Source organism: Rhododendron vialii, chromosome 2a (genome assembly GCF_030253575.1).
Source record: "Rhododendron vialii isolate Sample 1 chromosome 2a, ASM3025357v1".
NCBI classification, from domain to species: domain Eukaryota; kingdom Viridiplantae; phylum Streptophyta; class Magnoliopsida; order Ericales; family Ericaceae; genus Rhododendron; species Rhododendron vialii.
This window is the reverse complement of record NC_080558.1, coordinates 14,950,769-15,011,716: the sequence shown is the minus strand read 5'-3', so window position 1 is coordinate 15,011,716 and position 60,948 is coordinate 14,950,769. Positions and strand designations below refer to the sequence as shown.

The 60,948-nt window shown below is 38.7% G+C and overlaps 3 protein-coding genes and 1 long non-coding RNA gene across 5 annotated transcripts; 1 reads left to right on the top strand and 3 right to left on the bottom strand.

The window, feature by feature from the left end:
* The first annotated feature begins 20,577 nt into the window (after window positions 1-20,577).
* LOC131314273 (uncharacterized) lies at window positions 20,578-21,714 on the top strand. Its single transcript, XR_009196333.1, has 2 exons — window positions 20,578-21,064; window positions 21,455-21,714. It is a non-coding gene; the product is annotated as an uncharacterized LOC131314273 (long non-coding RNA).
* A 781-nt stretch (window positions 21,715-22,495) lies between these two features.
* On the bottom strand, window positions 22,496-25,385 carry LOC131317201 (zinc finger BED domain-containing protein DAYSLEEPER-like). The gene is made up of 3 exons (XM_058346772.1): window positions 25,351-25,385; window positions 24,487-24,555; window positions 22,496-24,088 (listed from the first exon to the last, which is right to left on the bottom strand). The coding sequence occupies exons 1-3, from the start codon at window positions 25,383-25,385 to the stop codon at window positions 23,281-23,283; spliced, it is 912 nt and encodes a 303-aa protein (XP_058202755.1). The 3' UTR covers window positions 22,496-23,280.
* A 4,138-nt stretch (window positions 25,386-29,523) lies between these two features.
* LOC131314250 (putative protease Do-like 14) lies at window positions 29,524-37,959 on the bottom strand. 2 transcript variants are annotated; one of them, XM_058342783.1, is made up of 11 exons: window positions 37,817-37,959; window positions 37,544-37,626; window positions 37,315-37,452; window positions 36,620-36,759; window positions 36,223-36,527; window positions 35,916-35,976; window positions 35,171-35,301; window positions 34,426-34,546; window positions 30,810-30,902; window positions 30,030-30,154; window positions 29,524-29,761 (listed from the first exon to the last, which is right to left on the bottom strand). In XM_058342783.1, the coding sequence occupies exons 2-11, from the start codon at window positions 37,620-37,622 to the stop codon at window positions 29,713-29,715; spliced, it is 1,242 nt and encodes a 413-aa protein (XP_058198766.1). In that variant the 5' UTR covers window positions 37,623-37,626; window positions 37,817-37,959; the 3' UTR covers window positions 29,524-29,712. The 2 variants fall into 2 exon arrangements, with proteins under 2 accessions (XP_058198766.1, XP_058198758.1); XM_058342775.1 differs by having other exon boundaries at window positions 37,544-37,629; window positions 37,817-37,890.
* Window positions 37,960-39,210: 1,251 nt separating this feature from the next.
* Window positions 39,211-41,293, bottom strand: LOC131314265 (uncharacterized). Its single transcript, XM_058342795.1, has 3 exons — window positions 41,084-41,293; window positions 40,928-40,996; window positions 39,211-40,323 (listed from the first exon to the last, which is right to left on the bottom strand). The coding sequence occupies exon 3, from the start codon at window positions 40,318-40,320 to the stop codon at window positions 39,352-39,354; it is 969 nt and encodes a 322-aa protein (XP_058198778.1). The 5' UTR covers window positions 40,321-40,323; window positions 40,928-40,996; window positions 41,084-41,293; the 3' UTR covers window positions 39,211-39,351.
* Between the last annotated feature and the right edge of the window lie 19,655 nt (window positions 41,294-60,948).

Here is a 60,948-nt window from a genome sequence, read left to right as displayed (position 1 = left end):
CCTTTAAGGTAATGTCTACGTAAGTATTGAAGGCTTCGATTTGAAGACTTCATTCAAGCATCAATAATGCGTCTTCGAATCTTAAAACTACTGGAAGTCTTTTATGTAATTGCATAACTGAAATCTCTAATGATTTCAAAACCCTTTCCGATTATGTCTCTAACCATTTTTAGATTTCTAAGATCACGTTGTTGCCCCCTTTTGTGAATATTTTGTGGTGGTCTCAAACGGCTCAAATTGTTTAATTTCTTAGTGATTTTCCCATAGTCCGCTTGACTACAAGGGAAGGCTACACTACATTACGATAAGTTAGGTAGAGATGTTTCTTATTAATTATATATTAGAGCACAGAGATGGGTCGCTCACTGGTATTGAGTCTGGTTTTGTAATTACTGATTTGTTGGACATGCAATCACATTATGTTTGGACGTTTGTAATTTATTTTGTTTCAAGTGTGGCTGACTCTCGACAGAGTTGTTGAGTTCTAGATTACTCAATATGGTCCCCACTAATTAGAAATCGATTTGTGTTTTGATCAAGTTATGTGGGCGTGTGTCTTTAAGCATGAGCAATTGTCCACATCTTGCTAAAGACGCTCCAAGCAAGTTATAATGCTTCATTCTTCGAGCCGTGCCTTCAGGCACGGACATGCGCTAGTTAGTTAATAAGGGATAACTCATATTGATGTGATGTTTATGTAGGGGTATTAGAAAATTTCTTTTATATCCTTTCGACTTTGATCAAAAATTCATTTTGGTCCATCACATTTTAATTTCGGCATAAAAATACTTCGACTTTCCATTTTTTTATGTCCCAAGTATTTTTATGCCGAAATTGAAAGGTGGAGGATCAAAATGAATTTCTGGTCAAAGTCGAAGAGATATAAAAGAAATTTTCCCAGGGATTAAATAGTAGGTTGTTTGGATGAGGTATTAGAGAAAAGAGATTAAATAATACTTGATTTGGATGGAGGATTAATAAGGGGTATAAAGAAGGGTGGATGATATAAAAAGCTATCAAATGACCCTTTTGCCCTTGTGCAATCCCTAAATTAATTATGTATTATATTTTATATGTAATTGCAAATTTAATTACTCTTTCACAATTTAAGCCGTAATATTTATTTCTACTAACAAATTAACGAATTTAGTATTATTATTAAACAATTTTTTTTTATAAAATTTGGTTTTTAAAAAAAAATTAAGTGTTCCAAATTTTAATTCGTTTGAATTTGTGGAAAGATTTTAATTTTCTGATCATTTTATCCTAAATGGTCATAATTAAATTTTGACACTAAGGCTCGCATTGATTAGTCCTAAGAAATTCGTAGAACTAAATATTTCTTAGGGCTAACTAACGAGAGTTCTAAAATAAAAAATTAATTATGACCCTTTTGGATAAAATGATTAGAGAAATATGATCTTCGTACCGGTTCAAACGGATTGAAAATTAGAGCGCTTAATTTTTTAACCACATTTTTTAATATATAAACTGTCTAATGAGGTTGAAAAATTAAGTGCTCTAATTTTCAATCCGTTTGAATCAGTGCGAAGATCCTATTTTTTTGATCATTTTATCCCAAAGGATTATAATTAATTTTTGGCTCTGTGGCTCTCGTTAGTTTGTCCTAAGAGATATTTGATTCTATGCTTTCTTAGGGCTAATCAACGAGAAATCTAGAGTCAAAATTTAATTATGACAATTTGGGATAAAATGATTAGAAAACTAAAATCTTTCTACTGGTTCAAACGGATTAAAATTTGGAACACTTAATTTTTATTTGCTCAGCTTTCCCTCTCGTCCCTTCGAACAAAAGCAGAACTAGGGTAGCGGCAGAAACAGGAAGCTGGGGTGGGAGAAGGGGGATAAAGAGGGGTGGAATCGTCAAGTTTCAAGGGGATTAGGGGGGATAACTTATGGGGACCTCAAACCTTATCCGAAGATAATACCCCTGTTTCCCCGCTTCTCCGGTCTTAGCCAAGAAACGGGACAAACTAAAACCCCTGAATTTTGCCTTCCCAAACGAGGGTAAAGGGAGGGACCCAGGGTCTTATTCTGGGGTAAAAACTTATCCCCTACCTAATGCTGCATCCAAACGACCCCTTAGGGAAATAACCCAAGGGCAAAATTGGGAATCATTTTTTTCAGTCCCATCCTCCCATTTGCAAATAAACATTGCTAATCGGGTTATTAAACGGGGCTGAGTATTCGCATTAGGGTCTTTAGATTCCCTTTTTTGCTAGAGTAGTGCGCAAAATCTTAAAAAGGTGCATCCATCAACCTCGCTTTAGCTTCTCTATTTTAAAAAATTGCTACAGTTCACTAGCAATAACGCGTAATTGTACACAGGCTAGAGATTACTTAGAGCACATTTCTTTTGTTAGACTAGGTGGGTTGCCTTATGCTCAGCACGAGTACCATGCCCGTTGTTTGAGATTGAAACAAGCCTTTGTGGAAGTCTCGTGCGGAGCACGAGTATCTTGGCCGTTGGTTGTCAATGTTCCACAGTCATAAGCACCAAAAGTTTTGCAACGTAAAAACTTTGTTGGTCGCGGGCTAGAATTCTGCCCACGCGGGTTGAACCGTGGAGCTTGGGGCCTGCTACGCTTTAGTATAAGGAAATAGAGTTGCACATTTACCACAACCTGCAGGTTTTGGTAAGATGGTAAGCGCGTGATCCTAACAATTGGTATTAGAGTCAAGGTCAGGGTTCGATTCCCTTGGATGGCATGCTGCTTGGTGCTTGCGAGACCAAAATGTGTCCAAGTAAAGAGCGCCCCAAGCGTAGGGCTAGGTCGGTTGCAGCATAATAAACTCGGAAGTCCGAGGTCAAATCCACAGGGAGCCAATGGAGCTAGGCCAGAGGTTTGATTTACGAAGGGTTTTTAGCATTAGGACCGCCAACCTTTAGGTTCGGCTTTGAGACAGCCAACTTTTGAGTGATTGAAATTCTCTCTACCTCCTAACTTGATTGAAAATGAAGTTTGACTAGAAATTAAAAGCGGCAAGGTCTAGGGGTTTATTCCACCCATAACTTAGGTCGTTCAATACTTCTCTTCGATAACTCAAGTGAGAGTCATTGTCATTTGATCTCACTCGGAAGATTTAACCAGGAAAATCAAGTTTAACTCATACAACAAGGTTTGGAGATGGAAAGGAACTCATTTAGGCATTTTATCAAACACCTAGAGTGATAGAGTTCCAAGCATGCCGTGTGCTAAGGAGACTTGTCGACACTGTCACGCACTCGATTTTCAACATAAATAATAATCCATTTCAATAATCAATCTCCGCATAATATAGGTAATACCCAAAAGATAGTTTCCCAAAAGATCATTTACAAACCAAGTCCCAGAGTTTAGAGATTTTACAACATTGGCACTATGGCCCAAATTTCATAATTAGTCAAAGAAGATAAATTTTGAGGTTACATAATATCCAGAGTTAAATGAGTTCAAAAAAGATTTACAGTTACACCTTTCCAAGAAATCAAACAATGGATGATAAAACCATTCCTCGTTGATGGCTTTTAAAAGATGTGAAGTCAAGCATGCACACCATGCGCTCCGCTTCAAGATCCTTGCTTTTTTTACCTGAAAATGGTAGGTTGAGCTACACTAGCCCAGTAGAAAAATCTATACTCAAGCTATAAGTAAATGTGATGAAACATGCAATAAGAGTGAATGAATTTCAATGAGACGAACAAGAGGTATAAAGGAGCACCACAATGAACCGATAGACTACGACTACGGGATCCTATACATCTTATAGTTATCCCTAACCATTCATATATCGAGTCGGAAGTAGCATTCAACACACACATCCATCCAAATATCCTACGACAATTTCTCATACCGTTTTAAGATTTCTCAACGAACACCACAACTAGCTTCATCATTTCTTACCATTCATCATTAAGCCCTTTTTAATAAAAACGTTCCTTTTTGGTTGCCAAAAATACTTTCAAGAAAACTCTCGACCTTTACGGGTCAAGCTCCGTTGATTCGAGTTTGAATAGCCAGAGTCCGTTGATTCTGCGCACGAATACCGGAAACCGTTGATTCGCTCAAGAATAGCCGGAGGATTTTCATAAAAATCCTTTTTCCAAAATCGAGTTCCTTCCTTTTTAAAAACTTTGATAAATTCAATTCGTTTATTCCCCCTTTCAACAGTACAATCTCAAGCAATAAACAGCCCGAACAACAACATGAACTTCTATACTCTATCATAACTTTCTTCATTATGTGAGACATTCAACTGTGTTACCACCACTTGCGTCACAGTGAATTCTCCACCTGGGTTTCCGCATTACCACACCTTGCGTTGTGGGCCCTCTAGAGTCCTCGCATTACCACACCTTGCGTTGCGGGCCCTTTATTCGAATTCTCAATTCAAGCATACACGCACACAAACCATCGTTCAAAGTACAAGCAGGCAACATTTCTCAAATCCACCTTGCAATGCAAACTCGTAAACATGTCACATCGTACGTTGATAAATACATTAAGTTCACATTATTACTCTAAGTCTATCACAATGCTCTACGTCACGTATCGAACCCATAACGACTCTACGATAAACCACCCTCTAGGTTCTATACGAGAATCTTATAAAACGGGTGCCAAAGGAACCTAGGGAGCTCAACAGGACGAAGCATGAGGATACGAGTCACAACACTACCCATATAATCACTAGACAAACTCATGTCTACCCAGAACACTTACCATGTTATCTCTTATGGTCCACAATATTCCTATCAACCTCATGGTACGATCCCTAACCAACTTCGTTAATATTTAGCTCTAATAAGTGCCAAGAAACAAGGTCGAACAATGAGTTATTGGGACATAAGCAATCATACTCAAGAGTGACTTAAACATGTTCTAATTATGAACGGAATCATAACACGGAACGAGAACAACCTTAGGATTAACCACGGACATCGGCAGATTGACACACCTTTACTCAAATGGTCATAACTTTTTTTGTACTAAGATTCTTAAAGTGATTCTAGTGGCAAATGAAAGCTAACTTCAAGACCTTCGAATCGATGTAAAGTTTGCACGAATCCAACATCGGACAAGAAAGTTATGGCCGTTTGAAGTTGGGCTGAAACCCAGAAGACGAGCAGAAATTCCAGAGAAGGGAGGGATCGCTCCCTCCTCTCTTGGGGATCAATCCCCAAGGGCAAAAGTCAGATTTTTTTCCAGATTTGAATGAGGGATCGATCCATCATGCTTGGGGATCGATCCCTAGGCGATTTTGGGCGATTTTCTGCAGATTTCGACAGCTTTTTGAAGACGCAATGGTTGATGATCTAGACTCAATTAAAGCATGAAATCAACTCATAAACACATAGAATGAGTAAGAAATCTCTACCTCAAGGTTAGAAGCTTCAAACACGAGATCAACGAACGAGCCCTAGCTTCCAAAGCTCCGAAATCTTTCAAGAACGAGTTCTAGCACAAACCCACGCGATTCCAAGGCTCAAATCACACGTAGGAGACGGATTGGAGGTTAGATTTCATGGGTTTCAAGTGATTGGTGAAGTTTTTGGGTGATAGGATGAGAGATAGTGAGAGAGCAGGAGAGAGAGAGGGAGAGTCGAGAGGGAGACGTGAGGAGAGAGAGAGAGATATTTTGGGGTTTTTAATCCCCTACACACACACCCCTCTATATATACTCACACACACACCAAATCACACTAACATTCCCTCCAATTACGATTCTATCGATCAAACCCCAAACCAAAATAACTTCATAAATTTCGCATTAACTTATAACATTTCAAAAATTAAAAAGTTTTCCGGGTCTCTACAGACACAGCATCAAAGAAGTTAACAACCTTAAGTTTAGACCAACGATTAGAGTTCAACAAGTTCTTTGAGACATTTTGGCAAACACTTAGAGTGACATAGCTCCAAGCATTATATGTGGCAAGAGATCAAGTCCTTGCCTACACATAATCAAAGAGGTTAACAACCCTAGGTTTTGTTACGTAAAAATGAACTTAATCCATTCACAAACCACATTAAGTATAAGAAATGAAAGAAGCCATTAAACTACCCAAGTCACGAGATAGAAATCACCCCATGACCAAGCCTTTATCACTACTCAACCATAAAACAAGAATGAAGAACAAGCATAAAAAGATAAATACGATTCATGGATAAAAACGAAAATAAACTTAAGCTTACGAAAGATCTCAACCATACCTACAACATTAATGAAGACGAAATACCTCAAAACCCAACTCTTCAATCTCCTTTAAAGAGAGATGAAGAGTTTGAGAGGAGAGGGAGGTAGAGAGAGAAGTTCCTAGGGCTGAAAATAAAAGATATCCTCTCAAAATGAGATTAAAAACTATTTATAGTCCCAAACATTCGGGATACAAAAGTCTAAACTATCCCTGAAATGTCCAAAAGTCGGGCATAAAATCTGCAGAAATTTCCAGGTGCTATGGGTAGGACCATTTTTGGGCTACCGGTTGTAGTCTCGTTTTGCAATTTTGACACAGCTTCTGATCACTGGCTACGGGTAGTACCATTTTGGGACTACGCATAGCGGCTGGACAAATTTCTTTCTCCTTTGTTTCTTTAGCCTTTCCACGTCCTTTGGGCCTCCGTTGTCCCGCACACCCTTCGAAGTTACTTTTCATCATTCTTGGGATTCGATGATGGAGTGCCACATGGCCTCGGGTGTACGGATACCCCTTAGAGTTGATCCATGGCGTCAAAACACGCCTTATTCACGTGATTCACCTGAAAACACTAAAAACACACCTTTCGTGCAATATCGTTTAAATCAAGCAAGTTATGCCCTTGTGTGTGACAAAAATGAGAGAGATAAGCCCTATTATTTACATTATAGAGGGCTTAACACATCCCCCAACTTGGACTTTGCTAGTCCCTAGTAAACTTAACCAAAAAGTATATAACTAATGCTATGCAATCTTCCCTCAAAACAAGATACGAAGCTATGCTCAACATAAGACATGGCAAGAGTCCACAAACAACACCCTTTTGAACTCACTCATATGCAACCCACGCACACGCATATAATGAACTAAGGTGAACAACTTATGCCAACGGCCAAGCAACACACATCCACCTTGAATTTCAATACCAGGACTTAAAAGAGCATACTCTGATATGAACTTGCACAATGTAATAAATTAGAACATCTCATGATAAGCGCTAGCAAGAATCGCAATAGCAAGAGACAAAAAGCTATGCATGCTAATCAAAAGAGCACCGACAAAGAGAGCTAAGCAATTATTCACAAACAAACTAAGCTAACAGAAATTTCATACTAAGTTAGCATTAAACATTGATGATGCATCAAAAGGAGTTAGACGAGCGTACGTTAGGATCAATTAAGGACTTTAATAGCTTATAATGACCTTGGTGCCAAGAAAAGGGAAACAAAAAGGGTAGCGGCCATAAAATTTCTGCTTGGTTTCAACTACCTTTGGCCACTACCATCCCCTAAACTACCCAACCACGGCCACATGTATCAGCCAATCTCCAAACAAGATTACGAAAATGAAATGAAGAAAAACTACTAGTTATGTCGTACTAGAATTACTACCACCGACTCCACCACACCTAGTCATAATTCTCATCCGGCTCCTCACATTATTGAGCCTCGAGCTCTCCCTTCTCATCGGACTCCTTCACATCCGGAATATATGCAAGTTTGGATGTCTAACCAATCCTCTCATCATAGTATTCAACCCTCTTTCAAATTCGATTTTTTGCTCTTTCATAGCATTTCCTTGATTTTTCTTTGAAGAATAGGGTCATTTGAGGTGAGATTTGTAGTGAGAGAGATTGAAGGGCTAGTTCTAAGAGCTTTGGAGAGGGAGATGAAAATTTGGGACTTTTGCTTTTGTAGTGGAAAAGGAGGGATAGGGAATCATGTACCAATTCTTAGCTTTTTCACATCCCAACCACTTCTATTATATTCACACCATCCCAAACCACCTTAGATCATTGAAACACAACTTCACACAATCCTCCAAACATCCAGTTACCTAAGTTTGAACAATGGAAGAGACTCAGACTATAGTTCAAAACAAGGAAGAGGGGACACATTTGTGGTTTTATCATGCAAAAATTGCCTTGTATCATTTCCTACGTACGCATATCAACTCCAATATGATGCATAAAAGATATCTAAACTACTCGAGTATGAACAAACGGATATTATTTACGCAAGTGCGGAAAAAGATACAACCAAGCATGGGATGCTTCAAAACGAACTTCAACTCTAGGCAATGCATACTACTCGACACAACTTGGAGCTCAATTTGTTTAGCAAAGTTCACGTATATGCATGGAACATGGATTCAACACATGATCAAATTCAACGGGGTGCACGACTCTTGCTATTATTAGGGAAAAATGAGCATAATCTAAGTATCTAGCACTTGAATTCACTAATTACAAGGGAAAATTGCACCAAAAAAAATGTAGGCAAAATCAAAAATGTAAACTAAAAGCATAATCCATCCCCCCCCAACTTGAAATAAGCAGTGCCCTTGATGCAAAAAGACGAAAAAATAAGGAGAGAGAACAAAAAATGTACCAACGGGGTGGAATGTCAACCACCCTATACCTCGACCAAGTTGGAGGATTTTGCGTCATTGCCTCCGTTTGTCATCAGGACCGCTTCCAAGGCCCACTATTTTGGCCCCGCCTTCGGAACCATAGCTAGTCGCACAAGGCCATCGTCGGAGCTTTCTTGGTCTTACAACCGCGACACTTACTCGCACCCATGCTTAGGGCTTCTGAATGCCTCATTCACTCCGGCTTTAGACCCAAACTACCAAGGCTGGTGCAGTAACGTGTTGCCCTGTAAAAGACTTAAGAACCAACTACCTACTAGGAGACAAATGACATTAGTACCGCCGGCTCGTGATAGCCCGGCACCAAAAATTATTATTAACAAGTATTTAAACCACCGAATCGTCACGTGATTAAACGGGTACTACTTTTCTTCCCATCTCTCATTCAAAGTGCTGTAGAACAAGTCATACAACAACTTCAAGCTCGAAACCGGTGGCTATACCAGACCATCAAGAGAGAAATAGAAGGAAAAAAAAAATGGAAAGCCAAGTTCAAACGTCTTCAGCCAAACGTGGATTTCGAACATTGATTGTGCCATTAAGAGCTATTACCATGAGCACATCACTCCACTTTAAAATCTTGATCAAAAATTGAATTCGGCCATACCACAAAATAAGATACTTTGAGTAGCGCAATTACTGAATTCGTTTAAGACATTTATGTTCAACCAAGTACACATTCCAAACTAGATTGATTTTCATACTGTTGATAAAATCGACAATGTAAGGATGGTAAACTAAATTAAAATCATTAACACCAAGAAAATCAACTAGTTCAACTTCAACAAAATCGTGCCATGGTGCAGACTTAATGGGAGTTCGGGCAACATCTACAAGAATCTCCAGAGTAGGAGACCGACTCTTGATCTCATATGCATTGTCTGGCTCTTCTAACAAAGAGTACAAGTAATCCACCTCTATGTCCATCTCTTCAGCAGTGAGAAGTTTCTCCCCCAGATTGTCACATAGAGGGGGATTCATAGGGGGGAAACACTGGACGTCAGGCTCATCATTAGGCACATCACTCCATTCAGACTCTAATGAGCTATCAAAATCTAAACTAACTTTTTCAATAAAGTTATGTGGCTCAATTTCCTCTTCCATGGCATTTGAGTTAGGACCTTGAAAATGTTTAACATAAACCCGAGATTGTAAAATTTCAGCCAATTTATCAAAGAAATCTAAAGCTTCAGCGGGTTCTTTGTCCAAAAATTCCTCATTGCACATCATGTCTAAAAATCGTTGACTCTTTTGAGAAAGTCCTTTATAAAAATAGCTGACTATTTCGAAAATGTCACAACCATGATGCGTGACCGCTTTGAATACGTCCTGATATCTTTTCCAACATACATAAAACGGCTCATTCTCTCTTTCGGCAAAAGTTTGAATTTGTTGGTGGAAAGCCCTTGTATAATATATGGGAAGGAACATTTTGTAAAATTCTTTTTGCAAATCATCCCAAGTCCGCATAGATTGGGGATTCAAGGAATCGAGTCAAGTTAGGGCACTATCCCTTAAAGAAAAAGAAAAGAAATTCATCCTCGTGGTCTCTAACATCACAAGGGTACCAATTTTGGCCTCAAAAGCCCTAACGTGAGAGAGAGGGTTTTCGTGATCCATGCCATAGAAGTGGGGCAGCCAATTGGAAATGCTCATTTGAATCCTAAAAACATTAGCGTCATGAGTGGCTATGCTAGGAGGTGTAAACGTGTGTGCGAGATAACGTAACTCCTGCATAGTCCTGGATTCTATCTCCTCATGTGCCGAAAACATTCTATTTTAAAGCTAAAAACATGAAGTAAAAAGAAAAGATGGAATACTTACAGTGCGGTGTAAAGCAATACCTCCAAGTTAGCTACCAATTGAGTCCCTGGCAACGGCGCCAAAAATGCTTGCAAGACCAAAGTGTGTCCTAGTAAAGAGCGCCCCAAGCGTAGGGCTAGGTCAGTTGCAGCATAATAAACTCGGAAGTCCGAGGTTGAATCCACAGGGACCCAATAGAGCTAGGCCGGAGGTTTGATTTATGAAGGGTTTTGAGCATTAGGACCGCCAACCTTTAGGTTTGGCTTTGAGACGGCCAACTTTTAAGTGATTGAAATTCTCTCTACCTCCTAACTTGATTGAAAATGAAGTTTGACCAGAAATTAAAAGTGGCAAGGTCTAAGGGTTTATTCCACCCATAACTTAGGTCGTTCAATGCTTCTCTTCGATAACTCAAGTGAGAGTCATTGCCATTTGATCTCACTCGGAAGATTTAACCATGAAAATCAAGTTTAACTCATACAACAAGGTTTGGAGATGGAAATGAACTCATTTAGGCATTTTATCAAACACCTAGAGTGACAGAGTTCCAAGCATGCCGTGTGCCAAGGAGACTTGTCGACACGGCATCAAAGAAGTTAACAACCTTAAGTTTAGACCAACGATTAGAGTTCAACAAGTTCTTTGAGACATTTTGGCAAACACTTAGAGTGACATAGCTCCAAGCATTATATGTGGCAAGAGATCAAGTCCTTGCCTACACATAATCAAAGAGGTTAACAACCCTAGGTTTTGTTATGTAAAAATAAACTTAATCCATTCACAAACCACATTAAGTATAAGAAATGAAAGAAGCCATTAAACTACCCAAGTCACGAGATAGAAATCACCCCATGACCAAGCCTTTATCACTACTCAACCATAAAACAAGAATGAAGAACAAGCATAAAAAGATAAACACGATTCATGGATAAAAACAAAAATAAACTTAAGCTTATGAAAGATCTCAACCGTACCTACAGCATTAATGAAGACGAAATACCTCAAAACCCAACTCTTCAATCTCCTTTGAAGAGAGATGAAGAGTTTGAGAGGAGAGGGAGGTAGAGAGAGAAGTTCCTAGGGCTGAAAATGAAAGATATCCTCTCAAAATGAGATTAAAAACTATTTATAGTCCCAAACATTTGGGATACAAAAGTCTAAATTACCCCTGAAATGTCCAAAAGTCGGGCATAAAATCTGCAGAAATTTCTAGGTGCTACGGGTAGGACCATTTTTGAGCTACCGGTAGTAGTCTCGTTTTGCAATTTTGACACAGCTTTTGATCACTGGCTACGGGTAGTACCATTTTGGGACTACGCGTTGCGGCTGGACAGATTTCTTTCTCCTTTGTTTCTTTAGCCTTTCCATGTCCTTTGGGCTTCCGTTGTCCCGCACACCCTCCGAAGTTACTTTTCATCATTCTTGGGATTCGATGATGGAGTGCCACATGGCCTCGGGTGTATGGATACCCCTTAGAGTTGATCCATGGCGTCAAAACACGCCTTATTCACGTGATTCACCTGAAAACACTAAAAACACACCTTTCGTGCAATATCGTTTAAATCAAGCAAGTTATGCACTTGTGTGTGACAAAAATGAGAGAGATAAGCCCTATTATTTACATTATAGAGGGCTTATCAATTGGGGGGGGGGGGGGGGGGGGGGGGTGGGATTTGTTGGTCGCGGGCCAGTATCCTGCCCATATGGGTCGAACCGTGGCGCTTGGGGCCTGCTACGGTTTAGTATAAGGAAATAGAGTTGCGCATTTACCACAACCTGCGGGTTTTGGTAAGATGGTAAGCGTTTGATCCTAATAAACTTCTTTCCTGAAATCTAAACCAATCATTAATTCATAAGCAACGATTTAAAAATATTTACACAAATGATCAAAACACCGGCAAAGCTAAACCCAATAGAGGCACTACGGTATGATCCACGCTGCTTGAGCAATGCCATGAAGGTATTCATTTCTTTTCTCTCTTTTTTTATACAATTCTTACTCAAAGTGTGTTACTTTCAAAGTTCAATCATTTTACAACCACAACCACTTAAACAAATTTACTCATATTCACATTGAGGTCATATTCACATTAAGGTCCACACTACAACTTTAGTATGTGTGGTTATATAATAATTGTTCAAAGTTTTACCTTCCACTTTTTGGCTTCTCTTTTTGTGCTTATTTAGTTATCTATTTTTAGTGAGTTTTGTTGTTGCTTTCAATATGCATGGTTATGACATGGAAAAAAACTGTCCTATTGATATTGTGAGTTCCTTCTCAATTTTTCATTTCTTTCTCTATAATTTCATCTCTTTTTTGGATACGCGTAGAAGTTGATCATCTAGTTGTGTTATCGAAATTAAAATCCCATATCAATTATCAATATATACATGTTCTTGTTAGTAATTTATTTTAATTAACGGGTATCTATAATCTTAACGTGGAGAGATTAATAAGTATTTAATATAATGGAGCTCATAATATAATTAAGATAAGAACGAGAGTGCAATTATAATTCTATAGTGGGGTGAATTATAATTAGTGAAATAAGAAACAGAATCATGGTGGGATTAGGGTATCTTATTTACACTGGGAGCCCGGACTTATTACTCCTTAGGTCCCTTTCGTAGCCTAGATATACAAGTTATGCTCTCTAGGTTAGATATACGTTTTCTATTATTTACGAAATAGAGGGAGACTTAAAGAGAACAAACAGATCACGAAAGAGACCACACTCGGTTCGTGTTCTAGACGTGCAGAGAATACGATAGAAGGTCGTAAGGTGCAGTCGAACAGTATACGTGGCTTATAGTAAGACATGCTATAACAAGTTCAACCAGCGTTCGTATCGCAGGGAGTTGAGGTGAAACCCTAATTTCGCTTTGTTAGGTTTTATAGTTTTCTTGTTGTCTCATCTGTCCGTGTCATTATTGGATTTTGGGGATCGTTTCCCAACAGTTCCCTGTTACATTGCCACCATCTTAAATTGCTCTATTGTGTGACCTGGGGATTACGGGTTCGAGTTGCGGAAATAGCCTCTTTGCTTGTAGGGGTAAGGCTATGTACATCAACCCTTCCCTAGATCCCGCAATGAAGGGAGTCTCATGAATTGAATTTGCCCATGCACCATCTGGATTCAACATAAAACCACCCTAACAAACAATTACCATTAATTAGCAATGCCCACCGCCATAACCATGCATAAGCACCACCATCCACAAACTCTCAGTTTTGAGAGCTTGGAATGAGTAACGTCACACACCGACCTTTCTGATTTATCGTACGGTCATGTGCACTTAACGTGTTTTTATTTGAAACTTTAGATCCAAGGAAAGTTGTTATCTGGTTGAGATCGATTTTCTTGCTACCTCTATTTGTTTGGGTCATATGTAGGCCCACAAATGTGACACTGGAATTTGATTGAGGTGGTCAAACTCTTGGATGACTACAATGGTACTAGAATCGGTCATGAGTTACTATATCCGAATTACTAATTTTAATCCTTCAAAAAATCAACATATGAGATACTTGAGTCGGTCTGACTCTCTCTCTAACCTTTTCATCCCACCAACCCTAATCCCAATCCCAAACCCCAATGGCGGCAAATCATCATCAGCCACTGCAACCCCTCCCCACACGCTCTTGATTCTGATTCATCGGCCCAAACGGTGATCAGTTTCCCCACCTCTGCGCAATCATCAGCCCAACTTTCGGACTTAAATCGCTGATTTCGTGTGAGCGACAACATCCTTCACTAACCCTCCTTGTATGACTCTCACTGTAAGAGTCCTCATGTTAAAAATAATATTAACACGACAATAATTCGTCACGAACTTTAATTATGGTTGCGGCAGAGTCCTAATCACTTTTTTTTTTTACAAGTCAATCGGCCAGACATTTCAAATCTAGCTCTGTGTTCTGGATTTTTCCTTGAAATTCTGAGAATGGAGTTATTCTTAGAATAATTTATTTAGGATACTACGCGAATTTCATATTTTTTTGAGTTCGAAACCTATACAGTTTTTCGAGCCGCACGCGAGTCGCGCTCTGGAACTAGCCATGCGTGCATGGCTAGGTGTCAAGTCCAAGCTAACACTTGGCAAGCCCTCTAACATGGCTAGGTGACAAGTGTTATGGCTTGGTGGCGCTAGAATAGTTGTATATTTTCCTTTTTACTTTAAATCATAATTATAGATATACTAGCTAGTGTATTACTCTCTAGGGAGATTAGATATAGAAAGAGAGAGAGAGAGAGAGAGGAGATTGGGACGGCAAGCAAGGAAGAGAGAGAGAGAGAGAGAGAGAGAGAGAGAGAGAGAAGAAGAAGAAGAATAAGAATAAGAAGAAGAAGAAGAAACTACTGGCTAGCACCTTCCAAGTTCTTAGACATGATTTCTCTTTCAATAATCAACTAGGTAATTGATTCTTTAGCCATTTTCATGTGAATAACTTTTATTAGGAAGCTATAAACCTCTGATTTTGGACTCCTATTATCATATTCTTAACAGATGTGTAAGGTTTTAAGGTGTTAGGAGTTGATTAACGTCAAAAGATTAAGAGAAACCACTCCAATTTCTGGAGACAGATTATTACCCTCTGAGAAATTCGTATTTTGAGAACCCTTTTACCATGATTCAATTTTTGAAATCTTCATAACTGTTGAAGTACGTTTAAAGAAGAACATTTGATACCAATAACATGCAAAAACGATCAACACAGAATTAGTTATGATTTTTGGAATATGGACTGATACACATGTTTCAAAATCTGGGTAGAACCATCTTCTTTTGATTTTTGGGAACTATCTATCCTCTTATTTATGAATCTGATATTTTTACTGAGAATAATAATTTACGTTTTGCAACTTTGAGCACTAGTTTCAACATTTTTGGAGTTGAAATGAATTAGTTATTGATTTTCTACTAAAACATGTTTAGCTGCCCAGTTTTTCTGTAGAACATCTTGTTCTTTTAAAATCTGGAGAATATTTGGTTGATAACTAATCTTTCAATTTTTACAGTAGATACACATGGATGTTACGCAAGTTTGGGCGCTGGTTTGAGTATTTTTGGATCTTATATGAATAAGTTATGATTTTTCAAATAAAGGGTGACAGATTTTGGTAAATGAACAAAGTATTGTTTTTATTTCTTAAAATACCTTGCATGCATATGTTTTTTTTTGAGTTTTTGACAAAACTAAGTTTTTACCCAAAATTCCATGTGGTCTTAAGGTGGAATTGTGGTTATTATTTTACCATCAGAGGCTGTTGAACCTCCGATCCACTGTATTGCGTTTCTACTGCGTTTCTATGCCAAAAAATGGACCTTGTATAAATCTCTTATTGTTTTTTGTAAAAATTACAGGATTGTAATTTTTGAATAATTAGGATACTTAAATTTTACTCTTTGTAATAAGGAGATTTAAAATGACTATTTTGCCCTTGGGATTAGATGTAAAATGACCTTTTTGGTCATAACCGTTTTAAATTGAGTTTTATACTCAAGGTTTGAGTAAATTATGGTGTAAGACAAGGTTTTTATAAGATGAGAAATTTGAGTTCAGCACACTTGATATTATGGACGCGTGACATAAAATGATCGTTTTACCGTAGTAACAGAATCGATTTTAAGCAAGAAAGCCTTGACTTAGGACGCTAGAATTGGACTGTTTAAACGTAGTACATTAATTGTACTCTACTCGAGTAAAGATTAGATGCGTCTTCAGGATCAAGGTGAAACATGCATATCTTGTTTACATGTGTTGTTTAAATATTTCATTGCTGTTGACATATCTTCGAAATGTTTTTTTAAGTAGAATCATGGATATTTATTAACTTGCTAAATGACTTGATGAAATGTATATTTTTTCTGTTGACACATCTGAACAAGTGTCAGTACTTGAGGACTTTAAACAGACAAAGTGGATTTGGAGTTACAAGGTTGGGGGATATTGACTAGGTATCCTGATAGTTTGACGTCATTCCCTTTTATACTTTAGAGGTTGCTCCTCTAGATTTTGGTTGAAACTTGTTCACGAAAAATGTGCGAAATCGACGAGTATTATGAAATGCGATATTTTTAATATCATGATGGTTTTTTGCTTTATCCTGAAAAGTTGGATTTCATTCTGTGAATAAATTGATGACTAAGAATTATTGCTTTTAGCATAAGCCTATTGAAAGGCTTGAATTCATTTTATCATGGGCTTGAGATTTGATTATCTTTGAAAGGAAGTACATGTTACATGTTCGATACTAAAGAGTACGATTACACTTTTATAAGATGTTAACTGTATCCATGATTTAATGTGTCTATTGGATATGCCATGTTTCACACAAGCTTTAGCTTATGGATTTTTTCAAAAATCATACTTTTCAAGTTAGTAGCAATAGCTGGACTTGGCTTTGCTCTCAAGCCGAAGTCTTTTTGGTGATCAGTTCTTAAGTGTATATAGGAATATTGTTCTGATGTGAGTATAGAGATGTGAGGACTTGACTTGAAGATTTATGAATTCGATAGCCAGCTTGTTCCCAGGTTATGCTACGGTTATTTGCAGGTATTGTTAAGCAATTATTTTTATCTTTGCACGTAGAACTCTAGAATATGTTGGAATTATTGAAATTGTTCTTTCGTAGCTTACTGAATTTCTTAAGGAAAACTATTTTGATGAGAGGATTTTATAAATTCCCTAAACTGATCTTATTATGATAGGTCTAGGGTGATGTAAACTCACAGGCCGGTCATTAGACTTTTAACCACGGGTTTGGGTTGTGACACTCACACTCTTCCTCCTCTTCTTCATCCAACTGCTGTTTCTGTTCTTTCTTCTCTTACTTTTCCTTCTCTGGTATCATCGCTCCTTTTGGTTACCCACGGCTCATCCCCACTCCCACCTTCCACCCCATGCTCCGAATAACCCCAATGCGCAAACCCATACTAGAGTGGGGGCTGAAGTTCTTGAACCCTATCTCCCCTCCATCCACCACGAGCGCGAGCGTTGGTCTGGTTGCTTGGTCGGTCAGTTTGTTGACTTTAGGTCGGTCAGTTTGTTGACTATCGATCACTCTCCATCGCTGAAGTTCAAGAAGCCATCAATGCCAACTAGCATCTCGATGGTCCGATCACTATCCTCCACAAAGCTGAAATAATCTATAGTAAAGACTAAACTTGGTTCAAGAAGCTGAAATAATCTATAGTAAAGCTAAAATAATCTATAGTTCAAGAAGCCATCAATGCCATACTAGAGTGGGTGCTGAAGTTCTTGAACCCTATCTCCCCTCCATCCACCACGAGCGCGAGCGTTGGTCTAGTTGCTTGGTCGGTCAGTTTGTTGACTACCGATCACTCTCCATCGCTGAAGTTCAAGAAGCCATCAATGCCAACTAGCATCTCGATGGTCCGGTCACTATCCTCCACAAAGCTGAAATAACCTGAACTACATCTTTCAGGTTGAAACTGTAAAGACTTGGATTTTTACCCAATTTTTTTCGAATAAAAAAATTATTTTTAATCAAATAATCTATAGTAATCGATTAATTTTTTAAAAGTATAATTAGATTAAACTAGAATCTAGATAAATTTTTGGTGTTTAAAATTAATTTAGCATATACATTATTAATTAGCTTGTAATATGTGTGTGTCTATATATATATATATATATATATATATATATATATATATATATATATATATATATATATATATATAATATACACATCCCTCAATTTATGGTATTATCCTCCCATCCCCTCCCCCTTATCTCTCCCGATTCTATCTCTCTCTCTCTTCCCTCCCACATTCCATCACCTTCACCCATATCATCCCTCTCTCCCACCTTTCTCCACTACTCCCCATATATTACTCCATGTCCACTACAAAATCAAACCCATCTTTCCCATTCCCATTTTGTTTGAGAGAGAGAGAGAGAAGAAATCTGAAAAAGAAGAAGAGGAGAAAAAGAAAAGAGAGATCACACCATTTTGTTTTTCATCCATATCACATACCACTATTCTTCGCCTATTTCTTCCTTGTTGACGTCATTTTTTGGCCTGAGTTTCTTCACAAATGTTGTAGAGGGGATCGAGAGCATTGATTCCAATCCAAGAATCGCCCAAAACGGTCAAGAATTGGTAGAGTTATCGCCATTCAAAGTTTAGTAAAATTCTCAGATTTTGATTTCCAGGCAGATTCAGCCACCCTTCCAAACTTTCATTTTTCTCCTACTTAAAGTGATTTTGGGCTTAGACTTCTTCACAAAAGTTGTAGAGCGTTTCAAGATATTCGCGTTAGACACAAGAATTGTCCAAAACGGCAGAGGTTTGGTCAAGTTATTCCAGTCCAAAGTTGCTGCTAGAATACTGATCTTTCGCCACCAAACGAAAACCCATCGGACTCCACCGAATTGTTTTTTCCGGATTAAGGGTAGTATAATCGCTTCACTACTTTCTCCTAATGGGAGAAATCGCACGTATGCATCGGAAATCATGGAAATCGAGAATACTCTATTTTTTGAAAATAAGAAATGCACCACTGTACACACACATTTTAATTTTAAGCATAATGTTCTTAAATTGCAGTTTGCCCCCTATGTTTACTATAGTTCTCAAATCTGATCCTAAACTTGGTGGTTGATTTATTACATTTGTTGCTCAGTAGGATATATTGATGCATGACTATTGTATTCTCGATTGATATGTATGATATGAAATGTTTGTGAATAAGTCAATCACAGTCAAATCTTATCATAGGAAAAGAAAATACATAATAAGATTAATAGTAATAGTAAGCTTAAATGAACATTAACCTAGAATTTAATCTAAGTGACAACTTTGGAAAGAAAATTGGGAGAGGTTGAAAACTTATTTTGATAACAGAATTTTAAAATCTAAACTTAGAAGTTAGAGAAAATACTAGAGTAGTCTAAATGCTAAACTTAATATGTAATAGTCAGTAGTTATATATAAAAAAAAATGCATAAGTATACATGATTAAACAAAAAGCTTTCTCTAGAATTCATTATTTTGTGAAGTATTAAGTTTCAAGAATGGAATTAATAAAAGGAGTACTAGTGTACAATAGATTAGTATTTTTAGTGAAATGAATAAAACAAATATGTTTTAGCATAACTATAAAGTAAGGTAACTTATATATAAGTTAGTCCTATTTAGTAGTAACGAACATATGTACTGTTAAATTGGAACAAAGAATAGAGATGTTTATTAAAAAAAATATAAGTAACTCGAAAGGCATCGACCCGGCCAATCCAATCCTTTACGTGTTTAATTATTTGCACATATGGATTATTATATTGCTATCTCATTGAAATGTATCGTGTTTGAGTTGTTGATTATATCATGTTGCTCATGCTAGAATGCACTTGGATTCATGGGATAGTTTCGAGTAGTGAACACATAGATGTAATACCCGTCCCAGATAATTCGTTATTATAATGACTTTTTAATTCAATTATATGTTTTTAGGGTTGATTTGCTTGTGACGGAAGTTCGAGGGGCTTGTGTGTCATTCATGGGTGGAGCATAAGTTAACTCATGGTTTCAATTGCATACAATAATTTTCCCCTAGGCCTTTGTCAAATATCCTGGAGGATATTTTGGGAGATATTTCTCTCCCTATTCTCATCTTGTTTCTAACGTGGAGAGAGAGAGAGAGAGAGAGAGAGAGAGAGAGAGAGAGAGAGAGAGAGAGAAGAAGAAGAAGAAGAAGGAAAAGAAGAGAGGAGAGCTTGGAAGTTATTGGTTGTTTAGGTGGTTGAACATCTAGGTAATTTAATGTTTTAATTGTTAGACTTTATGTTTGGTAAGCTTGATTTCATGCTTTAATAGTTGGGTTCATGCTCTAATTAGTTGTTGCAAGTTGATTTGGGTAGGAGAAGAAAGCCTAGACTTGAATCTTTTGAGTTGTTGTATTTTAAGTTTCTTTGATTCATGGCTTTGATGTTCTTGAGTAGCTCTTTGTTATATATGAGTTAAAGCATGATTTGGTGAAGTTTTGATGAGCTTTAGACATGATTTGAGTGGAGGAAAGGGTTGGAAATCGGAGAAAGATCGAGTTGTGTTTTTGTTGAAAAACCCAAGTTGTACCGGTATTGGGTTTTGGTTGTACTGGTACAAGGTGTCCAGAAGATGTTTTTTGGGAGTTGTTGGGACCAGTACCGGTACTGGGATTTTGCAGTACCGGTACATGGGTTAAAAATCAGCATTTTTAAAGAAATTTCAAATGGGCTTAACTTTTTCATCCAAACTCCGTTTTGGGCAAATTTTATATCAAAATTGATGTACTCAAAATGTACTTTCCATTGGTGGTGGTCTCATGATCTAATTCTAAGCCAATTAAAAATTATAGCCAGAGGCAGGCTGGTCATAAGTTTACAAACTGATTTCAAGAGTTATTTCATATTTGAACTTTATACTTGTTTTGGGACACTTCTTGGTGTTGACTTGGACATATTAATATTCGTTGGTCATCGTTTAGCTTCTTGTTAGCTTTATAACTTTGTGCTGAGTGTTCTTTGAATTCGTAACTAATATGAGTTAACTTGTGGCTAGGTAAAGAGCCGGTTATTCGGGAGGTGCCGAAACCTTAGTTTGGCATACTTCTGTCGACATAAAGGTGAGTGTGTTTGATATGGTTATGCTCAATGGGATATTGCATGGCGGTGTTTATGTAGCTGTTTGGGATTTAGCTAATTATACGCATGTTTGTTGGATGTTGATTATACCGCCGAAGGTTTGCGTGTGAGGCATACCATTTTGTAAGCCATGCCGCCTAATTAGCGGTAGTTGGGAGTATGGTGTGTGGGACACCACTCCTGGGGTATATGGGGATATGGCAGACGTGCCACCGCATGTGTTGTGATTATATGTGTGTATTATTCGTTTGAGTGCATATGCTGAGTTTGTGTGAACTACATTTAATTGAGATGTTCCTTCGGGTATTGTAGTATATTATTGAATATACTCTATATCTCACACACTTTGGGTTTCCTTTTTGGATTGCCAGGCCACAAGTGGTCGTAGAGTTGGTTCACTACCGGTCGACGTTTTGAGAACACTTGGATTTGTATCGAGTGTTGGTGTCTGTGGTTGTGTTGGTTGTAATGGGTCAAACTCTTACTTTTGCTAAACTCATTTTGTGACTAATGTTGTCAAGTACTTTTTGACTTCAAGTTTGTAAATATGTAGGGTATCGTTTGTGCAATGCAAGTTTGTAATTATCATAGACATTTTGTTATATTAATGTTAAGTCTTCCGCTGGGGTTTTACTCTATTTCTTGTTTGGTGGTTGGTTTTTTGTGTGGAATGCCACGTGGCCGTATCGGTTCGGGCCCACTCCGGGTGTCATTCCAGGATGGGGAGTGACAATAGGCGTGGTTAAGTAAAGGATAAAATGGTAAAGTTAATTGAGGATGTTGGGTGCTGGTATAGGACCCTGATACAGTAAAATACCTTTAGTTGAGTTGGGGAACGGTAAAGAACCCCAAGTACGGTAAAGTACTCAGAGTGTGTCAAGGACGGTAAATGACTCTAGGTACAGGATTTGAGATACGGTAAAGGATTCTAAATGCGGTACAGTACTTAGTGTGTGTGAAGGACAGTAAAGGAGTTCAGGTATAGTATTTTGGAAAACGGTAAAGGATCCCTAGATACGGTATAGTACCCAATGTGTAGATTAGGGGTATGGTAAAGTACGCATTGTGTAGAGTTGTGAGACGGTAAAGGATCGTGGCAATGAGATAGTACGACCCCTAATGCTGAGTTGTCATGGAGAGCTGTTCCTTTATTATGGTTTTAGGCGAATCCAAACTGAGTATATCATTTAGTAGTATTCTCTTAGAACCCTGGTGTAGGACAAATAAAGGGAGAGTTATTCCATGGGATAGTCAAAGTTGGTGGATATGGGAGGAAAGGACCTTGTGGAGAAGATCATTAGATTTCATGTAAGACAATGGATAATAAAGAAAATGATAATGTGCTGTTATTCTGTACCTCATGTAAATTGTTATATTGTTCATCTGTTAATTGTAAGGTAAGGCGTTAGTACGGTTGAGATTATCTACTGAGTTTCAAAACTCATTATAGTGCTGTTGGGCTAGCGTTTCATGCCAGGTAATTAGGAGACTGAAGAATAGAATCCTCTGCAAGATGATCAGTATCAGGGTGAAGATCGCCCAACTAAGGAAGGGGAGTTTGTCAAGCCTTGGATGCCTCACCCTTAGAAGCTCTGTTAATTTAAAGTATTGTTGTTTGAATTTCCAAAAGTGTTATCACATTTATCAAACTCTGTTTTATTTCATTGAGTTATAAGACAGTTAAGTAGTTTTGAATTTAGTATTTAAGATTTTCGCTGCTAAACTCTGTTTAACATGGGTGCAATTTGGATATGAAAGAGTTTTCAAGGTTTGTTTCAAGTGTGGCTATGTTGGACACATTCTCCCTTACTGCCCTTACTCCTTTGAACATGTAGGGGCTCTCATCCTTGAGCGTACACAAGAAGGCCATCAATTCCCTCATAACCCATTCTGGACACAGGATCACCATCCATATTTCACCACTGATATCAGAGCCTATAGCAATACTAACCTCAACCGCCCTAGCCAACTGGAAATCCCATGGTCTGAGTTGGAAACTGGAGCTGTTGAAACCATCAACTCTATGGGTGTCCGCACTATCTTTGTAATACCCGTTCCGAATGTTTAGTATTTTAAACTCATATTTTAATTAAATTATGTGTTTATGGAGTTAACTCATATTTAATGGGTATTTAACTATATGCTATTGGTCGGTTGCATAAGTAGAGGGGTGTTGTGGTTGCACTTGATAATATCTCTAGGAGGAGATATTTTGTTGCAAATATCTTCTTCTTTCCCTGTTTCCATAACTTTTCCTGGAAAGAGAGAGAAAGGGCGAGAGAGAGAGAGAGAGAGAGAGAGAGAGAGAGAGGAGGAGGAAGAGGAAGAGAAACAAAGTCTCTCCATCATGCGGGTATTCAATCTTTTTAAAAGCAAGAATTTTCTTCTTGAGTTCCCAATTGTCAGTAATGAAATGCGCAGTCAAACATATGTACCCAAAGTTTTGATGGTCCGAGGTCCATATATCAGTCGTCACAGTCATCTTACAAGAAAGCTCATCCAAAAATGAGTACAACTTGCTCTTTTCAATTTCATAGACATTGAGTACATCAGCCCTGCATGTGTTGTGAGATACAAGCTTGAACATAGGTTGTAGATTAGAGCAAAATATCTCAAAAAATTCATGTTCAGCCATGTTAAACGCGTAGTTATGCTTGATTATCATAGTTGCAAAATCCATACGACTTCTCTCTTGATCCAACTTAAAAGATGCAACCTTGGGTGTGGCACTCTTAGGGACATTTCCATCCTTTCGTCTTAGAATAGGGAACGTTTTTTCGATATGCTTTTTCAAGTGACTAATCCCCTTAGCACTACTAGCAACAAAGATTTTTTTGCAATGACCACATTTCGCTCTCTCTCCTCCAATCTTTGAAAAATCATTCCATACCTTTGATCTAAGTGATCTTTGCTTCTTTAACAGTTGACTAACATCTTCTCCCAATTCAAAAATATCCTCCTCGGTGTCCCCCTCACCCGTTGTTTCACTGGGATGTTCCGGCATCCTACATTAGACAACCTTTAACAGAGAAGATAGAGCAGGAGTTACAATGCTGTCAAAACCAATAACAAAAATAGAAAAGGGAAAAATACAATCTTCAAAAACCTTTCTACACAGATTTATAGAGACCCAAAAACCTGCTATTGAAAGACCAAAAAACTGGTATTCAGAGACCCAAAAAACTGCATTTTCAGAGACCCAAAAAAGGGAAGCATGATTAGATAAAGTTATTCAACTTCGTACATTTCACACATGGACAATTGGTAAAAAGACAAACATCGATAGTCATCCCACCCTTCCCATCAAAAGCATCAAGTAATAATTTATTCTTACCCTACCCCCGATGTCAAGCATAATCTAAACACGACCATTATTTTCAAACGTTTATCAACGAAAGCGTACCTAATTCTTGAGCTCGAATGCCGGAAAGCCCTCAAAGCGTGTACGAAGAAATCAAATGCGAGAGCGAATCTGCAAAATGTAGGTTAAGAAATTGAAGAGAATGAAGACAAAACCCTAGAAATTGAAGAGAACCAGAAGGGAGGGTATGCGTGCGAGATTATTGAATGTGAGAAAATGGAGAGAGAGAGAGAGAGAGAGAGAGAGAGAGAGACCGGGTGTTGGTCGGTGACGAGAGTTAGTCGGCCTCCTAGAGGAGTGAAACTGTGAAAGGAACTGGGTGTGTTATATATCAAGCTTTTGGGGGTTTTTAAAAAAAACAATCCGGATCGGATTTTTTCGGATTTAATCCATTAGGATCCGATCCGGATCCGTAATTTTCGGATTCGGATTATCATATCATGGATCGTCATTATCGGATTGGGATTCGGATCCGGATCGGATTTTACGGATCGGATCTGGTCCATTGACAGGCCTATGCAGAGCTGCTCTTCACGAACTTATTTTTTGTATGTTGGTTCTATTATATTTTGATATTCTTTTGCAATTTCTTTGGTTGGAATGGATAGCTCACCAACTTTTCTGTACATCGGCATTTTTTCATAAATTATTCTTTCTTATAAATGATTTGTCAGTGTATTCAAATTCAGACCTTTGATCTTGGCTCCATTTGTTTGGGCGTAAAATGTTTTCAGGTAAAATGTTTTACCTATTTTTCATTGTTTGGTTGTATAAAAAATGAGGAAAATATTTTATATGAAGTGGATGAAAATGATTTACCCTCAAATCTTCCGTAAGTTATTTTCTGAAATGAACCCGCTGCCTTCTACTGCAATTTCCACTACTCAATTTCCTCTAAGTCTTGACCCACGTTCAATTCCAATATTATCAGATCTCTCCATCGTTTAAGCCCCCTCTCTATCTTTCTACACTATTATCCCTTTTTTGGAGGTATTTTTCAAGTGTCAACCAAACATTGGAAAATAAAAGTACGAAGTTTATTTTCTGAAAAAATATTTTACATGAAAAATTACATCGAAATAAACGGAGCCCTTTAAATAAAACTTCCGGTGTCATTCTTGGTATTTAAGCAGTTGATTGTTGGATAAAATAAAAATCTTTTAAAAGATTTGTGAAGATGAGTATGATTGCCATGTGTTTGTGGATGCATGTATTGATGTAATAATGTAATACATTAGTGTAAATGAGATATTCTTGGAATCCCATACTTCACTGCAAAATCTTCCCAACATCAACCAGGTTATAGGAGGGTCCCCTGCTGAATGTGCTGGAATACTGAGTGGTGATGTTATTGTTCCATGTGCTGGCAGCTTTGTCCAGGGTGTTTTGGAGGTATATCACTTTTGTCATCTTGTTAACTGAAAGTCGGTGTGTGCTTCCTTAGCATGATTGTTTGTAATAGTTGAATTTATCAAAATGATCATTTGTAATAGTTGAATTTATCAAAATCTTGTGTTAATACTTACAAACTCTTTTTGATACGTCTCCCAGCTCCCAAGTAAGTTTATACAGAATCTTCCAAAACAATTGTCACGTTAACTAAGTTTTTACCTGGTTTCCATTACTGTCATGCAGTCTACCAAGCCTAGTTGTATTCTGTTCGAGTTCAGCTCGGCAACTCGTAAGAGTGTTCGAGCTCGGCTTTGGAAATTTTGAGAGCCCGTGAGCTCAGCTTGAAAAGTGTAAACTGATTTTCTTGGTGACAGATCAATCCCATGAATAGAGCGAGAATGAATTCAGACATCTCTTATCTAGCCTAAACTGCTTGAGTTTGAGTTTGGATTTTGGACTCTGTATTGGGTGCTTGCCCGTGAATAGTTGCACGGTAAAAGCTATCTATATGCGTTCCTGGCTTGATGATTTTGAGGTCCTGGTCCAAGCAGTTAATTTGAGGGCCGTTACGATACTGTATTTCTTTTGGCCAATAGACTGTTTTATCATTTCGACTTTTGCTACGATTTATTTTTGTTCAATCAATTTCCTGTTGTTTCAGTTCTATGGAATTATCTGGGACAAGTGTGGGGAATCTGTGGAGGTGGTGGTGTTAAGATTGAGAACCGGCGATCGTTTGAATCTGACTCTGAAGGTTGGCGAGACTAGCTCAGATAAAATTAATAGGTAAATATCTTGAAAGTATCTTGGTTAATTTCTGAGTGTACGCGTATATCAATCTACAAAATGGATGTTAATTCATGGGATCTTTACTACTGTCAACTTGTACGATTTTTCTTTTGATTTACGACCTCTCTATTTCAGGGATGAATTCCATCGATTCATTAAGTGAGATCTCCTTTCTATATAGTTTTTGGAATTTCTTCCCTGTCATGAGCATGGCAAGTCCGTTGTGTCGTATGGCTCCAACTTCTAGGAGACAGACAGAAAACTAATTGGGGCAAGGCAACATGCCTACCGTGAACAGAAAATACAGAGAAATACTTAAACTGTGCATTTGGAAGTGGCGTGCGCCTAGTTGGTTGTGGTGTGCGCCAAACGAAGCGATGTACGCTAGTCGCTTCCTTCGCAGATCCGGGTTCAGGGAACAGTAATGGCTACTGTACTGGCATGACCACCCCCCTCGGAGGTTAAATCGTGATGGTGAGGTATTGGCTCCCTCTCTCAAGCTCTCAGACCCTGACCAGTCTCTCTATTCCTAAGAGAGAGAAGTAGAAGACGACAAGGTGGAAGGGGTGTTCTCTATCTCACTCCCTCTGACTCTGTTTTGCAGAGGACTAACCTCTGGTCTTTTTGGACTAACCAACTAATCTGCTGAACCTGCCAACCAAGGACAGAACCAAGATCTTGTAAACACGGGGGCCAACCTATGAACACGATTTTGAAATTTGAAGGTTCGGAAATCTAATAGTTTTTTTGGTTTAAATTTTGAGGGAGGTTTAAATCTAATAATTAAATTTAGATCAATAATTGAAGGAAAAACTTATGGGAGACCGTGCACAGAAAGAGAAATTGGGTTTTGGGACAAAAAACGAACACATTTTTATGTCTAAATAATATCCAATACAAAATACAATACCTAAATGTTCTCACCAAACAAAAAAACAAAAAAAAAAATTTAAAAAAAAAAAAAAACCCGAAACCGCACGGGGGCCTTGGCCCCCATATGCCCACACCTCCCTCCGTCTCTGCTGCCAACCCCTGTAACAGTGGAGGAAGCTCTCCTTTTATAGGAAAATGGGCTTCATCACTGTAGCTCAAAAATGGCGTGCACCGTTTCATAGTGGCGCACACCAATCATCAAAATCGTCATCGTGTTGTGTGTGATTGTCCACGACAAGACATGCCTTGTCGTTTGAGACGTACTTTTCTCAAAATTTCTAGACTAGCGCGCGCCTCATCCATTTGTGGCACGCGTGACAACCATTTGGCATACGTCGACTTTTGGGGAGTATCCTGGTTTCTGGCCAAGATTGAACTCAAACACTAAGACACTGTGCATTCGTTTCCTTCGAGTTCCAAAGGGGTTCACAATCGATTCAATTGCTCTTATTTTTGTCATCGACGTATTAGCCCAACGCTTTGGGTTCCGATATCGGGCATTAAGCAAAAATCCCTTGGCATCCCACCATAATTGGAAAGCAAGTTCCAGAATCAAAACTCCTCGACAACAAGGCATCAGCTGGCATACCATCGACATTACCCGCAAAGTGAACATTGTTTCTGGACTGTGACAAAGAAGAATAATCAATGATCCCGCACTACAAAAACATAAAAACAAAACAACGAAAACGGTATACAAGAATGGATCTCCTGTCTAATTCTATTTGAATAGAACACTCCCCATGAAATGGTAACTATACCAACAAAGTTATGATCCCAAACACTCAAAATTGATAAAATACATAATCCAAAATTCAATAATAAATCTCCCAAACGCCCTCCAATTATCAAACACAGCATTTGGCTTGCTCTTGTAAAGTACCTTTTTTCAGATCAGAGATAGAAAGGTACCTTTTTTGCATAGAAATCACCTCTTACAACAAGCTATCACACAATCTTGTAACCCCTCGCCTATCGAACTCTTATAACCCACATGTAGTTTGATACAACGTTTGCTATCGAACTCTTATAACCCACAAGTAGTTTGATACAACGTTTGCTATCGAACTCTTATAACCCACAAGTAGTTTGATCCTAATTGATTACCAGGAGCGTGGTTGCCCCTTTTAGCCAAGCTCCACCTCTCCTATAAAATAGGAGAGGCTCTCTCCTTCACAAAAACATGAAAATTCTCCCAAGAACCCTCTCTTCGGTCCTCCCGAGTCCCTCCACACCAGTACTCCTTCATACTCAGAAAGGCCGAAGTACATCCTCAAGCTCTGCCGAGTGGAACTCGATCTTCAACACTTGCCAACTAGCTGAGGGGACAAGGAGGGAATGGCCTCACAATCCCACGGATTGCATTACTATTATCCTACATACTTGCGATGTGATGTTGAATGCCATAAAAGACTTAATTGAAGCCCTCCTCCTAACACCAATTGATTTTAAGAAAGATGGTGGAAAAGCGGTCTGACACTTTGTATTCTTGGATAGAGTGAAATCTTATGCTCACTGAAAACAAGATTTCATTATCCAACAACAGTGAAAATAGGGGCATATGGTTGCTTCTCATTTCTACATTTCTCTGTTGTCAAAGAAACTGAACTTACTGATTGAAGCCCGAGCTCGCCCCGAGAACAATAAAGATGACAAGGAGAGATGGAAGAAAACACACCAAACCCAACACCATTACCCAAGGGCGTGACGACCTGGTGTTCCTGAGCCATAAACCCTCTTTAGCTTCCAGCTTGCTATTTTATTATTATTATTTTTTGTTACAGTAATCAAATTACAAAAACTAAACCACATAATGACATCGACACCAGTGATCGTAATATTCTCCCATAAAAAGATGCAACCTTTATAATGATTTTCCAGGGGAACAAGATAGATTTCTCCTTTGAAAATGGGTATGAAAGAAACCAACTTTCGGCTTTGGACAAGAGTTTGAAGTAAACCAAATTTTCAGAAACTAGTTACTCAATTACTCCAATTGAAAAAGCATTCCTGTGCATACATAGCAAGGGGGAAATAAATAAGTAAATTACATGGGATTGTAGCAAACTAGGAAATTACATAAGATGGTAGCAATAAATATTGCCCATAGTAATTTACAGTCTAACAAAACACCACTCCACAAAAGCAACTGTATTACCTAACTCTTTTAACGTGTACCATGCACCTTGTGGGGAGGGGCCAGCTGAGAAGGCAACACAAATACAAAAAAAAAAATCAGACTGAAGCATATTATATAACCACCTCATGACAGGGAAGATATTTCCAAAAAACTAAATAGAAAGGAAATCTCAAATAATGAATTGGTGGAATTCATCCCACAAATAGAGGTCGGAAATCAAAAAAACATAGTACAAGTTCACAGTAGTAAAGATCCCATGAATTTACATCCATTTTGAAGATGATAAAAGCATATATGGAGAAATTAACCAAGATACTTCCAAGATATTTACCTATTAATTTTATCTGAGCTAGTCTCGCCAACCTTCAGAATCAGATTCAAACGATCGCCGGTTCTAGATCTTAACACCACCACATCCACAGATTCCCCACACTTGTCCAAGGAAATTTCATAGAACTGAAACAACAGGAAATGGATTGAACAAAAATAAATCGTAGCGAAAGTCGAAAATGATAAACAGTAACGGGAAGATAAAACGGTCTATTGGCCGAAAGAAATACAGTCTCGTAACAGCCCCCAAATTTAACGGCTTGGACCAAGACCTCAAAATCATCACGCCAGGTACCCATATAGATAGCTTCTACGGTGCAACTATTCACGGGTAAGCACCCAATACAGAGTCCAAAATCCAAACTCAAACTCAAGCAGTTTTAGGCTAGATAAGAGATGTCTGAATTCATTCTCGCTCTATTCATGGGATTGATCTGTCACCAAAAAAATCAGTTTACACTTTTCTAGTTGAGCTCAAGGGCTCTTAAAATTTCCAGAGCCAAGCTCAAACATTGTTAAGAATTGCCGAGCTGAGCTTGAATATAATACAACTTGGCTTGGGAGACTGCATGACAGTAATGGAAACCAGGCACAAACTTAGTTAACGTGACAATTGTTTTGGAAGATTCTGCATACACTTGCTTGGGAGTTGGGAGATGTCTCAAAAAGAGTTTGTAAGTATTAAGTAACACTACATTTCGATAAATTCAACTATTACAAACGATTATGCTAAGGAAGCACACACCGACTTCCAGTTAACAAGATGACAAAAGTGATATACCTCCAAAACACTCCGGACAAAGTTGCCAGCACATTGAACAATAACATCACCACTCAGTATTCCAGCACATTCAGCAAGGGACCCTTCTATAACCTGGTTGATGTTGGGAAGATTATGCAGTGAAGTATGCGATTCCAAGAATATCTCAGTTACACAGATGTATTACATTATTACATTAAATCCACACACACATGGCAATCATACTCATCTTCACAAATTTATTCAAGATATTTGTTTTATCCAACAATCAACCGCCCAAAAACCAAGAATGACACCTTTAATGCAAGATCTAAAGGTCTGAATTTGAATACACTGAAGAATCATTTATAAGAAAGAATAATTTGTGAAAAAATGCCAATGTCCAGGAAAGTTGGTGAGCTATCCAACCAAAGAAATCGCAACAGAATATCAGAGTAGAAAAGAAACAACATAAAAATAGATAACGAACTACCCACAAATTGAGAATTACGAAAGAAAGGAAGATCAAGCAACTTAGTGTCAGAAATCCCTTTAAAGATGAGTCAACAATACCAAACACATAAGTTAGGGTTTTATCCATAAATAGCCCATCCTTTACAAGTAATTCTAAAGAAACTTAAGTAATTCTCTTATTTAGACATTTGATTAGGGAACAAAATAAAAACTGGAAATTTTACACAGCTACTACCGATTCCTGATCTGGAACATTACAAGTTAGAACTTTAAAGACCTTGGGCAACCTTTTTAGATCACAAAGAGCTTATATTTTATTAAGCAAGCATGTACTCATAATATCATGATAAGTTTAGATGAGCAAGATCAAGATTTTATGTCTTGGTTTATACTCAATCATCTTCAAACCAATTTCTACTAGATCTCATTCGCATGTTTTAGTTTCTACTAATCTGCTCATATTAGAATGGTACTTTCAATCACTTAAATTGAGCATACTAGAACAGAAATAGAGCTGAAACAAATCATCAAAGTGCTGAGGAAGGATATAGAGGCCATGCTACTAGGCTGCTCGCGGTCCAGACCAGATCGGATTCCTAGGAATCCGAGGACCGAATTGCGAGTCATTGCTTTTAGAAAATGCAATCCGTGTCCGGACCAAAAGTCCTACAGCCCGGTTCCAATCCAATCCGCGAGTCACGATCGGTTCCAGTTTTATTCACGGATTACAATACATAAAAAGAAAAAAGCAACTAGCAAGGAAAAAAAAAAATACATGAATGAAGGTCCAGTTTACAAATACCAGTTTGACAGCTTCCAAATACATAAACTTAAAGCATGCATTACATGCAACACCAGTTTAGAGATTCAATTGGTCAAGTTTCAAGATTCAAGGTCAGTACGTTAAACACGAAAGTAGGAGAAGCTGGTTTCTACTTTCTAGGTAAAAATAGCTATAACAGTAGGTAAAAAATATAAAATTATTTATATATTATTTATACCTAATAAATATTGCACGGTTAATCCATGGTGTCATAATGAAAATCCGTGAAGGCGTGAACCGAACCGCGAGTCATGGTTTTCTAATTCTTGAATCCAACGTCTGGACCATTACATTAATCCACAGTTTCAATCCAAAACGGATAGATCGGTCCGGTTCCACAGTTCACTGGATTTTTTGAGCAGCAAAGACTTTTTAAATTTAGTTAGTTGTTTACATGCTATTTCTTTTTGTTTTATTCCTCGTAGTTGTAATGGGGCGGCTCATGAAATAGCCAGATATGCCCTTTCTATTGAGCATCCAATGACTTGGCAGAGAGATTTTCCTAGCTGGGTTCAACAGATTGCGTTTTGGAACCTTTCATCGAATTAGTAATGCAATAATATCTAGTGATTGGCAAAAAAATCAAAAGTGCTATGGGTACACCACCTATGTGGCAACTAACAAAGGGGCCCTACCTCCTCTATTCCAATTCAAAATTTCACCCAAAAAGTTGCCGGGAATTTGACCTCAACTTTACTAACTCAAACCCACATACCCTCACCCCCCTCCTGACTTTTACTCCTACCTCACCCCATTTACACCTCCCACAGTCCCACCGGCAACGTCGGCAACCACCACCACCATCAACGCCGGCGACCACCACCACCATCGATGCCGGCGACATTGCCTACGTGGCATACAACTTCTGCTGTTGACTTCTCTCTCTTCCTCGCTGTCTCCAGGCAGTTCTACATAAATCTCTCTCTCTCTCTCTCTCTCTCTCTCTCTCTCTCTCTCTCTCTCTCTATATATATATATATATATATATATATATATATATATATATATATACCAAGTTATATTCCAACCGCGATGGCGTCTCTGAGCTCCAGTCCATCTTCAATGCCCTCAGCTTTGACATCGACACGTCCTCGGCTGATCTAACCAACGCCGTAATGGAGATCGACAAGGACGGCGACAGTGCCATTGACCTCCAGTCCGGACCAAGAGTTCGCCGACTTCCACTGCGTGAACGCGTCCACCCAAGTCGCCGGCAACATCTGAATGTACTAATAATAGTGGATAAAACCAGCGTTGGTATAACTTGGGACTGGATTCGGATTCATAACTTATTAATCATTCTTGGCCTCATTCTGTTCAAACACTAAATTTTTTTCCAAGTGAACGTAATTGAGCGTCTCTTTGGGTTTTTAGTGACAGAGATCGAGTTTATCCAAGGCCAAGTTTGGGTGTGTAAATGATTCAACAGTAGAATGATTGACTGGCTTTCATCATTGGCGGTCCTGTGACAATAATCAAAAGAGTATCAAACCACAATATTGATCAAAGGCTAGTAACCTGTAGAGGGTAAGCTTTGCAGAGACAATTCAACAAATAATAACAAATCCTATCAATCAAAGGCTAGCTCATCCGTATCGGGTGGCAAATCAAAAGAGTAGAATAAGGGCAACCATTGCCATGGCTGATGGCTCTGTTTCTTGTCTTAAGAACAGGCTAATTTATGTTTCCCCAAAAACCTCATTTATTTCTACTTAATGTTGTTTGGAATAAAATTTCATGTGGGTTGTACTACCAAGGGCCCAGCCGCCCAAATAATCTAATGGGTGAAGAATTAAGATGTACTATTAACTGCTTTGTATCACACCCTCTAATGGTAAAGCTCTCCATTCACGTTCTCTTTCAGCGATAGAAGCAAGATTCGATTTTGTCAAGAGACTAAGAGAGATGGGAGTCGTTGGCCGCCAGCGTCGATCGTGCTGGCGGTCGTCGGCATCGACGGTGAAAGGTGAAAATGGGGTCGATAGAGGGAGTAAAAGTCTGACTCGGGAGGGTGTTGGGTTTGGAACTGAGTTTAGTAATGGGTCATATTCCCGGCAACTTTTTGGGTGAAATTTTGAATTGGAAATAGATGAGGTAGGACCCATTTGTCAGTTGCCACGTAGGTGGTGTACATATGGTGTACACCACCGGTGTACCCATTTTACCCATAGCACTTTTGCAAAAAAATTGTTCATGGCCAGCAGTAAAAGATTTTGCAGTCATCCTGACACCACCAACCTCAATATTCTACTTATGCAGTCAAATCTCAAAGTTCATTTAGTCATATTCGAACATCCAGACAGAAGAGATTGTTACGACGACTCACGATCCATCTAACATCATGCATAGCAGATAACGTACCTTTTCGACAAAGACACCGTTGGAGTCATTCGGAAACTTCAGGTTAATTCTATCCAAGTTGCGTAAACTTGCGGCATAAAGATTAGTCATTTCCATTCCAAGCAGAGGTCGAGAGAATCTCCTTATGCAATGACAAAAACCCATTAGACTATCCAAGTGACAAAGACAGCTTAAACATTCTTTTGGTTAAAACCTTTTTCAGGCAATTCACAGAAGATCAAGCAACCTTCCATGTGGGGGTTGAAGATTTTTTTTTTCAAACGGCGAAAAGCTGAAATTTATTAATCAAATGTAATGGATACAAAGATTAAAATGAGCAAGAGCACGACAAAAAAAGTCACTCGAGTGACGAGCACCAAGAGGCACGTGGGGGTTGCAGATAATGGAGAATGTCTAGCAATAAGTATAATGCAAGTACGGTGTGGAAAACAACACACTGCCTCAAAAAGACAATGATAGCCCAGTTCACCCCCACCGAGATAGAATGTGACAGGGACGCAAAAGTTAAATAAAGCGAGTATTACTATCCACTGCCCACAAGGAGGAAACAAAGGAAAGGCGAAGTGTTTGTCACATAGAACCGCCCTTCCCCTTTATGCTTATTGTCTAACTAAACACGACGAAGGAAAGGTAACCATTCCGTTTCCTTTGTCTAACCAAACAAGAGGAATGATGCATTCCTCCCCCTTCCCCCAATCCTAAGAAAAACAACAATCAAAATGACATACAAAGATCTAGAACATACCCGTATTTATTGAAGTGCTCCAAGCATTTGGAAACTATGTTGATAGGAAGAAAAGGAGTACATAGCTCGTCATAGAAATTGACTCCAATGACTTCTCCATGACGATTTATAAGGGGTCCCCCAATACCGCACTAGCAAAAGAATAATCTATCAGCGCTTGCAAAAACTTTCTCTAATAATACCGAAAGCACATCACATTAACTAATGGACATACACAGACATATGTCAATTGTTTCTGAAACGTATAAGGCCAGAACTCATTCCACCACTACATTCTACCACACAAGTCTTGGTAACTGTAGACTACATCAAACATACATATCAACATAAAGATGCATTAACAACTACACTAGAATATTTCAGAAATATTCGCCCATATTCATCACAAAAATGTAAATATAGACCAATCGGGTGGGTTTTGCAAGAAAAAATGCCACATCTTTCCTATAATCCTGATGGAGTTTTCCATGAAATAGCAATTCCGCCCCCGACCTGACTAGCCCCAAATCATGTTCTAGATGGGTGGGGCAGGTTTCTTACTTTTTGAGCCCCATTGGCATATTTTTTACTCGTCCTATATTCTGCAAGAATAGTAGGATTTTTGTAAGGTTTTGCAATTACTTTTGAAACCAAAAAAGGTAATTTAATTCATCAATGATCTAAAACCAAGAACCAATAGAGAGAGAGAGAGAGAGAGAGAGAGAGAGAGAGAGAGAGAGAGAGAGAGAGAGAGAGAGGTCAGTACTTTTGAAATTTTGCAGTTACCCCGGAAAAGCTCTTTACAGTCGAAGTCACAGCGGTCAATACTATACAGAGAGGAAAAAGAGAAAATGTTAGTAATCGACAAGTCACTTACACAACTCATACAATGAGCAAGTTAGTGCATCTTTTATGTGCTCCGATTAACACAAAATGATGCAATAATACAACTCATGCAAAGAGGTTCCTACATCTCTACACTCTAAATCTTGGAAAACCCTCCATAGACTAAGATAAATTACCCTCTTCCAATAAGAAAATTGCTACATGTAAAGTAGTTTTTCTGTGTTTACCTGAATCTACCAGGAGCAGTCATAATCTCATTGGGTGGCTGAAAGTAGCGGCCGACGGCAACCACCAAGTCTCCAGGACAAAGCTTGAAGAAATCTGAATGAGGATGAAACAGAAAACTGTTTGAACCCAACTCTTTGTCCTGCATTCCACTTGGATCTACACACATGGTATCATCTAGAAGCCTCAGACTAGCGGTAGCCAGCGGTGCATCAGATTTAATCTTAATCCAAGCAATGTTGTAATGCCAGTCGTACGCCAACACTTGGCCCTCACATAGTGTACCATCTCGTAGATGCACATTAACCTGCAATAACAATGTCATTTTGTACTTTGGCCCATCGAAAAACATTGAACTAGGGTCAAATATAAAAACGAGGAAAAAGAAACGATAACCACCTTGATATCATCAGGTATGGCATCTGATTCAGCAGAAGTCCTAAGTAGGCTAGCAGAAGTTAAGATGGTACCGAAGTATGTACCATTAACCTCTTCAGACTCGGTGATAGTCCCAGAACCCATAAATAGTGGCTTCTCACCTGGATAATGACATAAACAGAATTTTTTTTCCCGAGAAAGCACAATCTCATTTAACCAAAAAAACAAACAAACATATCTTTACAAGGGGTAAGAAACAAGCAAAACATATAGACAAGCAGAATGGCTATTGCTCGAAAAAAGAAGACTCAAAACGTGAAAAACTAATTAAGAACCAAGAAAGAAAAACCTAACACCAGACTGCCATATATTAAGCAGATCAGACCTTAGAGTTCAAGAAGACCCATTTAAACAGAATCTACCACGGGGTTGGCCTATTGGTTGTGGCACTCCCTACCAAGTAAAATGTCTGGGTTCGAGTCTTATCGGCTATCCCTGAGAATTGCAGCACCCGTTCCTTATGCCCCTCCTAATGATTGACAAAAAAGATACATACACAAAACCCAAATGCCCAACAGATGATTGACATCATAAGCTTTCATATGCACTAATTATGAGAGCCAGCCACCAAAACATTCATTCTCGAAGTCATAATCAACAGATAATTAAGAAAATAATTGCTGAACAAATTGTACTAAAATCCCAACAATTCTTACCGGTAAGGGATACAAGGCTGACAACGAACGGAGACACTTTCAAAGCAAGTTTTTTGATATCCAAATCCAAGTCTATGTTAGAATCTGTATTAGTATCAAACTTCTCCGCGAACGAGTAACGACTCGTTCGGTAGGGACCTGTTCATAACATGATTAAGAACACCGAATATAACCAACAATAGAAATTAGTAAAAGGGGAAAAAAAATTGCAAGGAATTTGCTTAGTTACCCCATGATTCAGAGCGTCCTCGTTTCCATGGACTCAATCTTGCCATTCTTTGTTCCGGATCACGACAATCAAGCTCCATAATACTAGGACCAAATAAAAGACGGTAATGTTTAACTTAAACAACGAGCCTATTTCAGCTAAATAAGGGTTAGAACTTTCATTGTATTCACATGACATAAAAGTTTCAAACATGGACAGCAGCAGTAGCAGCAATGGTGCTGACACTACATATTATAAATCTGCAGAGAGAGAGAGAGAGAGAGAGAGAGAGACCTAGGAAGGAACTCGAGCAAATTGGCGGGGACACGGCGCGCTCGCGGTGGAGACTAGGAGTATCAGAAAGGGGAAGGGAAAGGGCAAGAGTATGTACGGAAAACAAGCCGAATCGCTCTATTATCGTAAACTTATTTTTCTTCTTTATTTTGGTATTTTATTTATTTATTTATTTGTTAAATTCGAGTGATATTTTTTTGAATTAATTATTCATCTCGGTCAGAGGAGTTTTTTTTTTCACGGGATGAGAGGAGTTCAAATAGTACAAAATTATGACAAAAAGAAAAAAAATAAAATTACTAAAGACGAAAAAAGTATCAAATAACTGTCTTATTTATCTAAAGTTTTGTCTTATTTGAATTTTTTCAACATCGGTCCATATTTTTATACTTTTTTGATTCGTCTCATCAAAATGAAGATTAACTCCAAAAATTATGACAAAAATCTAAACAAAAATTTATAATAAATAAAAAATACTAAAATAAATTTTGGACTTATAGAACGTTTTTTATGTTGGTTCATTTAGATTTTAAACGAACTCGAGCCGAGCTAAAGCTCAATGAAATTTTTTGGGGCTGAGCTTGCTTAGATTTGACTCGAATTTGAACTTATTCACAAGCCTTAACGAGTCATAAATATTATATCCAAAAACCTATAGGTACCGACCAAAACCCCACTAAAATCATACCGACGTCCGTATCGGACCATCTCTGGCCACCGAACAGCCGATCCGAGCCGTTAAAAAATTCTAAAAAAAACGAGGGGGCCAGTGCGAGAATCAACGGCAACTGATGTGTGTAGTGTGCTTGATCCGAACACCATTTTTTCGTGTATATATGTATATACGAAAAGAGGCGGTGTTTAAATCGAGCACCTATGCACGTCAGATGCGGTTGATTCTTGCGTAAGCCCACTCGATTTTTTTTTAAAGAATTTTTGGACTGCTCGGATCGGCCGTCCGATGGGCGAAGACGGCGCGGCCATCGGTACGATTTCGGTGGGGTTTTGGTCGGTACTGATAGCAGTACTCATATTATATAGGTTTAGAATTGCAAATAAAATTTTCATTTTGTGCATAAATAAGCTCATAAAGATCTAAAATTATAAAAATGAAACAAAATTTCAAGTTTATAGTACTTTTAAAAGTTTATACATTTACAAATTAAAAAGTCATTAGTATGTCCACGTAAAAGTTCATACATATTCAAGGTTACATGTGAAATTCTTATTTTATATATATATATATATATATATATATATATATATATATATATATATATATATATATATATATACAAAAAGTTCATAAATAATCAAGGTTACATGTGAAATTCTAATGATATACAAAAAATTGTCATTATGTCAACTGAATGAACCGATCAAACACTTACCCATATTCAAATGAGTTAATTTTTTATAGGAACTCTTAAAAATATGTTTTAAACAAATTGAACGACTCCGATTATTTGCGTGGGACTCCAAAATGGATCCCTCACAAAACTTGTGTCAACTCTTGTGTGAGGGGAACTAACCCTTTAGGTTCGCAAAGAATTTGAATTGAACTCAAAAAATTCACAAACGACCCGATTCCCTTTCCTTTTCCTTTTCTTTCTTTTTGGAGGCTGAGGCTCTGAAACATTTTCCTGAGGCTTTGAAAGATGCTCTGAAACACTTTCTTGAGGATCTGAACCATTTTCTTGAGGCTCTGAAACATTTTCTTTCCAAAATTTCTCCAGAACAGACATATGAATTGCGAAATCCATCTCCACTAAAACAAAGGTATTGAGTCCTATAACCCTACCACGGGAATCGAAGACGGGTGCACCAAATGATGTCCTTCTCGCCAAGTTATGGGTACCATGAAAGTTGTTGATTTGAATGAGCTGCAAATCCTTGGCAAGGTGTTTGAGTTCATCATCACGTTGGTCATCAACCACAAATCCAACTAACCTCGAACTAGGAGTCTGATCCCGAGGATAGTCACTAGGAGCTGTACCATCATAGAGGCATGGAAAGGTGACCTGTCCAATGACCAATGAATAACACAAGTCTATTGGGTGAGCTATTGAAAATACTTCCATCCCTACGTCGATGAACTCTTGAAAACCTAACTTTCCGAAATCAGATACAGCCCCTTCATCCTTTACAGGCCTCACGATTGCCAAATCTAAATCCTCTTTTCTTGCTACCAACACACATTCTGAAAACGACTCATCATTCATCCGACGAAACTGAATCTTGCTGAAATTAGGAGGTATCAACTGAGCACACGTAAGAATAAAACCCCTACTATTCATTATGACCCCTCCACCACGTATAAATTTCTCCTCATCCTCTTCTTCTAAGGTATACTTGCCATCCCATATCCCATTTTTTGTCCCATCTTCGAGCATTGTGTCAATAACAACCACCAGATGTTTTAATTTCTCGTAAAATTGTTTCCTAAGCTGTGGAGAGAGACGGACATCAAAGTCGGGAAATTCTTCTTCAAAAGAAACTTCCATGACCTGCTCAAAGCACAATTGATTACTAACTAAAACTTCTCTTTCTAAGAGCGAAGACCATATACCCAAGAACAGACAAACATAACTAACCTATAAAGACAGATTACATAGAGCAGTGGTTTTTGAACTCATCATCAAACAGTATGGATAGAAATGATAGTCAGGTTAAGTCGGGGGGTTTTAGGAACATATTGGAACCGAACTTTTCAGTTTTCCATTTTCACATGGGCTGACCGACACTACCCATCCTTTTGGTTTCATTTTCAACCGGCTCGGTATAATAGTTTGGATTGTTCAAGAAGAAATAAAACATAATTCACCTCATTTGTCTCTGTGTGTGGATGGTTGGGATAGGGGAATTCCGTAGTATAGCCTCCAAATAAATCGCCAACATTTGCGAGCAAAGCGTACACACAAAACTCAATGAAAGAAGGTTATATATTGTGCAACTTTAATGACGTTGTGTGAAAAATTACATTGTGAAGGACCGGTGAAAGATGTTAACAACAGCAGCAGTAAATGCACAGCCACCCTTCATGCAAGCAATAACATTAACCAATGATACTGGAGCCATGAATTCAAAACAGCAGAAAGGTGTAGAACTAACCACAGACAACCAGGATCTTCTCCTTTTGTAAGAGCAGCTTCTATCACCAAAACGGTTTCGTGCCCAATCCTGAAAAAGATTGACGCAACCTGTCAATCTCACTAGAGTGAATACTATCCACACATTGTACTGTACACTGTAGAAGAAGGGCATTACCTTAATGCAACCAACAAAATTGTGAACAACAGAAGCACCAACTTCAGCTGCTGCTTGGTTAAGTCGGGGGGTTTTAGGAACATATTGGAACCGAACTTTTCAGTTTTCCATTTTCACATGGGCTGACCAACACTATCAGGAAGACCCATCCTTTAGGTTTCATTTTCAACCGGCTTGGTATAATAGTTTGGACTGTTCAAAAGGAAATAAAACATAATTCACCTCATTAGTCTGTGTGTGTGGATGGTTGGGTTAGGGGAGAATATGCAGAAAATAAATCACCAACATTTGCGAGCAAAGCGTATAAACAAAACTCAATGAAAGAAGGTTATACATTGTGCAACTTTAATGAGGTTGTGCGAAAAAATTACATCGTGAAGGACCAGTGAAAGATGTAACAACAGCAGCAGTAATGTACAGCCACCCTACAGGCAAGCAATAACCTTACCAATGATACTGGAACCATGAATTCAAAACATCAGTAAGGTGTAGAACTAACCAAAGACAACCAGGATCTTGTCCTTTTGTAAGAGCAGCTTCTATCACCAAAACAGTTTCGTGCCCAATCCGGAAAAAGATTGACGCAACCCTGTCAATCTCACTAGAGTTAATACTATCCAAAAATTGTACTGTACACTGTAGAAGAGTGCGACCAACAAAATTGTGAACAACAGAAGCACCAACTTCAGCTTTTGCAGCAGCTTGGCAAAAGCTGAAGCATGCCCCAATATATGTAGCACCGACACTCCAAAAGGGCGCCATGTCCACGTATTGGACATGCCACGTGGCGTGTCCAATAATTTTTATTATTTTTTATAGGGGACACAACTGGGGACACGGCTAGGCTATGTAGCACGGACACGGACATGACACGACACCGACACCCCAACACGCAAATTTTCAAAAAATGGGGGACACGACACGTTGGGGGACACATTATATATATATATATATATATATATATATATATATATATATATATATATAAATTAAAAAATATATTCAAATTAGATAAAAGTTTAATAATATTATAACGAGATAGTCCTAAATCCAATTAGAGAGGGAGAAAGAAAGAGAGAACACATTCAAACAAAGAGAGTGTCCCTAAAGTATCCTCCGAAGTGTCCCTAAAGTGTACACTTTGATCCATTTTAAAAGTCCTTCTAATTGCATTTTTACCCCCAAAGTGTCCCTAAAGTGTCTTGAAAGTGTCCGTAAAGTGTTGGACCCCAAATATTAGAAAAAAAAATAGGACACTCCGGGAGAAGTGTCGGACACGTGTCCGGAGGGTGTCCAGGAGTGTCGGTGTCCGAAAAGTGTCCGACACCAGTACGTGAGCTCCGACAAAGTGTCTGTGCTGCATAGCAGCTAGGGGTCAAAATGTAATATTTTTAAAAATTTTGGGGTTAATATGAAATTATTCAATTCATTTGGGTTAAACTGTAATTTTCCCTTTGAAAAAAATTTATAGAATTTGTGAAATTATTCATATACTTCATAATTTTTTTATATATGTACATATATTTATTTATACACATGATGTGTCCCCTGCTGTGTCCGTATCCCCATTTTTTTAGAATTGTCATGTCCCGTGTCCGTGTCCATACTACATAGGCCCCAATGGCACTGATTTAGCAACAGGTCATGACATGCAAATTCATTGTAATGACATGTTTCAAATAAAGATGGTTGGTATTGAAACCGGCTCCAGATAAAAGGATAAATCAACAGAAGAGAAATACGATGAAAAGCTGCAACTCTAAGAAAACGATTGGAATCAAAAGACACAGTAGTAGTCCAAGCAAATTTCCTTAGTTAATGAAAACTCAAACACCGCATTGCAGTTAGATATTTCTGAAGTATTACAGTGCATGGAATGAACACAAAACTGTGTATATCGCTTAAGTCTCTGCAAACGAAATCTTTAAACATGAAACATATACAAAGATGTAAGAACAAAATCAGTGCAAGAGCATCTTGTTAGATCAATCTTATCCTCAAGTATCAAATTTTCAGGACAAGAAGCCATTGTGGTGTTACGTAAGCAAATCATTCAGGATGTGTACCGTAATCAGTCCAGTGCACATCAGAATATGGCTGAGATTCTGGTACAGTCCCCCACTACAGTACATTCCTATTTTTAAGACATTTTCAATGACTTAAAATGGCTTGCCTGTCACAGTCAGAAAATTAAAAGGTAAAAAAACATGTTCTTCCTTAGCAGAAAACATCTGATGTAGGGGAAATGGTTGATAGTTTGCAGGGACACTTTCTTTAAAACCATTGCAAACTACACACTCCAATAGGTAAAAATTCAAGTTTCAACACCCTTTAATTGGTACAGAATTCCTCTTCTCAATTATATGATCTGCATACCATGGCAGATACACGAGCATAATTTGGACCTCACATTTTGATCACTAAATAAGTGAAGTTTCACAGAGTCAGAATTACAAATAAAATTCATTTCAAGTTATCCTAACCAACAGATAAGGTATTTTTTGCAGGACAAATTACCAATACATATGTACCTGTAAACAAAAGTCAAGTTGCCCGTATGCCGCCTTCAGCTTCCACAAACTTGATGCCTCTGTTCACTAAGTAGAAACCAGGACATCAGAATCCAAAGTAATCGACAGAGCAGGACAAAGTTTACTAGCAGACTAGCAGTCATCAGATACTCGCCATGTTGAAGGAATTTATATTTTATACACAATGTTCTAAATGGCGCTTGGCGCTAGTAGGGCGGAGACCCACCTCCAAGCGCCAAGCCGCCTAGGCGGCTCCAAGCAATTCGGCGTTTTTTTTTTTTTTTTTTTTTTTTAACATTTTTTTTTAACAATCTGTCATAATCTGTTTTTTTTAACAATCTATTTGTCGTTATACAATCTGTTTTTTTTTAAATACCAAAATAAAAAATAAAAACTCAAATCAGAAATACAAAAGAGTTCGTCTGCTTCGTTCGTCTGAATCTCTGGGAGCGTGGAGTATTGAATGAGGATGTAAATGCAATTGTAATATATATAGATATGATTTTGTAAAATTACATAATAAGCCCTTTTAGTTTTTATACTTTTGATCCTAGCCCTTTTACATTAATAGTATACAATTTAGGCCTCCAAAGACGCCGCCGAGCCCGCCAAGGCCCGCCAAGGGCCGCCAAGTCCGCCAAGGCCGCCAAACACCGCCAAGGCCGCCTAGGCGGCCGCCAAACGCCGCCAAATCTCCTTGGGCGCCAAATCAAATGCCAAGGGGTATTGGCGTGGCGGCGGGGTGCCTCCAAGCGCCTAGGCGGCGCCTGGAGGCCGCCATTTAGAACACTGTTTATACAACAAGCAATCTGGAGGGATCTCAATTCAATTCTAATTTAAGCAGGTCATTCACATTGTCTGATTTGCAGTTTAAATGAATTCTTCTTAAAAATTGGTACAATTAGAAGCTAAGCAACCAAATCCGCCACTCAAGGGTGTCGAACTAGCTCTCATACAGTGGATTAGGGGATTTACAGGACTTCACAAGAAAATCGCGAATTAAAGATTCCACAAAATTACATTTCAGGCTTCTGAAGTCTAAATAGATCACCCTCTGAAGTCTAAATAGCATACCCATGTTGACAACAGAGAGGAGACACAACTCATCCACCATCAACATGTGGTTAGATACACACCATCACAAAGAAAGTTCATAGGACACCAATTAAACCCATTGCCGAGGAAATTACCAACACTAATTCTAAAGTGACCACATATTTCGGTGGAACTTTGAAAAGTGGACCGATGTAATATTAGAGACGTATATGATAGTACTCAAAATGTAAGACTTAAATGTGATCACTCTACAACTAGTTTGGGGTTCTCCCATGCCTGATGAACCACAAAAGATGAGTTATTACCAAATATCAACGAACATATTCATGTGTGCACATTCCAGAACTGCTCCCTTGCTGAAGCCATTTTTCTAAAGACTGTTGCACTAGAATCCCCGTTTCGCTAAGGTTCTTATTTTTAAAGTACTTATTTACCGTTTTATGAGACATGTCATTCTCTCACAATACATCACCTTTAATTCAAGAAATAAATACTTATTTCCCTTAGCGGAAAGGGGCTAATTTGTTCCCAGTTCACCTATAGGTGGCTTAGATTCGAAGTAAGGATGGGTGGGGGGATTCCGAATGGGAAATGTTTACAAGACTTAAAAATAATGTCTGGCCGTAGAAAATCAGTTGGTTTATGGAAGCATTGAAGGAGTATTCCTTCATTAGATATTTAGATTAACTAAATATACGCAAGAAAAACAACAAAAAATCAATAGAAATGAAGGAGTTGGCCTACAAAAGCAGGGCGTATTAGCGAAAAACAACAACGAAAAACAAAAAAAGAAGCACACACAGGACAAGATGCCGCCCTTTGTAGCCTTAAAAAACGCAAATGGTCTATCCATTCAACAGATAACATAACAAATGCAACACATTAAAGACATTGAAAACGTGTGGTATATATAGCAGAAAAAAGAAAAGGGTATTTTAACATTAATATAGACTTGTCCTGTGTGTGAAAACAATTTAAGAAATGTATCCTATATTTTTGGAGATATGATTCCAACACAAGAATCAGAGTATTCAGGGGCTCAAGAAACGAAATAAGTAGAGCAAATGGGTTTCCGAGTCCGTCGACTTACAGTGGAATAAGTGGTAATGACGAAGAAGATACATACCCTAACCCATTGAGAGAGAGAGAGAGAGACGGAGAAGATACAGACCCTAACCCATTGAGAGAGAGAGAGAGACGGAGAAGATACAGACCCTAACCCATTGAGGGGAGAGAGAGAGAGAGAGAGAGAGAGAGAGAGAAGCAAAGCTGCAGAGCAGCAGAGGGGTGACTATTAGGTAGTCCGGGAGCATGGTGATTTTCCATTCTCCCTAACCGTTGTACTTTCGGGGCGCCGCTTCCTCTTCAATTTGGGAGAGGCTTCTGTTGAATTTTTTTTCCAATATCGGGTGGATACCGCATGATGTTTGTTTGGTGCATCTGAGCCGTCTATTACATTTTTGGCCGGCTCGAATTTGGTGATACAAAAAAGAGAGATAGTATTGGGGTGAGAGGAGAAAGAATATTTCAATTCAAACCGTACATTTTTTATGGCTCAGATGTACTGAACAGGTACCACGTGATATATACCAACCCTATTTCAAAAATGAGGTTGGTTATGGAAAAAATAAATAAATTTGACTTTTTTTTGTTCGTCTTCATCTAAATTTTTTTCACATTTATTAATTATTCGTTTAATTTTTGTGAATTATTAATTCGTCTCGACGAGAGAAATCAACAAAAATAAAAAATTATGACCAAACCTTACTGCATCCGTTCTGATTTGTTTGTCTAGCTTTTGACTTTAACCTGTCCCAAATTGTTCGTTCAACTAGAAGTTGAATAGGAAAAAATTTCTTACTGCCCTTTTACTTTTTAAAAAATCATGTATTGAAAAATACGCACTCTCATTAATTATTCAAAAAGTGAGGGTATTTGTGAAAACCCAAAACATTTTTAATATATTTATTGTGGTTTCTTAATAAGTTGGAATCCCAAGATTAGACAACACAACTTGGGGCGGAGAGAGTATAATTTTTGAATAAGGACAAAAATAAGTCAAAAAATCTGTCTTTTGACTCATTTATTTTTGTCTTTATTCAAAAATTAGTCTTAATCATAATATTTTACTTTTTTGATTTCTCTTGTCAAGACGAATCAATAATACACAAAAGTTTGATGCAAAACTAACAAATGCAAAAAAATTTGAATAGAGACAAACAAAAAAGCCAAGTTTACTTTTTCTTCCAAAACCACCCTGAATTTAAGTGCTTTTAAAGGCTTCGTTATTTCACAACATGGATTTTTTAATTATCGCTTTTATATACAATATGGAATTTTTTTTATAGACCTCAATTAATTCTCTACCACTCAAAGTTTTCAAAAATCATAAAAAGTTTACAAAATGCAAAGTATTGATCATAGTTTTTTGAGACACAAATGTTGAGCTAAAACTTAAAAGTCATTGTATTGGGTTTTGTTAAATTTTGAGTTCTGGGTAAAGGGTTAAGGCTGCGTTAGTTTTGAAGAAAATTAGTTAACATCGAAAAAACATGTGTTTTGGTTGATCGTTAAAAAAACTACTAAAAAAAAAGTTTCTCGAAAAACTGTATCAATCAATGACTTTTCATGGATATTGTTTTTACCGAATTCTATACAAACAAACACCGATAAATAAATATATCTTTTACGGCCAAACAAATGGATTCTAAAATGCATATTGGGTTCTGTTAATCCAAGGTGAGAATTCTTGAATTTTGAAAAACAGGTTGGCAAAATGTATGCCAGCTTGTAAGAGCTTCATACTATATATTAGGGAATAACCCAAGGGCAAAATTGGGAATCATTTTTTTGTCCCATCCTCTCATTTGCAAATAAACATGCATTGCCAGTCGGGTTATCAAACGGGGCTGAGTATGTGCATTAAGGTCTTTAGATTCCCTTTTTTGCGCGTGCAAAATCTTGAAAAGGTGCATCCATCAGCCTCGCCTTAGCTTCTCTACTTTTTAAAATTGCTACAGTTCACTAGCAATAACGCGTTATTGTACACACGCTAGAGATTACTTGGAATGCATTTCTTCTATCAGACTAGGTGGGTTGCCTCATGCTCAGCACGAGTACCATGCCTGTCGTTTGAAATTAAAACAAGCCTTTGCGGAAGTCTCGTGCGGAGCACGAGTATCATGGCCGTTGGTTGTCAACGTTCTACTTTCATAAGCATCCACGTTGATTGAGCAATGCCATGAAGGTTTTCTTTTCTTTTTTCTTTTTTCTTTTTATACGTTTCTTACTCAAAGTGTGTTATTTTCAAAGTTCAATTATTTTACAACCACAAATACTTACACAAATTCACTCATATTCACATTGAGGTCCACACTACACCTTTAATGTGTGTGATTATATAATAATTGCTCAAAGTTATACATTCCACTTTTTGGCTTCTCTTTTTGTGCTTATTTGGTTATCTATTTTTCGTGAGTTTTGTTGTTGCTTTCAATATGCATGGTTACGACATGGAAAGAAACTGTCCTATTATATATTGTGAGTTCCTTCTCAAATTTTCATTTCTCTATAATTTCATCTCTTTTTTGGATATGCGTAGAAGTTGATCATCTAGTTGTGTTATCGAAATTAAAATCCCATATCAATTATCAATATATATATATATATATATATATATATATATATATGTTAGTAATTTATTTTAATCAACGGGTATCTGTAATCTTAACGTGGGGAGATTAATAAGCATTTAATATGATGAAGCTTATAATATAATTGAGATAAGGACGAGAGTGCAATTATAATTCTGTAGTGGGGTGAATTATAATTAGTGAAATAAGAAACAGAATCTTGATGACATTAGGGTTTCTGATTTACACTGAGAGCCCGAATTTATTATTCTTTAGGTCCCTATTGTAGACCTATATATACACAATGCTCTCTAGGTCAGATATACGTTTTCTATTATTCACGAAATAAAAGCAAGCTTAGAGAGAGTAAACAGATCTCGAAAAAGTCCACACTCAGTTCATGTTCTAAATGTGCAGGGAATACGATAAAAGGTCGTAAGGTGCAGTCGAGCAGTATACGTGGCTTATAGCAAGACGTGCTCTAACAAGTTCAACTAGCATTCATGTCATAAGGAGTTGAGCTGAAACCCTAATCTCGCCTTTTAAGGGTTTTGCAGTTTTCTTGTTGTCTAATCTGTACGCGTCATTATTGGGTTTTGGGAATCGTTTCCCAACAGTTCCCTGTTACATTACCACCATCTTAAATTGTTCCATTGTGTGACCTGGGGATCACAGGTTCGAGTCGCAAAAATAGCCTCTCTGTTTGTAGGGGTAAGGCTACATACATCAATCGTTCCCTAGTCCCGCAATGGCGGGAGTCTCGTGCACTGGGTTTGTCCATGCACCATCTTGATTCAACATAAAACCACCCTAACAAACAAACACCATTAATTAGCCGTGCCCACCGCCATAACCATGCATAAGCACCACCATCCACAAACTCTCAGTTTTGAGAGCTTGGAATGAGTAACGTCACACACCGACCTTTCTTATTTATCGTACGCTCATGTACACTTAACATGTTTTCATTTGAAACTTTAGATCCAAGGAAAGTTGTTATCTGGTTGAGATCGATTTTCTTGCTACCTCTATTTGTTTGGGTCATATATAGGCCCACAAATGAGGCATTAGAATTTGATCAGGATCTCTAGCTCTATGCCAGTTCACTTTAATGTCAGCCTCTCTCTCTCTCTCTCTCTCTCTCTCTCTCTCTCTCTCTCTTTTTATAAGCAACAAGACATTATTGATAACAAAGGGTACATTGGAACGGTCAAACTCTATTTTCTCTTGGAAGACCACAATGGTACTGGAATCGGTCAAGAGTTTACTATCTCCGAATTACTAATTTTAATCCTTTAAAAAATCAACATATGAGATACTTGAGTCGGTCTGACTTTCTCTCTCTAACTTTTTCACCCCACCAACCCTAATCCCAAACCCGAATGGCGGCAGATCATCATCAGCCATTGCAACCCTCCCCACATGCTCTTGATTCTGATTCATTGGCCCAAACGGTGATCAGTTTCCCCACCTCTGCTCAATCATCAACCCCACTTTTGGACTTGAATTGCCGATTTCGCGTGAGCAGCAACAACATCCTTCACTAAACCCTCCTTGTATGACTCTCACACTCCTCCTCCTCCTCTTCATCCAACTACTATTTCTGTTCTTCCTTTTCTTACTTTTCCTTCTTTGGTATCATCGCTCCTTTTGGTTACTCATGGCTCATCCCCACTCCCACCTTCCACCCCATGCTCCGAATAACCCCAACGCACAAACCCATACTAGAGTGGGTGCTGAAGTTCTTAAACCCCATTTCCCCTCCATCCACCACGAGCGCGAGCGTTGGTTTGGTTGCTTGGTCGGTCGGTTTGTCGACTACCGATCCCTCTCCATTACTAAAGTTCAAAAAGCCATCAATGCCAACTGGCATCTCGATGGTTCAATCACTGTCCTCCACAAAGCTGGAAAGAATTACATCTTTCAGGTTGAAACCCTAGCGGACCGAGATGATCTGCTTCAGTCTAGCCCCTGGACCATCAGTGCGGCTCTACTCCTTCTTCGTCCATGGCTCCCTGATGTTCCCCTCTACCATATGGATTTCTCCACCGCTGATATGTGGATCCAGATTACGGGTGCCCCCTTCGAATATATGACCCCAACCATGGCTGTCTGCCTGGGTACTCTCTTAGGAACAGTCCTCTTCGTTGACCGTCACACCATTGATTGAGAAAACACGGAGTTCATGCGCCTCCGGGTGCGAATCCCTATCCTCTGTCCATTGGTCTCTGGTGCTTTCCTTCGTCTTGAAAACGGTGACCTAACATGGGTGCAATTTGGATATGAAAGAGTTTTCAAAGTTTGTTTCAAGTGTGGCTGTGTTAGCCACACTCTCCCTTATTGTCCTTACTCTTTTGAACATGTTGGGGCTCTCATCCTTGAGCGTACACAAAAAGGCCAACAATTCCCTCATAGCCCATTCTGGACACAGGATCACCGCCCACATTTCACCACTGAGATCAGAGTCTATAACAATACTAACTCAACCGCCCTAGCCGACTGGAAATCCTATGGTTCGAGCTTGAAACTGGAGCTATTGAAACTATCAACTCTATGGGTGTCCGCACTATCTTTTTCCTGCGTAAAGATCTCTTCACCTCCCCCTCCTTCGAGGATGAGGGCCCCTCTAATCCGGATGTGATGGAAGTAGCGGAATCGGACCACACTCCCACGGAGCCCTTTACTCCAGCTCCTCTTTGTGCTGGCGGCGACACCTCTAACCCTGGTGACCATGACCTTCAGGCTCGTACACGAGAGGAGCGTCACTTTGGGCTGGATGAAGCGTTCGAACTTGAACTCAACACTCTGGGGCTCACTTGCCTCATTGATAGGCCGTTGCGTGTTCACAAGCACCTTGATATTCCTTCTGCTAAGGGCCCCTCAAAGTGCGTGAAGCGAAACCCCCCTTCATTCCCCAACACTGTGGGAAACCCCGATACTTAACTCGGAAAGCTTTGATCACTTGGGCAAAGGTTGACATTGGTAATTTGGCTCGCTAAATTACGGATATCCGGCAGCAACTTTTGGCCTGCCAAACTTCCCTTTCCAACCACTTGAACTACCGACAAGAATTTGTTCTCCAAGCGAACCTCGAAGATCTTTTGTCCCAAGAAGAACTTTTCTGGGCTCAGCGCTCCAAAATGCGTTTCCTTGCCCTCAGGGTCAGGGACAAAAACACAACCTTTTCCATTGTGCAAGCCGCATCAAGTCAAATGGGACGTGTATTAGAGGAATCCGCAATGGACACGGTCTATTGGTAGACACTCAGGAAGCTATGACTGCGGTCTTCATGGATTATTTCTGTGATATCTTTACTGAACCCCAACCTGACCTTGATATGGATCAGTGGTCCTGCTGGCCCCATTTTGCTAATCTCTTATCGGAGGCCCACTCCTACTGGCTCAATAGACCCTTCACCGCTAATGAAATTAAAATTGCTGCTTTCCAGATCGGGGGCACTAAAGCTCCAGGTTCGGATGGCTTTTCAGGCTGTTTCTACCATCATCATTGGGATATTATTGGGCCTTCAATTTGCCAAGCGGTTCTTTCATTCCTAAACTCAGGCTATCTTTTGAAGGAAATCAACCGTACCCACATTGCTTTAATCCCCAAGGTACCCTCACCCTCCTCTCCGAGTGACTATCGCCCCGTCAGCCTTTGTAATGTACTGTACAAAATCAATTCTAAAACCTTGGCTAATTGGGTTAAACACATCCTGCCCTCCTATATTTGCCCATCTAAGAATGCTTTTGTGCATGGCCGCCTTATCTCGGACAGCTCCCTTTTGGCTAGTGAATTCTCCATCTATCTCTGTTCTACCTACAAGCTGCCCCTTGCCATTTGTGATAAAATCAATGCCATCTCAGTGTCTTTCTGGTGTAAAACGGGTGATCTAAAGCCTCTTTACTGGCTGTCTTGGGATAAGATTTTAGCCTACAAATCTGAAGGCGGTCTTGGAATTAGGGACTTCCGCCTGCTCAATCAAGCCCTTCTTGCTAACCAATGTTGGCGCATCCTCAAAAACCCTGATCTTCTGGTATCTCAAATCCTCCTACCTAAGTATTGCTCCCAAACACACATCCTCAACGTAAAACCTCATCAGTCATCGTCTTGGAAAAGTCTACTGCATGGTAGGGACCTAATCTCCAAACATCTTTCCTGGACCGTGGGCTGTGCGAATTCGATTAACCTTTACAGGGATAGGTGGATTTCGCATGTCACAAAGCCTCTATGCCAAATCCTGCCATTTACCGGCCCGACCGACCTCACGGTGGCAAGTCTTATCTCCTCTACCTAAGGCAACCCCTCGTGGAATGTCCCTAAACTCTGTGTCCTGTTCCCTGAATCCATCATTCCAAAAATCTTGTCAATACAACTCCCAACCTCCCCCTGCCCTGATATTATGGTCTGGCCCCGCACGACATCTAGCAATTATTCTACCAAGTCCAGCTACTGCGCACTTTGCGACACAAGGTGGAACTACTCGGCAGAACATGGACCGCCTCCTAAGTTGCACAAGGGCACTCATGTTTGGAAAACCAAAAGCAAAAGTGCTATGGGTACACCGGGTAGTGTACACCATATGTACACTGCCTATGTGGCGTGTGTACGGTTGAGCCAAATTCTGACCCCCTCTGTCCTCTACTCTCTCTGGCCCCACTCTCTCTTCTAAAAGAAAATTGGCGCACTAATCTCCGAAAATTTTCAAAACTTTTGAAGCAGATTAGGGCTCCTTTATCAACAGATTCAAAACCTATCCCCCTCTCTCTCTCTCCTAAAACCTCTCTCTGTTCTACATATCTCTCTCCAATTGAATCTGCATCTTCTGTCCTTCCCCACGAACATCGACGCCCTTCCCCACCTTTATGACGTCAGTCCGACGCAACCATTGCCCCCGTCCCTCTGGTACCGAAAGTCCGAACCATCAAAGAGTGGAACCACCCAATTTCTACCATAAATAAGAAAAGTCTGCTTTGTTTCTCCTAGAATACTACTCTTAAACTGTGGCATCACAGATCCGAGCTCTGCTTGACCCAAATCGAGGTGCCGAAAGTGCAGTGACATCCAAGTGTAGATACAAATGGTCATGGTGAAGTTTGAAGCTTAACTGTATTTTTAAATGCGGTCTTAGTCGGGAGAACCGCCTTTCAACATTTATAAATGTACTCTGTTTTATTTTCCGATGGCATGTGCTCTGTTTTTTTCCTTCGGTTCTTTGTTTCTTTCAAGACCAAGTTTGCATTCAAAGGCAGCTAGAAGAAAATAAAATAAATAGGCAAGTGAGATGTATAAATGTTAAAGATATAGACACTTCTGGAGCAATACTCTAGAAGGAAACATAGGTAGAAGAAAAAAGAGGCGTGGGAGAGTAACAGAGTTCAATAGCGATGAAGACTGGAGTCTAATACAGTTGCAGGGTGTATTCTCTTTCTTTCAAAATTGGTTGGGGATTTTGTTCGCAGCGGTAGAAGTCGGTGAAACCGTGGAGCTCGATGGCGCCGTCCTTATCTATCTTCGACACGGCGTTGGTTAGATTCGCCAAGGACGTGCCAATGACGGCGTCGAAGATGAGGGCTTTGAAAACGGACCGGAGCTCGGAGACGGAGATCTTGCCGGCGTTGAACAAGCTTGTTGAATACAATCAGAGAGAGAGGTTTTACGAGAGAGAGAGAGGGGGATAAGATTTGGAATCTGTTGGTTAAGGAGCTCTAACATGTTCCAAAAGTTTTGAAATTTTTTGGAGATTAGTGCGCCAATTTTCTTTTAGAGGAGAGAAAGGGGGCCAGAGAGAGCAGAAGACAGAGGGGGCCAGATTTGGCTCAGCCGTACACACGCCACGTAGGCAGTGTACATATGGTGTATGCAACCCGGTGTACCCATAGCACTTTTGCAACACTGGCTTTCTATTCCCACAACCGCCGTCTAGTTTCAACGACTGGCTATTGGATTGGATTATATCCTTGGCCGCGACTCCAACTGAAAATGATCGTTTCTTTAACTTTGTTGCATACGTCTGGGCTATTTGGAAATCGAGAAAGGGGAAGGTGTTTTCTGACACTCCGTTCTTACCCACTGCGGTACTAGCATTGGCTGTTGACAACGCTCTCTGGTTCAAACGGTCATCCCTTTGGAACTCTCGAGCTCAGTCTGCTCCCCGCCACCATCCTCAATCCGCAACCAATGCATCATAAGTTATCAAACCCTACCCTCCTTTCATACTACTTGACCAACGGGTTGTCAACATTATTGTGGACGGGGCCTGGAAAACGGGGGCACACCGGAGTGGTCTGGGTCTTCATGGTACCCGGCATGACGGGACTCTAATCCAGCAATGCTTTGTCTCGTGTTGCAGCTCAACCCCTTTGCAATCGGAACTCATGGCTATCCTACTGGCTGTTAAATGGGCTTTACTTCATAATTTTAATGTGGTCTTTCTTTATTCTGATTGTTTAACCACTATCATGCAGCTGGCGGGTCGCTCTGAATCCCATCATGAGGACAATTTTTTGTTGCACAATCTTGGACGTGAACTTTCCAAGCTCGCTTTTTGTAGGTTATCTAAGGTTGATCGTAAGGACACGCTTCCAGCCCATTGTCTTGCTAAAAGGGCCCTGCTGTCCACTACTGCGAGTCCGGATGCAAGGGGAACTTCTTTTTGGACCGGTGCTACAATGGACTTCCACCTTTTGTTTGTGTAGCAGTCATGTTGTATATATTGTTAGTTGTGGTTTAGTTTCCCTGTATCTGTAAACTCTTACGCCTTTTATCAATGCAATTCTTCGGTTTCCTAAAAAAAAAAAAAAATCCTTCAAAAATCCGATTCGCAGGTCTTCGATCCATCAATAAGGTGGTCAAGTTACGCTTTGTATTTCGTCTATTTTTCAAGCTGTTGGTGAGCTATGTGTCGTCAAAGAAAAATATTAAACTCCCAGCAATGGACAACGAGAATTCACCCTGTAGTCTTGCTACTTGCTAGGTTTATGTGTTGGTATCATTGAAACCTTATGTCTTCATTGCTAAAAGCCTAAAAGTATTAAAGTACTATCTATAGGAACAAAACTTAAGGTGTGTACGTAACTACAGGTAAAAAAATAAAATAAAAAAATAAGGGAAATGATTTATACACTTTTCTTTTTACCATATATACTCTTTTTTTTTTTTCTTTATTCATGTGAATTTACGTTTTTACCTTTTCATAAGTTCATTTTTTCACACATTAAGGGGCAAAAGAGTAAATTTACGCCAAATAAAGACAAAAAATGAAATGTATATGAAAAAAATTGGAGTGTAGAAATCAATTTCCAAAAATAATCCCTCTCTTCTCTCTCTCTCTCTCTCTCTAAACTCTTCAGCTCCCACTCTATTTTGCGGCGGGAGGCGCCGCCGCCTCTTGCCCTCCTCCCTCGTGCGTTTTCACTCGCCTCTCTCTCTTTCCTCCCTCCTCTTCTTCCTTTTTCTTCTCTCCCTATTTTTAATTTGTAGGTTCATCACCATCGGCCTCTCCCTTGCCGTGATTCCCCTCCTCGATCGCTCGCTTGCTTCTACTCCTGGGTGTCGCTAGTAGGCCTAACGGCGTGGTGCGGTTTGCGGGTTGTGGAGGCATGGATCGTGATGCTTCCCACCGGCTTTGCACTCTGGGGTGTGTTCCGGTTGGGTCTAACGGCAAGCAGAGGCATTGCGGCAAGCATTTCAGAACGAACTTTGGTCTGGGCAATGAATCTACTCGAGCTTTTGAGGGAGACAGAGAAGCGGCGAATGGGCGAGGTTGTCGATCGAAAGCTCTAGTCACTTGTGAGGGATGAACTAGCAGTTTCTTGGTGGCCGCTTTGGAGGTTCGGCAATGGATGATGATCGCGATGGCGCTGCTCTAGATGTTTGGTGGATCTGCGTTCAGCCATGGGGTTTTTCTAGTGGCGGCTGGGGGTTGCCGGAAGGTGGTTAAATAAGTTTTAGGGTGGTCGGCGGCGGCATCTGCATAGGGTTAGGATTTTAATGGGTGTTGGGTCGGGCTTGGCCCATCTTCGAATTGAATGTAATATCTAGATTTTTTAGACCCATAGGGGTGATGGGTTTCGGCCTTTTTAGCAGGGCTTTGTCTCAAAAGATATTTTTGATTGGCTTCTTGTCAATAATAGATTTGTGTCTCGAATTGGACAAAAGATTGCTCTTTGAGCATGATGTTGTTTCATTGCTTCTATTAGTCTTATAACAATTTCAAGATTAATGAAACATTTTTAATTTGTTGTTGAAAAAAAACTACTCATGCTAAAAGAATTCCACCATTTTTTAAAAATTTTTTTACTAACAAAATAAAGAACAAAGTGATCTCTCCCCCCAACTTGAATTATTCAATGTCAGCATTAAAAGCATGAAAAATAAAAATAAGACAAAAACGTAAAAGAGAGGAGAGATATCACCTCGAAAAGGAGGAGCTAAGCAGAGTAAACTATGGAGAGAGGGAGACCCCCTCAACTTGGATCGAACAATCTGCAAAATGTTAGCCTCCAAGACAACAAGAAAAATAACTAAAAGAAATAAACAAGACAAGAAATAAAATGAAAGACAAAAACCATTCACTTTTCTTCATGGGAAAGATACAGGTATTACTTTTCTCCATGGCCAAAGATTGTGGTTCCCTATTTGTTGGAAGGAGAGTATGCATAGGATTCAACGATACCTTGAGAAGTGGTGTCATCATCTAATAGACTGTCAATTCCTCGGGGGTTGCCAGATTCCTTACCCACCACTCCGTTTGTGAAGCAATCTTCACAGAGTTTGGACATTAAAGTTAGATGGTTCAGACAGAATTCTCGCTGCTAACTATGCGCCCGCCGTCAGACCCAACCTCCTAAGTACTACGTACATAGCTTCGACCAGGTGGCTATACCAGGCTGTTGAGATTGGCTCATGATTGATTGAGTTTGAGATGTGATTGTCATTCTTTTAATATTGTGGTGGCATTGTAGTTCTTTTTGCTAGCTTGTCACGCATAATTTGTCATGACATTTATTTTAGTACATTTGCACTTCACGTCTATTTGGGCTTTGGTTGCTTGTGAGCTGTGACTTGATTATTCTTGATGACTAGTTTAGTGGAGACTTATGCACATGTAAGTTTAGAGCTTTACTTTTTCTTAGAGTGGTATCAAATAAACTCTTGTTGTCATAAATGAGCAAATTTATTGTTGATCTCATTATTTTTGTCATCGAGTGTTGAGAATGTTTTGAATTGCCTACTTATCTCTTGGGTTTGAAAAGTTGCAGAGTTGTATTGTCCCTTGGAGAGGATTATAGGTTATCTTTGTTATTTTGAGCCGATTTCTTTCTTTCTTTCATACATTTATCTATTGTGAACCCATTTGAGCCTCTCGCATGATACCATTTTCTTGTTGAGCCCCACCATCTATATTGTGTCTTGAGAAGGCTTAGTATTTATGTAAAGGTGAATTATTTAGAAGAGAGAGTAAATGTAGTAAGAATTAAACTTTATTGATTGGTGATCTTTCCTACCCAAAAAAAAAACATAAAAAAAGGAAAAAAAATGGAGACACCAAATTATTATGGAAAGGAGAAATACTTGTTCTAAATGTGGGAAAGAAAGATGTGGCGAAGTTGAAAAAGAAAGGGCACGCATCGTTATATTTGCCCTATGTGAATTGTTGCTAGCCTATTCTCGAACACACGGATATTTTACTCTAACCTTGAAATACTTTCCCTTACCTAACATTATCACCGAAATTGAAGTCCTATTTGATCCTAAGGGCAATGAGCTGTGAATTGGTGGATAGAGAGAGTTTCCAACACTTGATATTCCTTTCATGAGATCGTGTGTCCATTTTATAGAGCGTTCTTTTTGTGTCATTATGTGCGAAAGTATTTTGCTTTCATTTACATAACGTCTGCTCGCACATATTGAGAGTAATATGCACATTTGTTTCGAGTGATTTTATTTGTTGAGTGCATGACACAGTGAGATTTGAAATCGAAACTCGGTCCGGAGAGAACTTTTGATTATTTTTTATTTGTGACCGAAGCCCTTGTTCACACACGCTGAGTATGGGTGCCATGACTTATTTTTCTGATTTAATAGTATCTAGAACTGCTTATGCCTGTTATCTCTTTACAATGACTACATATTCTTTGCGTAAGATATTATTGAGCTGTCTTACAGGTTTTCGGATTTCGTGTGAAAAGAAATTAACAGTGTTTGTGGGTGTTCATTACTGTAAACCCTCACAAGATTTCACTCATCCCTTAGGAATCACCTAGGGGTTTAAAGGCTTGTTACACTGGCTTAGTGCAATCATGAGTCCTACGAAAGTGGCGTTGTTAGAATTAATCTTTTATAATTTTCTTTGCTTGAGTACTAGCAAAGTGTAAGTTGGGAGGGTGTGATAAGTGCCAAAATATACATATTTTGGCTTTCCAAACTACATTTGTTATTCATTTATTTTTGTTAATTGATATTTATTTTGTTCTTTTGTTGTTTATAGGTTGTTCGAGCTCGTTGTTTGAGATTTTGGATTAAAGCAAAAATACAAGAAATTTAGGGTCTAAATGCAAAGTGTTTAAAGATGGATTATTGATTTATTATTTCATGAAGTCCAATGGTCTTTGAGTGATTAATATTCTGTTTGGTTTGTTTTTGAAATTTTTTTTGAAAAATAGTAAGAATAATAAGTTGAGAGAAAAATGTTGAAAGTAGGGGAAATAAAGAAATTTTTTGTAATTTTTTTTTTGAAAATGGAAGAGAATAAGACCCCGTTTCAGAACGGATAATAAGTACTTATTTTTTAAGAAGGTAATTTCAAACTCAAAAATAAAAGATTTAATGAAATCTAAAAATCTGCAATATGAATCTTGTTTGAAAGATTTCAATGAGATCTTTAATACGGTGCAAAAAAAATTAAAAAATTATTTTTTATTTACATTATTTTTAAATTTAAAAATATGAAATAAGTACTTATTTTTTAAAAAGGTATTCTGAAACGGAGCCTAAGGCATAAACATTTCAAACCCTATATAAACAACCTTATTACCTACTGACTGTCGGCAGCTTTTTGGGAAAAGGAAGAAAAATGGACCGAGAGCTGCAGAGGAAAAATGAAACCCTATATAAACAACAGAAATGCTACACATACATACAATCTGTGCACAGATTGTGCACAGATTTTGTTGTGGAGTCCATCATGGGTCTCATACAAATCATCCGAGCCGTTCATTAAATGTAAAATATTTTTTCAAGGGTTTCCGTAAAAAATAATCTCAATCCGATACCTATAGATGCTCGATCCAATCGTATAACTTTTTATTATCCAAAAATCTGAATGAAAAGTTAGATGGTTGGATGAAGCACCTATAGGTATTGGATTGAGCTTATTTTTTATGGAAACCCTTGAAAACATGTTTTACATTTAATGAACGGTTTGGATGATTTGTATGGGATCTGTGGTGGGCTCCACAACAAAATCTGTGCACAATCTATGCACAAAAATCTGTACCGTAGCAGGACTCTATAAACAACCTTATTACCTACTGACCGTCGGCAGCTTTTTGGGAAAAGTAAGAAAAATGGACCGAGAGCTGCAGAGGAAAAATGAGAGCGATGATAGAAGTTTCGAAAATTACTTTGCAGTTTCAGATTTCTGTTATTTCATTCAAAGTTATTTTTCCGTTCAAGTTTTTAGAGTTTTGTTCAATTACTCGTACTGTGATAACTCATTATAATTTTTGTTCTTTATAAAAATTGTTCGTTAAATCTTGTTTAACTTAGATTTTTTGATTATTTTTAATCTCGCGTAATAGAAGCATGTTTCAAATTAAAGTTTTTTTTATTCTATGTGCAATGATTAGTGAGTAGTCGTATAGGTAGGGTTGCGGGGTGATTAGCACACCTTAGTCAATTCGGACACTGTTCCTATTTTCAAACAATGAAAAAGACAATTTTCAATTAGAAAAATACTTCCTGTAGACGAACCCGAGCATTGTTGGAGCTCATGTGAACGAGAGAATGAGGTTCAAAACTCATTCTCCGTTGTGCATGGGTAAACGGCAACCATAAGGTTTCGCATCTTGCGGGGTATCTTTTTCAATCTAAATTGAACGTTTTTAAGAATACCGAATGGAGTAAGTAAATACGGACTGGTTGCGAGTGCTACGAACCTTACGACCGTACCTCCTTTAATTATTTGAAAAGTTAAGTTATTTGTTAGTATTAGTTCTTTAATCAACTAAAATAAAAGGTGTGACTACCTAAAAGCCCGTTTAAATTAAAACAACCCGAAATTTTAAGTCAGCACACATCGTCTTTGCCTTACGCTTGGGGCAACCCATTATTTTAGGACTAAAAAATCGTCAAGCATTTTTGGTGCTGTCAAACCCAACCTTCGCGGCAATGGCGCCAAAAATGCTTGACGATTTCTTAGTCCTAAAATAATGAGTTGCTCCAAGCGTAGGGCGAAGATCGACGTAACACAATATCCGGCAAGTCCAGAGTCGAATCCACAAAGATGAAAATATGTACTGATTTAAAAACTCGGGTTGTTATAATTAAACGGACTCTTAGGTAGCCACCCCTTATATTTTAGTTGATTAAAGAACTAATACTAACAAATAACTTAACTTTTCAAATAATTAAAGGAGGTGCG

What these genes read in the sequence shown, in the direction of transcription:
- LOC131314250 (XM_058342783.1), bottom strand. Translation starts at nt 37,622, where the DNA reads ATGGAGCTTGATTGTCGTGATCCGGAACAAAGAATGGCAAGATTGAGT. An exon ending in GTAACTGCAAAATTTCAAAA is followed by an intron (nt 35,302 to 35,915) that starts GTACTGACCTCT and finishes TTCTTTTGCTAG; the next exon opens with TGCGGTATTGGGGGACCCCT. An exon ending in ACGGTGTCTTTGTCGAAAAG is followed by an intron (nt 30,903 to 34,425) that starts GTACGTTATCTG and finishes AACATCAACCAG; the next exon opens with GTTATAGAAGGGTCCCTTGC.
- LOC131314265 (XM_058342795.1), bottom strand. Translation starts at nt 40,320, where the DNA reads ATGGAAGTTTCTTTTGAAGAAGAATTTCCCGACTTTGATGTCCGTCTC.
- LOC131317201 (XM_058346772.1), bottom strand. Translation starts at nt 25,385, where the DNA reads ATGGAGAGATCTGATAATATTGGAATTGAACGTGG. An exon ending in AATATTGGAATTGAACGTGG is followed by an intron (nt 24,556 to 25,350) that starts GTCAAGACTTAG and finishes TACATTTTGCAG; the next exon opens with ATTCGCTCTCGCATTTGATT. An exon ending in CATTCGAGCTCAAGAATTAG is followed by an intron (nt 24,089 to 24,486) that starts GTACGCTTTCGT and finishes TGTCTAATGTAG; the next exon opens with GATGCCGGAACATCCCAGTG.